This window comes from Cervus canadensis, chromosome 13 (assembly GCF_019320065.1).
Source record: "Cervus canadensis isolate Bull #8, Minnesota chromosome 13, ASM1932006v1, whole genome shotgun sequence".
NCBI lineage: Eukaryota > Metazoa > Chordata > Mammalia > Artiodactyla > Cervidae > Cervus > Cervus canadensis.
In genome coordinates, this window is record NC_057398.1 from 7,145,671 (window position 1) to 7,212,250 (window position 66,580).

At 45.2% G+C, this 66,580-nt stretch overlaps 1 protein-coding gene across 2 annotated transcripts; it reads left to right on the plus strand.

The window, feature by feature from the left end:
• The first annotated feature begins 3,954 nt into the window (after positions 1-3,954).
• UTP25 (UTP25 small subunit processor component) lies at positions 3,955-30,238 on the plus strand. Of its 2 annotated transcripts, XM_043485675.1 has the most exons (12): positions 3,955-4,153; positions 4,799-4,838; positions 5,550-5,796; positions 7,500-7,670; positions 9,602-9,690; positions 11,034-11,444; positions 13,407-13,626; positions 19,551-19,753; positions 21,099-21,281; positions 21,412-21,524; positions 22,230-22,475; positions 29,360-30,238. In XM_043485675.1, exons 1-12 carry the CDS (start codon positions 4,047-4,049, stop codon positions 29,601-29,603), a joined length of 2,274 nt encoding a protein of 757 aa, XP_043341610.1. In that variant the 5' UTR covers positions 3,955-4,046; the 3' UTR covers positions 29,604-30,238. The 2 variants fall into 2 exon arrangements, with proteins under 2 accessions (XP_043341610.1, XP_043341611.1); XM_043485676.1 differs by lacking the exon at positions 4,799-4,838 and having other exon boundaries at positions 4,011-4,153.
• Positions 30,239-66,580: the final 36,342 nt, after the last annotated feature.

Consider the following 66,580-nt stretch of genomic DNA (forward strand, 5'->3'; position numbering starts at 1 on the left):
TGGTGTTTACTACTCTTTTTTAAATGAATAAACAAACTCATTTCATTAGAAGGGTAGCGAGAGACTGATTCCTGCCGGCACTGTCAGGGAGAGGCGAGGTTGCTTTCGGCTGTAAATAGACATGTGTGTGGACACGTGGTGGAGAAGCCAGTCTTGTATGTAGAAAACTGTCTGGTTTGAGGCCTCTGGGAGGAGGCACGCTCACCTTCTCCAGAATCCTCCCAAATCAGTAGCTGAGGTGTAAGAGTTTTCATCATTAGAGTCACACCTTTGGTATGGCTCCCTGTCAATACGTCTTGAACCCATGTGCCCTTCTTATCACTGTATTATCACGTACATTTCAAACCCCACACATCCCCAGTATCTGATCTGTGTCCTCAAATTTTGCTTCCCCAACAGCTTTCCCTTCCTGCTCTGCTGAGAATCTCAGGTCAACTCCTGCTTACTTTTTGTGGTTTGCGTTAGAACATAGTTTGCCTTTTCAAATACATCATTATATATCAAATAAGCTCTTGTCAACCATATACACCACAATCTTTACAAGGGATTTAAACATGTTGATTTGTGTAATTCCATGAGTTCACAATGATATTAAAAATTAAGAAAAAAAAAAACTCGGTCAGCATTAGAAGATCTACAGAATTGATTCCTTACATTTAAAATTTGTGAAAGAAGGGAGGGAATCAAGCATTTTTCCTGCCTTTCTTATATAAACAGTTGTTGTTCAGTCGCCCAGTCATGTCCAACTCTTTGCGACCCCACGGACTGTAGCACGCCAGGCTTCCCACTCCCTCACCATCTCCCGCAGTTTGCCCAAGTTCATATCCATTCCATCGGTGATGCCGTCCAGCCATCTCATCCTCTGATGCCTGTTTCTCCTGCCCTCAATCTTTCCCAGCATCAGGGACCGTAAAGAAGGCAGAGTGCCAAAGAATTGATGGCTTCGGACTGTGGTGCTGGAGAAGACTCCCCAGAGTCCCTTGGACAGCAAGGAAATCAAACCAGTCAATCTTAAAGAAAATCAACTCTGAATATTCATTGGAAGGACTGATGCTAAAGCTGAAGCTCCAGTATTTTGGTCATCTGATATGAACAGTTGGCTCATTGGAGAAGTCCTGGATACAAACAGTACTGTTGGGTAAACAAAATTTAGGAGAAGGAAAAGCCCATTTTCAGAGAAATAGTGCAACAAGGAAGTGAAGAAGAAATGAGAGAATTAGAATATCACCCCCTGTGATAGAATTAGTGTGCATCTCTAATGAATTAACAAATTTAAACACTGATTACCTACGACTGACACTATCATAAAACGAAAGGCAACCAGATGTTGTATGCCTCCTGATAGAAGTATAAAATACCAACTACAGAGAAGTGTGATCCAAATTCTAGATCCAACAATGTATGCATGAGAGACAGAACATCAGAATACATTAACAGTGTAAAAAAAGACATTTATGAGAAATTTGGACACTGAATATGTGATGATATTAAAAATTTGGGGGGTAGAATAGTGCCATTGCGGCTATATTAAAGAAATAACCCTTATCTTTTAGATATTTAAAAATACATGTTTACAGATGAAATAATATGATGTCAGAGACTGGCTTTAAAAATAATACCGTGTGGGGGTTGGAGGGGTCAGGGATAGAGGGTGGGTGATTGTATAAAACAAGATGGCCCTGTGTTGAAGCTGAGAGAAGGAAGCATGGGAGTGTATTATACTGTCTTGACTACTTTAGCATTTAATTGAAATTTTCCAAAGAAAAGGTTTTCAAACAAAGAAAAATGAACACCTTTCTGAGTATTCTAACAATCTTGTCCTAAGGGGCAGTCATTCTTGTCTACCCCCAAGGATCAATATCCCAGGGAGTCTCCCTAAATGAAAAATACCCAGGGAACAGTAACACTGATTCATCAAGCTGGCTTTACAAACTAGTATAAAAGATTACTTCCTGCACTGTTTTCACCACTGAAAATACTGACTGCCTGAGGGGAAAGGTAAAAGGAAACCTTGGAGGAGGGGGAAGGAGAGTCGAGTGTGGGAAGACGAAGGGGAAGAACACACTCTGCATTCATTACACTTCTCCCAGGGCCCTCACTAGTTGGCGCGTTCATCTTCTTTGTGTGGGTTTTACTAAGAGAACTTTCACTGGGGGCAGGAAAAAGGTGTTTCAATTCTGAACTTTTGGGTTAAAACTGCACAAAGCATCCCCTTTTATGTTGTCAAAGGCTAATATAAATAAATATTTTCAGAAGCCACCTCACTGAGCCAATGATGAGACCGCTTGGGTGGAGCTAGGACACAGTTTTTTCTGGACCTGGGAACAGTCTGGACCTGTCCACAGGATTACAATGACGTGGAAACCAGAAGAGAGTAAGGAGTCACCTGAAGTGCTCAAGAGTATACCTTTTTATAGCAGATCTCTGGAAGAACACCAAGAAACTGGTTGCCTCTGGGGAGGGAAGCTGGGGCACTTGGAATAGGGTGGGAGGAGAAAAAACAGTATGACTTTATTGTCATAGCCAGGTTATACTGCGGTTACTGCCTTAAAATATATGATGACATTTTGCAAACAGCCTTTTGTTGACACAAGTGACTGTACTTTTTATCTTGGAATTAGACAGAAGACAGATGTCTGTTTGTTTATGGCGTCCTTGGCTGGGTCAGCTGCTGGCTCTACCTGCTGTTTGCATATTTTCTTGATTCTCCCTCCTCTCCCCACCCCTCTCACCCCAGCCTCCCAGAATTTAATTAGAAGTAGTAGATGGTCCCTAGAACCACAAGAATAGGATTCTAATAGTTCTGGTGCGACTTCTGTAGGTGTGACATGGAACTGTACAAAGTTCAAATGCTCCCACTGAAGCATCTGTAATAATAGAGTGAGTGAACACTGTCTTTAACGGCTCCTGTTTTACCTTAAATATTCAGGTGAATGCTGTGGTTTATAATTAATATGTTAAATTACTATTAGGAAAAAAGTGTCTTTATGTTTATTGAGCCGTTTTTAAGTAGTTCTGCATATATGCTGCATGTCTCTTGAGTATTCAGTCCAGTTGCGTTTTTTGTTTTTTCCTCTGTTTATTGAGATTATTACTTACTTACATGTAAATGGATCCATTTTAAATGCATAGTTTGATAAATTTTGGTAATTGTATACAAGGTGTAACCAACCCCATGATCCAGGTGGAGAGAAGTTACTTCATCTTTAAAAATGTTCCGTCCTGCTTTGCCCCAGTTCGGTTTTGAGGCTCTTGATTTTTACTGCTTTCTCTATTATGACTCTCTGGGTGGTTTAGGAAAGTCAGTTTACCTCTCTGGATGTTTCTGCTCTTGGAACATGAAAAAATATTGGAACAGATTTGTTACCAGGGGCCCTTGCAATACTTTCAGAAAATGAGGGGTAGGGTAAGGGCAAGGATCTCAGCCTTGTGTCCCCACTGTCCCTGTGTGAAGACACGGCGCAGGCATGTGACAGGTCTGTGTGGGAAAAGCCTGTGGTCGCATCGGACAGACTTAGGCTTCCATCTCCTCTCTTGTTAGCGTGCATGTAACCTTTTGAAACAATATCAGGCTTATTAACAAGACGCATTTGTGTACCGTTATACGGATGAAACGAGACGAGCCAGCCCCCTTAAATGTTGGTTAGTATTTTTATTACGGTCTAATATAAAGCACTGCATTCACCCATCTCCGCTACTACACGTTCACGCAGGCTGATTCTCACAACCACAACAGATGCACAAAGTACATCCATCCATTGACCTATCTGGGGAAGCCGGAGTCCCGCCTGCCTACTTTTGGCCCGTCTTCCTTTTACAGCCCAGAGATGGGCGAGCGAGCACGTGCTTCCAAAGACCCCCGCTAGGGGGCGAAACTGGAAACAGGAAATTCCAACGCCTGTCGCACAAGCGCGACGTAAAGCGGGTCTGCTTTATGGCACGCCCCTGCCGCCGTAAAGTGCTGCCGGCGGTCGCGCGTGAATGGGTCAACAGGTCTAGTTCCAGGCGTGAAGCTAGTGGAAGTGGGCGGACTTGCGGTGCTCGCCATGGGCAAACGTGGGAGCCGGAGCCAGAGCCAGCTGCTCGGCTCCCTGACTAAAAAGCAGAAGAAGCATCTTCGGGATTTCGGCGAGGAGCACCCCTTCTATGACAGGTGTGGAGGGGCGCGGCGGGACCCGCGCTGCCGGCCCCCTCTCCCAGAGGGAGCCCGCGTGTCCCGGCGTTGGGCCCGCGCGCGCCCCGGGGCAGTGACAGGGCGCCCCTGCCGCGTCCCCCGCTGCTCCGGGCTGGGCGTCCTGGCGACTTTCCCCCCAGACGTGCTGTTCTCCGGTCTGCCTGCCTTCTGTTGAACCGGTCGCTTTCTGCCAGACCCCTACACCTTATGTGGGGGAGGGTGTTGGGCGGTGGTTTTTGTATGGCCAGGGATTTTTCTGAGATCGTTTTGTTTTTTATGGCTTTAAAGATTTGCTTGGGGCTACCCTGGTGGCTCGGACGGTAAAGAATCCGCCGGCAATGCGGGAGAGACCCGGGTTCCATCCCTGGGTCGGGAAGATCCCCTGGAGTAGGAAATGGCAGCCCAGTCTAGTACTCTTGCCTCAGAAATCCCGTGGACGGAGGAGCCGGAAGGGCTACAGTCCAGGGGGTCGCAAAGAGTCGGGCACGACCGAGTGACTAACACACACATTTATGTTATAATGTATTTGTAGTCTGCCATGCTTATTTAATGTTGTATCGTTAGACTTTTTCCTAATTGTTACCTACCAGTAGTTAGAGTTTAACATTACCTGTTTCTTCTCAGGGTTTCCAAAAAGGAAGCAAAACCACAGACTTGTCAACTGGTAATGCTTTATACCTTTCTTATGATAGTTGATTCTGGGCTGTTACTTCTCTGAGATTATATATAATAATAAAGTTTGGGTACATTTCCGCTCTTTTATTTTAGGTGTAAGCTGTTATTTTCATAATATTGATTAGTTCTGAATATGGGTGTGTGTTTAAATTCCATTGTGATAACTAATACAGTACAGAGTTTGAAACTGTCCTGAGAGGTTAGCATTTTAGAACTTGTTAAGGAGGCATACCAGAGGGCTCTTGGTAAATCCTAAGAGGAAATATCTTGTGTGCTCAGCATAAAATAGAGTGGAAAATCATCAAAGGTCTTAAGTCATTAAAACAGACTCAGAAAAATTGCTACATTTTTTGTTGTTGTCCTTGCATTGTAGTTTTTTCTGTTGCTTCTTTAAAAGTGCCAAACGTCTGACAGGTGAGATTGCCTTATAACCTAAAGCTCAATGTCTGTAGTCGACTTTCTTCCCATATAGAAGATTAGCAGTTCAAAGAAGAGGAAGAACTTTTAGAAGCATAGCTAGGTTAGCTATTTTAAATAAATTTGGTGCAAGGTTTGGTTGAATAGATATTGCATATTTACAGAAAAGCTAATTTTAATTTAGAGAAATCTGAACTTGTTCCTCTGTGGACCTGATGGTAGTGATGGGGTAGCCATGAGAACAATATACTTCTTGTTTTTAAAATCCCTACTTTCCTTCCAGTCAGAGAGTTCAGATACTTCAAGTTCTGAAAGTGAAGCAGAGAGTGAACCAGAACAAGTGTCTGGTTACCATCGATTACTTGCCACATTAAAGAATGTTTCCAAGGAAGATGAGGAGGAGGAGGAGGAAGAAGAAGAAGAAGAAGGAGACAGTGTTATGGATGAGACAGAAACGAATCTTGAAGATGGCGATAGTGACATCAGCGAGGGAGAGGAGATGGCCGCAGCGTCTGCTGACGTGCAGAGCAGTAAGTGTCTCTGGTGTGGGTCTCGCGTCTTTGCTGGGACCACAGACAGATTGCCGCGGTGGTACAGTGCCCTGTGCTATATCAGCCGGGTGAGAGCACATGGACTCAAAGCAGAGATTCTTAGCCCTGCTGGCCTTGGTGATAACTTTGAGGTCTGACAGAAAACACAGGATCCTCTGGCCATAAACATGGAGAAGTGACATTTTTGCTTCTATTTCCAGGACTTCAATCCTAGTTAAAGTTCCCCTGATTGGGAGGAAAGGGAACATTTTGTAGCAGTCTTGATTTATTAAAGAGATTACTGTCCCTCCCTTAGAGGAACCATGTGTAATGGAAGATAGACACGAAATATACAAAACATTCCAAGCAGCAGATCTGGATGGAACAGATATAAGGTGATGAAGAGATGCAGAGTGGTCACATGCTGCCAGGGTAAATGAGGGAAGGCTTCAGAGAAGAGGTGGGATTGAAACCTAAAGGGACTCTGCCTCACTCAGACATCTAGGTGACTTTTTAATTTAATTTTAAAATCAAGTTTATTGAGGTATGATTTACATACAATAAAGTACACCCATTTCAAGTATGTAATTCAGTAAGTTTCAACAAATGTGTGTGTCTGTATTACCACCACCAAAATCAAGATACAGAACATTTCCAATACCTACAAAAAGTTTTCTTCTTATCCCTTTGCAGTCAGCTTCCCAGGCCTGGCATCAGGCAACCACTGACCAGCTTTCTTTCACTATATATTAGTTTTGTCTGTTCTAGAAATTCTTATGAATGAGAGCATACCATAAGTACCCTTTTGTGTCTGGCTTCTTTGGCTTCTCCTGTTTTTGTGACTCATCCGTGTAGTTCATGTTAGTAATTCATTTCTTTTTGTTGCTGGAGTAGTAGTCCATTGTCTGAATATGTCTGGGTAGCTTTTTATACCCTATTATCTTAATACCTGTTTGTCTGACTATTGTTTTCTATACTTTAAGGTATCACACACCAGTCTTAGTATTTTAATTCATCATTTGTACTGGGATAAATAAATCATTGCCTTAGACTTAGGGATTTCTTGTTTAATTTTATTGGTTTTTCAGTTTTCTTTCATGTTTTGGGTTTTTAAAGATGAAAAGTTTTTTTTTTTTAATTGTAAAAGTAATATATATAAACTGTAAAAGTTTAAGAGGGTAATATAGTTAACCTATAATTGCACCACCCTGAGATGAACACCTTTAACATTGTATATAACCTTCCAGACTACTTTTTTATGGATGTATGAATGAATACGAGTCTATACATTTATTTGTGAGTATGTGTAGAATGGTCTCATATATTCATTCCTATAGCATACTTTTCTTCATTAATAATATAATGTTTGTAACTGTGGATTCACATTAGCTTAATCATGGAGTATTCCATTGTACCTACTGTGTGGTAATTTAGTTAGTACCCAATCGATAGAAGTGATGAAATCATTTTTCCAGTTGTTTGTTATAATCAATGTTGCTTTGAACATCCTCGCATGTACTGGGTCAACAATCCAGCGTAATTTTAAAACTTCTGTCTTCCAACTTGAATTGGCTTAAAGGTAAATGATAGCGGTGAGTGTCAGTGTCAATATAGGCTGAGGAATTAAATTTCATTTGTCAACAGAAGTGTAATTGTATTCAAGAGCAGTAAATAATTTTATAAAATGTTTCCCATAATTGCAGGTGTGGCCTCACCTGCTGACCCTGAGGGAAGAGATGGGCACGGGCCACCGGGCACATCAGAGGAGTCCCCCGAGGAGTTCACAGACACAAAACATGAGTCACTCTTCAGCCTAGAAACCAATTTTCTCGAAGAGGAAAGTGGCGATGACTCTTCTCCGAAAGCGTCACAAGGTCAGAGCCTGGTGTACATTGTTTGAATTCACCTGGTGCTGCTGCTGCTGCTAAGTCGCTTCAGTCGTGTCCGACTCTGTGCGACCCCACAGACGGCAGCCCACCAGGCTCTGCCATCCCTGGGATTCTCCAGGCAAGAACACTGGAGTGGGTTGCCATTTCCTTCTCCAATGCATGAAGTGAAAAGTGAAAATGAAGTCGCTCAGTCATGTCTAACTCAGCGACCCCATGGACTGCAGCCTATCCGGCTCCTCCGTCCATGAGATTTTCCAGGCGAGAGCACTGGAGTGGGGTGCCATCGCCTTCTCCGGTCACCTGGTGCTAAGTAGGGGCTAGTGCTTGTTAAATCTCCTGATACTGGAATGGGCAGCGATAAAAACAGATAGCCTCTAGATGTAGAGTGGGAAGAAATGTTTCTCCAAGGTATTTTGTATTTTTCAGGGCTTAGGCCATGTTGGGAGTGGGGGGCTGTTCAGGAGAACAAACAGTTGAAGAATGATAGCAGGGAAGACCAGTTCCCCAGACCTGATGTTCCCACAGTTGGGGTCAGGGGAAGACCTCTGATTTCTTTTCCCCAAGCAGAGAAGGAAGAGAATAGTACTTTGCATTTTTCTCTCTTCTCAATTTCTCTCAACCCGTCACTTCTCAATTCCTGTAAGCAGCAATTTTACAGGTTTGTGAGACCCGGAAGTGGCCGATCTAATTGGTCCTTATTACCGGGGAGCACCTCGGAAGCCAGAGCGCTCCACCTCTTCCCCTCAGTCTCTCTCCGCCTCTTGGACAAGGCCAGCCTGTGGATGGCTAAGGCGGATCTCTGCCGCCTCTCGGGTTCCGTGTCTCTGCATGCGCCTGGATGGGCAAGTCAGGCTGGTCTCAGTACCGTGTCTGACTGCCTCTTTTGGTCCCAGTGCCATTCTTCAACCAGGTCTGCCACTGAAGTTGAAATTTTAATCCTCATTTGGTTCTCTTAGCTCTTCTGGAGAAGAGGGAGAAGTAGCAGGTAGAATTTAGGCTCGCCATTCTGAACTTAAAAAAACTTTTATGTTTCATAAGGAAGCTTAACTATCATAAAGTTTCTCTGGTGGTTTTGCCTGTACAAATATATTAGCACCTTGAATTCTTATTTCCTGTTGTTCACACTTATCTTAGGTATTGTTGTTAGGTGCATTGCTTTTGAGGTTTTCCTGCCTGGTTCCTGAATAGGTCGTTGAACTTTGCTTCTGAAATGAGAAGGCTGGCTGCCAGCACAGAGCACTGAGGGGGACCCTGAGCGCAGGTGGTACCGTTTGAGCCTTTGTTCGCCTCGGTTGAGTGTCGAGCATGTATAGATGTTTTCAGTGCAAGTTAAATCAGACATGAAACCCGCCCTCAGGGATCTTGAGGTCTAGTTAGATGAGGTAGGACATACGCACATGTGTGTTGGGGTGGATGGTGGGGGACTTGAGGTTGATGACTGTCTATAGGGGACCACAGGCAGCCTGTTAGTGGAGCCAGCCCCGTGCCTGGGAACTAGTTGTTTACTATGAGTCAGGGCTAACACTCAACTGATCCTGTTTGGATGTACAAAAATGAGGTGAAGGAGAGGATAGCATTTTCAGTTAAAGAAAGGAAAACCACAGTGGCAGAAGCATTTGAGAGCCATGTCATTCAAAAATTATGTTGGAGAAGTAGGTTAGAGGTGTATGTTGAATTTAAGACAGAAGTTTCTTCAAAGGTTTTTGAGCTTGGAAATAATGTGGTTAAAGAAACGCTTTAGGGAAATGAACGTGTCAGAAACTTTTAAGCTCTGGACTGGAATAAATGATGGGGGAAGTAGATGGGGAAAAAAGGTGAGTTAACATCATGAAGAATACCGTGTCATTAAAAGGGAAGACTAAAAAAATCCCTGTCATTTGCTCTAACTGTTCTAATCTTCTTTATTTCTGAATTAGATCCATTTGTACAACATGTGAACACAAAATTGAAAGAAAAAGAAATCCAGGCTGTTGCCACAAATCCCAAAACTACCGAACAGCTAAAAGTAAGCATTGTTCCATCATCACAGTCACAAATGGAGAAAAGCAGTGATCTTGGGCTCTAGTGGTCTCCCTAAATGTGTGATGCACACCAGTGGCAGATGACTTGGTGGGAAGCGGGACATAGGAAGGCTGGAAGAGCCTGTGTGTGTGCTCACTCGCTCAGCCACGTCCAACTCTTCACGACCCCGTGGACTGTAGCCTGCCAGGCTCCGTGTTCGTTGAAATTTTTATTGAGATAGTTCTTACAGATGCGGTTGTAAGAAACAATGCAAAGATACCCATATACTCTTTGCCTAGTTTACCCCAGTGGTAACATCCTGCAAAACTATAGTACAGTATTGCAGTTAGGAAATTTCCATTGATCCAATCTCCTTGTCTTATTCAGGTTTCCTTCGTTTTGCTCCTGTTGACTTGTGTGTGTTACTTAGTTCTGCACTGTTTTATCACAAGTGTAGGTTCCCATTTCCACCACCACAGCCAACATGCAGAGCATGTCCAGCTCTGTGAAGATCCCTCTTCTCTGATGCTGTTTTATGACTGCACCCACCTCCTTCCCCCTTCCCTAACCCTTGGTAGTGACCACTCATCTGTTCTCCATTTCTGTCATCTTGTTATCTGAAAAGTGTTCTAGAAATACAATCATACAGGTTGGCTTTTTTCACTTAGGATTGTTCCCTGGAAATTCATCCTACTTGCTGGCATATATTTAGTAGTTAATTCTTTTTTATTGCAGAGGTCATCCTTTATTGCTAAGATCAGCAGTTTCATTAGAGTGCAAGCATCCCTTCCACCCCCCCAAAAAAAATCCCAACAAAAACCTCGTTCAAAAAAAAAAACCTTGCACCATGCCCAGGCAAATTTGGAAAACTCTGGGTTAAACAAAGGGGAACAGAGTCCTTGTTACAGGACTCAGCAAAACCTTCATATCTATTCTGCTGTGACTCTCCCTGAGGGGGATTAGGTTTTGTAGTGTTTATCAAACACTTGACCATTGAGTACTTTTTTTTTTTTTTTGTCTAGAATAAATTTTGACTTCCTACAGTGTGGTCCACAGCACAGTCTGTGACCCACTGATTGACTGAAGAGCTTACAAGTTTTCTAAAGTCAGAAACCTTGGGCTCTGAGCCTTAGCTCTGTTCTCTTTTGTCTGTCTGAATTCTGTAACCTCTGAATCTCCACATTTCCTGAACTGTAAGAAGAGCATTATAGTGTTTACCTTGCACGGCTGTTGTGAGGATTAAGTGATAGAACCTGTAAGTCATCAGAGGCTCTGTAAGTTATAAAGTACCGCGTGAATGTGAGGCGCTGTCATTCATTTCTAACTTCTTGATCCTTTCTCCCTCAGTGGCCCGTCCTGGGCCAGGTTGTCTTCTCATCCAAGTTTCAGAAGTTGGAAACCTTTAAACCCCCAAAGGACATTGACTTAAAGTCAGTTCATCTTCAAAAGCCTCTGGAATCCACCTGGATCAAGACCAACAGCCAGTTCCTCTCTGGTCCCCAAAAATCAAGTAGCCCCTTCACACCCCTCCAGAAAGAGCTCTTCTTAATTATGAATTCTTACCGGGACCTGTTCTACCCGGAAAGGACCGCCCTGAAGAATGGGGAAGAGATCCGCCGCGTGTACTGCCTGCACATAATAAATCACGTCCTCAAAGCCAACGCACAGGTGCTTGGCAACAACAGCAGACGCCGAAGCCAGAAACTTGGGGTGGGTGACGATGACGACTTCAGGGACCAAGGGCTGACCAGGCCCAAGGTGAGTGGTGGCAGAACTTTGCCCTCAAGGAGGCTGGGAGGCACTGCCGTGTAGGCCCTGGCACTGAGCAGGTTCTCAGAGGCTTTCATGATCGGAGCACAGAGTAAGTCCAGGCCTGAGCGTGTTCGCCGGGCGCCGTCAGAGTGGTGCTGCAGACGGCTCTGACAGCAGGTCCACCTGAAAGCGCGAGGAGGAGGGACCTCCACGATAGTTCTCCTTCGAGACAAACCCTGATCCTCTGCGTAAGGAGCACTCCACTGTAAATCTCTTCTTTGTGACTGTCAGAGCTGGGTGGGTCCTTAGAGAAGTTTTTATTTGGTCCCTGTGTATTGCATCTGTGGACACAGACCTAGATTCATAAAGGGCCTTGTCAAAGGGAACCAGGGAGAGAGCAGCACAGACAGGACTAAAACCAAGGGTTCTCTTCACTAAGCCACGCACGTATGTAAACCTTGGAAAGCAAAACCCCTGTTTTCCCATTGTGTCATTATTGCAACTTAAAGTGATGATTACATGTGTGTGGGCTCCTAGGCTTAAGCACCAGTGGTTTGAGGGCTTACATAGAAAATGTCTTCTGGCTTGCTACATTTTTCATGATGTCGTGTAGCTAGATACTGTACCTCCCAACCCCCCCACCCCTCCACCCATGTCTCTGTATTGAAGAGGCCTCATCTTCTTAGATCCTTCTCATTGAGCTTAATAGGATTCTTAATAGGATGATGTGGCTCCTAAGAGATTTCTTAGTCCAGCCTTCTTGTTCGATAGCTGGGGAAAACCACTAGACTCTTACTTAGTGTCCCAGCAGGGCAGTAACTTGGCCCTCTTCAGAAGTGATCCGTCATCCCACGCTATACCAGCTGAGTCACCGCGCCCCTCTGGCTGTGCGGGATGCCCCTCTGGGAAACCACCTTGGAATCTTCAGCATCAGGATAGAACGATTATCTGTTTCCATTTAGAACTGCAAAACAGGGTATGAGGTAGAACACCCAAATGAAGCAGTTTGGAATTTGGTGAATTGCCTGATCTGACTGGGTTATTTCCACTGATTGTATTGTTTACACAAGGGTTGAGTTGTTTAGTCACTAAGTCGTGTCTAACTCTTTTGGTTCCCCTTGGACTATAGTTCTCCAGGCTCCTCTGTCCATGGGATTCCCCAGGCAAGAATACTGTGGTGGGTTGCCATTCCCTCTGCCAACGGATCTTCCCAAGTCAGGGATTGAACCCATAACTCCTATATTGCAGGCGGATTCTTTACCATTGAGTCACCAGGGAAGCCTTAGCCAAGTGTAGTTAGAAAAAAACCCATGTACACAAGGGTAGTTAGAAATTATTTGTTAAGCATCTTCTGTTTTTTTTTCTCAACAGTTAATACTAAGCATTTTTAGAAATGTTAGGAAAACTGATTCCTATATTTCCCATTGAAATGTGATCTTATTTCAGAAATACTTTATCATCATTTCTGAAAAGTGTACCAGGAAATGTACTAGAGAAGTAATGATAGTTTAGTCCTTACTAGCTTAATTTGTTCTCTGCTAATACATCTGATTCATTTATTCAGCATATTCCTTGGCTGAAATCACGATGAAATACATGAAATCATGATGCTGAACACTCGAGTTCTGTAGGAGACAGAAATGAGTAACATTTCTTGTTCTCAGAGAGCTTTGTCTGTTTATGTCCTTGGGCTTTTGCTGGTGGATACCGCTGTTAAAGGCATAGAGTTACCCTAAAAGGTATTCCCACATTCTGCTTAAGGATGTCCCCCAAGGGGCCATGAGATTGAAGTCCATAGGACACGGTGCTGTGGGTCTGAAGGATACTCAGCCTGCAGTACTGAGCCAGGGCATCCCTGGCCCGGGGCTGCAGATCAGGGGACTCGTTAGCTCCGGGTCCCCCGCGGGCTCACCTCGAGCTGCCCTTCCTTCCGCTTGCCTCCAAGGCTGCCCGCCTCTCCATCAACAGGTGCTGGTCGTGGTGCCATTCCGGGAAGCTGCTCTGCGGGTGGTGCAGCTCTTCATCAGCCTCCTGGAGGGCGACAGCAAGAAGAAAATCATTGTCAGCAACAAAAAGAGGTTTAATGGAGAGTACGGTTCCGATCCCGAGGAGAGACCTCCCAACCTGAAGAGGCCTGAGGACTATGAAGCTGTGTTTGTGGGAAACATCGATGACCACTTCCGGATCGGTAATTGCCCCTTGTCCAGACTGAGACCCCGAGGGACTGGGGTGTGAGGTGCACATAGCTGGGAGCCAGAAGCCTGGAATTAGGCCTTCTCTCAGAGGGTCACTGCTAGACTCCTGGCAGAACCAGGTGCATTTGAGACATCTCTTCTGCCCGGGGAGAGCCTTGCTTTGGCTAATGGGGTGGACACTTGGCTAATGAAATGGAGCTTACATGAAAAGCGTATGTACATGTGTAACATGTACATGTGTAATGGATGTCTTGGCTCACCCATAGCTGGTAGCTCCTAGTGCTACAGGAGTCCAAGGGAGCTGGAGGTAAAGGGGCTGAGTGGGTCAGTCTGGGGAAGATGAATTAACTGAAGGGCTTGTGCATAATGGACTTCCCTCCTGCCTGCTACATGGAGTTATCTCTACCCCGGACTTACTGACTCCCGCCCGACTTTTCGCATTTTTGCTTGTCACATTCTGCTCCCATGTATTTGGTTGGTTGTACATGGAGAAATTTCTTGGAGAATATTTATTATCACATACACTCATTTACTGATTATTTAGCATCTACTGTGTTAAGCACTGTAAAGTAGCTGGGGGTATAGGATTAGAAGGATTAAAAGTTACTCTTAAGGAAGTCCAGCCTAAAGGCAAATCAGACAGTGTGAGATGGAAGATGTGTTATGGTTAAGGATGCAGTGGCTGTTTAAGTATTTAAAGCAAATATCCTTACTCACAGTGGACACAGGACTGTTTAGGAAGATCTGCTGCTGGAGGTACTGTCTGTACTAAGTCGAAACCTGGATAGGATTTAGCCAGTTACGAAGCAGGGAGATCTGAGTGGAGGAAAGAGTTTCAGACAGGAAACTGCGGAGGCATCAGGACGAATAAACAGTATGACCTCGGACTCAGAGGCTTTAGCACGGCTGGAGTGTGAGGTGCAGGGGTGAGAGTTGATGTTTAGTTTCAAACATGTGCAGGTGGCCAGCAAGCAGCTGATAAATCACTCTTTTTAATTGATGTATAATTGACATGCTAGTTTCAGATTTACAACATAGAGATTCAGTGTCTATATACCTTACAAACTGATCACACAAAAAGTATAGTTACCATTTGTTGCCATACAGAGTTAATACAGTGTTATTGACTGTGTTCTCCATTGGCATACACTGGATCCGTGGCATACGTTGGTGGTCTGTTCGCTTCTTAACTGAATGTTTTGTACCTCTTGATCACCCCCCAGCCCATGTTGCCCACCCTCCAACCCCTGCCCCCATTTTCTGGCAACCACCGGTCTGTTCCCTGTATCAGTCTGGTTTTTTGTTTGTTTTGTCTCTTAGATCCACATCTAAGAGATATCATATGGTATTGATACTTGTCTTTATCTGATTTATTTCACTTATGGTGATACCTTCAAGGTCCATCATTGTTGTTGCAGATGGCAAGATTTCATTCACTTAGGGCTGAGTAATATTCCATTGTGTGTGTGTGTGTGTGTGTGTATACCACGGCTTTGTCCATTCATCTACCTGTGGACTCTTAGGCGGCCTCCGTACCTTGGCCATTATAAATACTGCAGTGAACATAGCAGTGCATGTATCTTTTTGAATTAGTGTTTTTGTTTTCTTTGGGTCCATACCCGGAAGTGAACTTGCTCAGTTGTATGGTGGTTTTTCTGTTTTCTTTTTTGGTGATGGTCCTATTTTTAATTTTTGAGGCACATCTGTACTGTTTTCCATGGTGGCTGCACCAGTTTACATTCGCATTAACCATGCACAAGGGTTCCCTTTTCTCCACGTCCTTGTCAGCACTTGTGATTTCTTGTCTTTTTGATGAAACCTCTTCTGACAGGTGTGAGGTGATATTTCATTGTGTTTCTCTTTTCCCCTGTGCTTTGGTTTATTCAAATGTAAAATGAGGCTAATACCAACTTACATGGTGGCTGTAAGAATTCTGTAACTCCAGTGTCACAGTCTGTTTGTTATTTCATTTTGATCATCGCACTTACTAGCCACCTGATACATTATTTGTTTTTTGAAAAAATTGAAGCATGGTTGATCTACAATGTTGTGCTGCTTTCTGCTGTACAGCAAAAGTGACTCAGTTATACATGGGTTCTTTTTAATATTCTTTCCATTATGACTTATCCCAGGAGGTAGAATATAGTTCCTTGTGCTATGCATGAGGACGTTCTTGCTCATTCATTCTAAATGTAATGGTTTGCGTCAACTAATTGCAAACTTCCAGTCCATCCCTCTCCCTTCCCCCTCAGCAGCTGCAAGTCTGTTCTCTGTGCCTGTGAGTCTCTTTCTGTTTTGTAGACAGGTTCATTTGTGCCTTATTTTAGTTTGCACATGTAAGTGATATCATATGGTATTTGCCTTTCTCTTTCTGACTTTCTTCATTCTTCACTTAGTATGATAATCTCTGGTTGTATTCATGTTGCTGCAAATGGCATTGGTTTGCTCTCTTTGTGGCTGAACAGTATTCCATCACACACACACTGAGTGGTATTCCTGTGTGTGTGTGTGTGTGTGTGTGTGTGTGTGTTTATATATATACACATACATACAGGCACACACCCTGCATTACTGTGCTCTTCTGATGGCTGAGCAGTACTCCATTACACACACACACACACCCCTGCCCCGCATCTCCTTTATTCATTCTTCTGTTGATGGATATTTAGGTGGTTTCCATGTCTTGGCTATTGTGAATAGTGCCGCTATGAATATAGGGGTATATGTGTCTTTTTGAATTATAGTTTTGGCCAGCTATATCCCCAGGAGTGGGATTACTGGGTCATATGGTAATCCTGTCTTTAGTTTTCTGAGGAACTTCCGTTCTGTCTCCATAGTGGCCGTACCGGCTCACATTCCCACCAGCAGTGTCAGAGGGTTCCCTTTTCTCCACACCTCTCCAGCACTTGTTGTTTGCAGACTTTTTAATGATGGCCTTTCTAACTGGAGTGGGATAGTACCTCATTGTAGTGTTGATTTTTTTCCTTGTGGTTTTGGTTTGCATTTCCCTGATCTTTAGTGATGTTGAGCATCTCCAAATATGCCTGTTGGTCATCCCTATGACTTTGAGAAAATGTCTGTTCAGATCCTCAGACCACTTTTATTGTTTGTTTCTCTGATAATGAGTCACCATAATTCTTTATATATTTTGGATATTAACCCCTTACCACATATGCAAATATCTTCTCCTGTTCAGTAGATCGCCTTTTTGTTTTGTTGTTGGTTTCCATTGCCATGCAGAATCTTTTTAGCTTGAAGTAGTCCCATTTAATTTTGCTTTCATTGCCCTTGCCTGTGGAGCAGATCCAAAAAAAATATCACTAAGACTGATGTCAAGAAAGTTGCTGCCTGTGTTTTCCTCTAGGGGTTTTGTGGTTTTTCAGGTCTTATATTCAAGTCTTTAATCCACTTTGAGTTGATGTTTGTAGTTGGTGTAAGCTCGCGGTCCAGTTTCATTCTTTGCATGCAGCTCTCCAGTTTTCCCAGCACCATTTGTTCATGAGGCCCTCTTTTCCACACTGTATATTCTTGCCTCCTTTTCACAGATTAATGAGCTGTACAAATACGGGCTCATTTCTGGGCTCTCTGTTTCTGTTCTGTTTGTGCTAGCACCGTACAGTTTTGAATACTGTAGACTTGTGGTGTCGTTTAAAATCGGGCAGCAGGATACCTCCAGCTTTGTTCTTCTTTCTTATGATCAGTTTGGATAGTCAAGGTCTTTTGTAGCTCTAAACACACTTTATGATTATTCTAGTTCTGTAAAATATGTCATGGGTATTTTGATAGGAATTGCATTGAATCTGTAGTTTTCTTGGGTACTGTGGACATTTTAACAATGCTGATTTTTCCAGTCTCTGAGCATGGTATATTTTTGCATTTGTTTATGTCGTCTTCAGTTTCTTTTAAGACCTTATAGTTTCCAACTACAAGTCTTTTACCTTTTGGCTAGATTTATTCTTAGGTATTTTATTCTTTTTGATGCAGTTGTAAATAGGATTGTTGTCTTAATTTCTCTTTCTAGTAGTTCATTATGAATGTGTAGAAATGCACCAGATTTCTTTATGTTAATTTTGTATCTTGCAGCTTTACCGAATACATTTTTTCTAACAGTTTTTTGGTGGAGTTTTATAGGGTTTTCTCCATAAAATACCATGTCTTTGTGCTTCCTGGACCTGAATGTCTGTTTCCTTCACTGGGTTAGGGAAATTTTCAGCCATTGTTTCTTCAAATAAGTTTTCTGCCCCTTTCTCTCTTCTCCCTCTTCTGGGTCACCTATAATGTGGATGTTAATGACTCTTTCTCTCTCTTCTCCTTCTGGGACTCGTTAATGCTGATGATGGAACCCTTGATGCTGTCCCTTAAACTGTCCTCATTTAAAGAAATATTTTTTATATTTGCTTTGCCATTCTCTTGGGGTGATTTCCACTGCCCTGTCTTCAGGTCACTGACACTCTTTCATATCGTCTAGTCTGTGGATTCCCTCTAGTGTATTTTTCAGCTCAGTTATATTCTTCAGCTCTGTGAGTTCTTTTAGAACTTTCTCAATATTTTCTCTTTATTGAGTTTCTCAATGTGTTTGTTTATTCATAATCTCCCAAGTTTGGTGAGCATTTTGTTGACCATGACTTTGAATTCTTTATCAAATAAACTGCTTACATCTGTCTGATTCAGTTTTTTTCTGGGGTTCTATCTTGTTCCTTCAGTTGAAACATGTTCCCCTGCTTCCTCATTTTGCCTGGCTGTTTGTTTCTGTGTATTATGCAAACCAGTTATGGCTCCCTGTCTTAAAGGAGTGGCTCTGTGTGGAAGATGAATTGTATTTTTAACCTTTTCCTAGTTCTTGGTTGTCCCACAAACTCTCTGCTTGTTTCACTCCCATGGAGTCCAAAAACGCAGTCTGCCCGCCATCTGCCTGAGCCTGGCACTCAAGGGATGTCCCCTGTGTGGGCTGCATGCGATCGTTGGCTCTGGTGGTGCCCTGCGAGTGGCGTGGGAGGGGGTCAGTGGGGCTGCTTGCTGTCCGTGTCTGCCAGTGATGCCCGCCAGCAGTGCAGGGCGGTGGGGTGGGGGGTGCTCACCCAACACTGTGGGCAGCTGAGAGTGAGTGTGCAGAAATGGTGCCCACCAGTGTCATCAAGGTAGAGGGCGTTTGTAAAAGTGGTTTCCACCAGCATTCTACCCCCAGAGAGAGTCCCCAGCAGTCTTTTGCCCCTCTGGTACGTGCTTTCAGATAAGCAATCTCTTTCACGTACCACTTGGGCTCTTTACAAACTGCTGCTTTTTGCTTCGGAATGAGATGTGGGCAGGAAATATAAAATTTGGTGACAGTAGTGTTAAGACCATCACTAGTGAATATATCTATCCAGAGCTTCATGCAGAGTGAAAGAGAACTTGCAGGTGACTCGAGGGATTTGTAGAAGAGCTGTCTGAATCTGGAAAGATAGATAAGGACCACCAGTCAGTGATAAGAAAACTAAGTGTTGGAGTCATGGAAACCACCAGTAAGGAAAAGAGCATTTCAAGGAGGATGTGCTTTTGCATTAAAGACAAGAAGCACCGAAGAGCCAGTGAATTGGTAACCGAGAGCTTTTGGTGATCTTAGCAAGAGCCATGTCAGTGGCATCCTAAGAATCAGAGGCAGACTGCAGTGCCTTGAGAGTGAGGAGGAGATTTTAAAAGTAGAGACGATTTTCTGGAAGATTTGCCATTGAAGAAAAGGAAGAGAGAGTGGGGGCTAGCAGGGACCATCAATGCAAAGGAGGGGTGATGATAATTTTAATAATGAAAGCAGTTTGAGTACAGTTACATGCTTGGGGGGAGCTATGGAAGGTACGTGGGGAGGCGACACTTTGAGAAGGTGAAAGCTGATGGCTTGATGGTGACTAAAGAGCTGACGTGTCCTTGGCTGTTTGCGTAGGAGTGGCGATTCTACAGAGGAGCATCCGACTTTACGCCCCCTTCTATTCCTCGGACATCCTCATCGCCTCCCCTCTGGGCTTGAGGACCATCATTGGTGGAGAAGGAGAGAAGAAGAGAGATTTTGACTTTCTGTCTTCTATTGAACTGCTCATCATTGATCAAGCTGACATTTACTTGATGCAGAACTGGGAGCATGTCCTGGTAATGTTGGTCATCCACATTTAGAGACAAGAAGCTCAGTGGGTTGAGTCTAAAAGGATTATTAAAGTCCAGATTAAAACTCAGTTAGTTTGGAAATGAAAATGTTCCACATTTTCCAGTTTGAAAATTAGAAGTGTCCCCTCTGCTATCCACAGGTTGGTCAGTATCCAGAAAGATAAAAACTCTAGTTGATCTTTTCAAATCTCCAGATAAGAGTTCTTCCCCTTAGAAAGGTGGCTTCTACTAATAGACTGCTTTAATGTGGTTGGTTGGTTGAAATACCTCCTCACCGAGGATGTCTTTATCTAAAATAATTCCTCCTGCAGTTTATGTTCATTCTCTTTTATTCAGTCTTCTTTGGGAAAAGATTGCTCATGATTTCTTTATGTGTGATGTTTTACTGATAAATGTGAGATGTTTTTGTCCTCCTACCATAATTAGTGCTATGATTTTTTTTTCTCCCTCTCCACATACTCTGCAATGTCTTTGAGTCTTAACAGTCCTCATCATGGAACCATAGGTTTATTTTGACAGTATAAGGCAAGTGAGAACTTACCTCTTCTACAACTCCAGGACTTAGAGTAAGTTTGCAGCAAATAAAAGGGAGTACTTATAAAGTAAGGAATAAATTTATAGTATTTGTAACCCTTCAGTATACAAGGTAAAAATATGATTAACATAGAAAAGGTCTGTTGATGGTTGTGGTGGTGGTTTAGTTGTTAAGTTGTGTCCAGTTCTTGCGACCCCGTGGACTATAGCCTGCCAGGCTCCTCTGTCCGTGGGATTCTCCAGCAAGAATACTGGAGTGAGTTGCAGTTTCCTTCTCCAGGGGATCTTCCTGACCCAGAAACTGAACGCAGGCCTTCTGCATTGTAGGCAGGTTCTTTACCAACTGAGCTATGAGGGAAGCTGATGGTTGAGTCATATTTAATTGGATGACGTGTAGTCACTCAGGGAGTCTCCTAATGTTTTGAGAACCAGATCATGGAAGGACAGCAGTTCTGTTTTCTGTGTCATTTTCCTTCTTGTCCAAGTCTGGAACCAAGTTGCTTATATGAGTAAGCAGGGTGGCATTTCAGAAATACTCAGTATAGGTACTATCTCGATTCTTTTTGAAAGATCCACAAGGTAGCCAGTTTGAGCTTTATCTTCGTGTTGGGAATGTTCACTTGACTATGAACAAGTCACTCTCCTGCCTGACCTGCAATTTTCTTGCTGTAACTTGGGAGATGATAGTATGTGTTTCTCGGGGTTAAGTAAGACAAAAAGCTTATGGAATGCTTAGCGCAGTGCCTTCCAGGTAAGTGCTCAGTAAGTATTAATGGAGTATTATTTCTGCTCGCAGCATTTGATGAACCACATGAACCTACTGCCCTTGGACTCACATGGGGTGGACTTCTCTCGAGTGCGAATGTGGAGCCTCAATAATTGGTCCAAGTACTATCGCCAGACCCTGCTGTTCGGGGCCCTGCAGGATGCCCAGATCAACTCGGTGTTCAACAAGCACTGCGTCAATGTGCAAGGCCAGGTGGGTCTCCCCTTCTCTGGACCTTCGGGAAGTGTCGTGCGTTGTTTGGGTCGAGAGGCAGAAGGGGAGGATTACATTTGGTCAGCAGGGGGAATAGCTCACTCCTGATGCGCTCCCTGACTCCTGGCAGGTGGCCGTGAGGAACGTCCCGATGACAGGCTCCATCAGTCAGGTCCTGGTGCAGCTCCCGCACGTCTTCCAGCGGATGGAAGCGGAAAGCCTCGCTTCCGTGATTGATGCCAGGTACCCACATCCCCAGCCTTTCCCACTGGACCCTGGGAGTCCCAGAGAGGGCTTTTACCTGGCCATTCAAACTTAAAATTGGACTCCACATTGGCTTTATTGATGACCGTTTACCAGATGAAATGAGGTGATTCACCTCCGCCATGGCATTGACCGAGGAGGACAGGGAAGCGATGCCTCGTCCTAGGTCTGAACCTAGTTGGTGCAGAGTTGGTGGGTCAGGGGTACTTTCCGCTAGATGGTGGCATTTTAAAATTACATAAATAGCTTAATGCTGCATGTCAGCAACTTAATTCTAAGCCCTTCGGGGCAAGAACTCTTTTTCTAGTTTTCTGTGTTATTTTCTTCTGTTTGCTCATTGTGTTAGTCAGGGGACCCTTGGTAGCAGAATGGTGCTTATTATATGGTAGGTGTTCAGTAAATGTTTGTTGACTGACAACTGAATGGATGAGTGATATGGTTTATACTTCCTAGAATAATTCTCTGGGATATACCAGTGTCACGTCCATACTCTGTGATGAGTAGTGTTAGCACCTACTTTCTAACGTGTTGAACAAGTCTAGTCTCTTTGCAGTGCGGTAGACCAGACTGGCCTCTTAGGGGAGGTAGAGGGAGACTGTGACTTGCCCAGGGTCATGCAGTTAGCGCTGACCCTTCGGGCTCACTTCCAGACCGCTGACTTTGCCCTTTGCCTTTCCAAATCAGGTTCAACTTTTTCGTGAACAAGATTTTGCCTCAGTTTCGGGATGCAGTCATGTCCCACACGCTTGTCTATGTCCCCTCCTACTTTGACTTTGTGCGTCTCCGAAATTACTTCAAGAAGGAGGAGCTGAACTTCACTCATATCTGCGAGTACACCCAGAAGTCTGGGGTCTCCAGGGCCAGACACTTCTTCCTTCAGGGAGAAAAGCAGTTCCTGCTGCTCACCGAGCGCTTCCACTTCTACAAAAGGTGAGAAGGAGGGCCGGGCTTCTGAGTGTACGGGAGGCTCTGCAATGTTGTGGGCCTCCCTATTCCATCTCCTGGAGGGCCGCCAGAGTTCTAGGGGCTGGACAGGCTTTTCTTGATGGGTAGTTTGGTTTTCTTCCAACATGGATGTTGCTGGAAAAGGTTGTAGAAGTGAATGAGTGACTGCAGCATGTTATATATAGACATGGAGTGGATCCATACTTAGGGTACTTCCTAAGTAGCTTTCTTGAGGGTATGTCCCTCAAGAAAGATGTTACAGAGTCTAGCAGCTTTCGACAGGGACAGCCCAAGTCAGTACAGCAAAGGGAGGATGGAGCCTGTCACAGAAGCACGGATGAAATATTGGGGACTGTGTGGCGATGGACGCTGAGTGCAGTGTCAGTGTTCTGGAAGTTCCCGTGTGTCCAGAGGTGGTGTGCACACCCTCCCTCACCAGAGAGAACAGGGACTAAGGGCCCCTTGATGTTTATGAAGAGCAAAAGCTGAGGGCCTTAGAGGTGGATATTTAAGAGCTTCAGCATTTGCTTAGCTTCCCCACCATGTGACTTTGACAAAAATGCTGGGTTGACCTGTTTTTTTTTTAATTAGAGCGTTAGTAATATTGATCCTTCTGTTACTGTTTGGGATGGCTGCAGCCCTTTGTGCACCCAGAGCACAGTTTTTTATTGTTTTGCTAATTCTGTCTACTGCCAAATTTAAAAGCCTCCTTTAAGCCCTTACCTAGAGAGAGATGAAAAGTGCATCCTATAACCTTTTCTTTCCTGATTCACATTAATGTTCAGTGAATTTAAGTTCTGACTTTACTCGGCCATATACTACTGAGGGACACATTTCCTCAGAGAATCTCTAACAGCTAAGCCAGAAATCTTCTAGGCTTTGGAGCTTATTAGTTGGTGCACCTTGGCATTGCATTGCCTTTTAGTTTATGCTGGTATTTGATGGTGTTCCCCAGAAACCCTCTCCTCACCAGGAAGACCCAGCAGCCTGCCGGGTGAAGCAGGCCGGCACGGCATGACCTCTGCATTCTGCTGACAAGGGTTGTCTTCCAGCCGAGAGGCGAGGCATGACTGCATCTGTGTTGACCCGGCTTCATTCTTGGCTGTTTGGCCCAAGAGTTTTAACAAATGTTTGCTTCCCAGCATCATTATTTGCTTCCTTCCAGTGAACTGTTGTTTTCATTCGTGTTGGAAAGTGGTATTTTGGGGGGAATTTGCATTCAGCAGGTCTTAAGAGCCCTTAGTTTTCCAAAAGCTTGACACATCAAAACAAGTCCTTTGAATGAAGTGGATGGATTGGAAAACTTCCCAGCGTGATTGTCTCTCACAATTGTGAATTAAGCTGGGATGAGGACTGCTCTCAAAGAGCAGCTCTTCAAGGAGAAGGCGTGGTGTTAAGAGGAGTCCCTTCTCTTAAGTAGGTGAGACAGTCTCCTGTCTTACACTGTTCATTTACTGACCAGACAGCTTTGTCCCCAAAGTCACAGTAAAGACAAACCTGACATGGGTCGTTTGCTTTACACCCTGGATCCGGTTCCTGGGTGTTAAATGTGAATCTAAGTAATTTGCAACTGCCAATTGTCTCAAGGTTCCCAACTGTAGAATTTTTTTGCTTGAGAGGTCACCAAGGTGATGATAGGTATTTTGATCTGCAGTGTCTTTGTGATTTGATTCTTTTAATTTAACCATGGGGAAAAGTACATGTATTTCCAACTTTAGTAACCAACTCTAAAATTCTGTGTCTGTATTCTCTGAGGAAGTAGGCAGTGTTAGACATACTGCAATTCATTTGTGAGCTAATGAAAAATTTTCAACCTGATGATTTGTCTTCTTTGGAGAGATGAAACCAGTAGAATCTTAGGGCTGGATTGGCCTTTGGTCATGATACTCCTGAGGTAAGGACAGTTCGCAGCTCCTTCTCTGAACATTATCAGTGGGTAAGCACAGCATGAAGGATTGGCACTCAGAAGCTCTGGAGGTGGGATTTCTGGAGTTGGGAAAGGCCGCCTGGGGTGTTTCTGGGTGCTCCTTGCCCCAGTGAGAACCCCCGCTGCAGAAGAAGCAGATCGAGTCTTTATAGACTATGGAGGAACCAGCCTTTCAAGTCAGTTGTGGGTGCCTCATTTATCATTGACAGTTGGCAGGTAGCATAGATGTCTAGAATGTCGTTAGTTTTAGGTCCTGTCAGAGTGTTAGGCCATATTTGTTGGGGTCATGGAAGACACAGAACATGTGCAAGAGAGGAGGAAGGCAGGGGAAGGGGTGCAGAAGATGACAAGAGTTGGTACTGCCTGCCCCTCTGAAGAGGCCCTGCTCAGCTTCTCTGATTTCCAGAAGATACCTAGTCTCTGTTGTATTGTTAGTCGCTAAGTCATGTCTGACTTTGAGAACCCATGGACTGTGGTCTGCCAGACTCCTTTGTCCATGGGATTTTCCAGGAAAGAATACTGGAGTGGGTAGCCATTTCCTTCTCCAGGGATCTTCCCCGCCCAGGTGTCTCTACTGTCGACAAATTGGTTCTAAGAGATTTTCTTAGTTCTTAAGTATACCTATTGGAGTCGGTTTTGTTGTTTTATTTTGTTTTAAAAATACTCTCATTATAAGAGTGTCATTGTTAGAGAACCTGGAAAATCTAGGTTAAAAAAATGGAATCACCTATAATCCCACTGATACAAATACTTATTTTCGTATATTTCTTTCCTGACTTTTTAATGTCAAAAAACTTGTGTACATGCACACAGACACCGGCAATTTAAAAAAAAAAAATACCAAAGAGATCCCAATATACCCATAGGGATTTTGTTTTTTCTTTTATCTTAAGTGTTTCATGTGCTCATTGAAAAAAAATCAAGTTAGCATTTTAACATGTATACCTGTGTGTTATGGATATGTATTTTTAAGTTTATATATGGTTCTGTCACATCCTCCCCCCCACCTTTTTATTTGGTAAGATTTCATTTCAAAAGACATTGTAAAGCTATCACAGTGAACGTCTCTAACTCCTTCCAGGTAGACTTGGCCAGGGGTTAGCATTCTGCCCCGATCGCATGCACTCACATTCTGTCTCTCCTCGCTCTCCTGAACCATTTGACAGTAAATTATAGGAGGCTTCATGACACTTAACTCCTAGATCTTTCAGCATGTAAAGTGGCTAAAAACAAATTTCTTTCATTTATTGACATTCCACTTGACATCATTGCAATAACATCATCTGATATTTAGTCCGTGTTCAGATTTTCCTAGTTGTTCCCCAGTGACTGTTACAGCTGTCCCGCATCAGCAATCCAGGATTTAGGATTTAGTTGAGTATCATAATTGCATTTGGTTAACATGTTTCTTAAGTTTATTTTAGCAGTTCTTAAGCTGGGAATAGTTTTGCTCCCCAAGGGACATTTGGAAATATCTGGAGACATTTTTGGTAGTTACAGCTGGAGGGTTATTCTAGTGGTTCACGCAGGTCAAAGCCTAAGTGCTGCTGAACACCCGGAGAGTATCTGGCTTAAAATGTCAGCAGTACTGCGGTTAAGAAACCCTCATCTGGAATAGTTCTCTTCCTTTTTGTTCTTTGTCATAATACTGACATTTTTTTGAAAAGTCCAGTCCAGTTTCCCGTAGAATGTCCCACAGTCTGGAGTTGCCCATTTCCTTATTATTTAGATCAGTGTTCCCAAACTTTACTACACATTGGAATCCCCTAGTAGAGTTTTTAAAAAATCTCATGTCATACCCCAGTATCAATTAAATCATAGTGTTGGAGATGGGGACCAATTATATAATAGATACTTTTAAAAAACAAATAGGTGATTCAACAGGCATCCAAGTTTGGAGATCACAGATTTAAACATTATTTTGGTAATAATTCTACATGGAGGCACAGGGTGTCAGTTTATCCCATTTAGGGTGATGCTAAATGTAATCACTTGGTCAAAGTAGGTCTGCTAGATCTCTGCCTTGTAAAAATACCTTTTATGTTTAATTATAAGTAATCTATGAGGTGTACATAGCATCTGTTTTAATGGTTACTTAGTGTTACATACTTTGAATGGGTATATAATTAACCCAGTTTCTTTTTTAACGGGCATGTAGATTTGTTGTTTTCTGCTATTATGTACAATAATGCCACGGGCATCTGTATGTGTAGCTGATGGCATAGTTGCCTAGGTATTTCCTTAGGATAAATTTGGAAAGGAAAACTTGTTTGTTCAAAAACTGTACACAGTTTAAAATTTGCTATACGTTGCCACTCCCATCTTCTCCCTTTCCCCCCCAAAATACATACAGTAACTTACACTCCATTAACCTATCTCTGTAAAACCCTACTTGTTGCCAGGAATTTGATGGTCACAATGATACCTCATGGTTTTAGTGTCTTTTTCTTTCTTTGCTTTGTTTTCTGTAGTTATCAGTTGAATGGAGCGCCTGAGTGGGTAGTTGGCCTGGACACACTCTTGCGTCAGGTCACTAGAGTGGGAGCTGTGAGTCTAGTGAGGATGTGGTGGTTACCATGGTTACCGTCCAGGTACCACAGACTGCAGTCCCTCCAGCAGACAGTGGCCCGGCGCTGGCCCTGCTCCCCTCTCAGCTTTCCCCCAGCCCTGCAGCCCTGTGCCCGGGGAGAGCCTCTCCCCGCACTCCTGTCCGCTCCCCCTCTCCGGCCGCTCCTGCTCACTCCTCCACACAGGCTTCAAGTGGGGCAGGGGCCCTCCGCCCGGTCCAGCTGAGATGCAAGCAGCTCCTCTCCACCCTGGGCTTTCTCAGGGTTCCTGCACCACCCTGTGTGGTGGGAAGACCTCTCTCTGCCTTGTTCTGTGAGCGTCTTGGAAAGTTTCCTGCTTCTCCCCACTGGCCGCAAACCTCTGCTTGCATCAGCGCAGGCTCTTGGGCTCCATAGGCTTCATGCCCTTTCCTTAGGGACAGACTGCTCTTGCTTTTTACTGGGTGTGAGTCTTATAGTGGGGAGGGACGGGGTGAGGGGGTTAATGCCCCTCCCTTGAAAGTGAAAGTCGCTTAGTTGTGTCCAACTCTTTGCAACCCCATGGACTGTACAGTCCATAGAATTTTCCAGGCCAGAATACTGGAGTGGGTAGCCTTTCCCTTCTTCAGGGGTCTTCCCAACCCAGGAATCGAACCCAGGTCTCCTATATTGCAGGCGGCTTCTTTACCAGCTGAGCCACAAGGGAAACCCGCTCCCTCAGGGTAGCGGATTTTTGCTTCGTCTGACCCCACCCAGCAGTTGACCTTTGTCCCATTCATTGGCTTCAGGCTTTAGCTTCATACACAGTGTGGGTCTGGGGAAAGAGAGAGTTTTCCTGTCCCCGCCGCCCACGGGGTCTCTTAGGTCTTCTGCCTTGTCTTCAGGGCTCCCAGTGGAGGCCTGTGGAAAAGACCTCGTGAAAATGAAAGTAAAGGTGTGTCCGGAAATCCCAGGAATCCTGAACTCTCATGCAAACCCATAATTGCCCTTTGAGAACGTGTTGAAAGTGCAGCAGTTTCTTCCTTCCCACTTTCATAGCAGCTGCCCCCTTCCCCACCGCGCCCTGCCTAAGGGGAAGTGTCCTGTCTTCAGACGAGTTTGTCACTCTGGGATTCAGTCAGTGATGGGCTGAAGCTGGCTTATTCCTGCTCTTGAGATCTGGTCACACGTCTCTTCCCATTTCCAAGTTCAGGAGCATGACATTGGTCGCTTAAAATGAAGGGTTTACACCACAGACATTGGCAAGTGCTTCAAATCAGCGCCTTCCCTCCCCCACCGAGAACCAGTTAAACACACACCAGGGCACCACTGAATCCGTTCACCTGGTTGCCTCACGACATCGGCTGTCTAGGCTCAAGAAGAGGAATGCTGTTGTAGACTGTTTTTTTCCTATTAGGGTGGAAGCAGCGTCCTCTTGAATTTTCTCCATACTAAGCAGAAGCGAAACTCCGTGTTTGGGTGTGTTTGTTTTGCTCACTGCTGAGGCAGCACTGTGTCTGTCAGCTTCGTTTGTTAGCTGTTAGAATTCCTTTATGGAAAGGGGATGTGGAAAAATGAACAAAGTAATGGATTGCAGTTATATTCTGGAAGAGGAGGGTCTCGAGAGATAAGACTGGGCCATGGGATAAAAATACAAGGAAAACTTACTCTCCATGAATAAAATTCCCAAGGAAGTCTAACATCAGCTGTGTCTTGAGAGAGTCTGACAGGAAAAATCAGAACCTTATCAGCTATGAAATCTTTTGTTAGGAGGGAATGATTGACCTCAACCTAACCACAAGGCGAGTCCTTAGGGTGTGCCTTCCCACCGCCAAGGTGCAGCCCTGTGGGGCAGGGGAAGCGTGAGGAAGCTCTTGAAACTAATTGCCTTCCCAGAATGCCTGATGGTCCTCGGGCAGAATGTTGTAAATGGATGAACTTGGGACATCTGCCATGGAGTTAACATGTTGTCAAAGTGGTAAGAAAAGACTTAATGAGAGAGCATTTGCAGTTTATTCTATGTACTGGATCTGACCTCGTCTCCATTATAGAACATTGTTTTCCCTGATTATAAGGATAGTGTTAAATTGGAAGTCGTCTGCTTTTTAAATTTTTGACGACCGATTTTTAACTCTTGTCTTCTATTCTCCCCCAGCGTACCTCACTCTGCTCAGAGCAGGCTCAAGAAAGGCAAATTCATTTTATCATTATCTGAAACCAAACATTAGGAATTCAAACATGTTGTCACAAAAAAATGAGCCCTTCCAGCTCAAATTAGAGTTACCGTTGGTCTGTCTGTTACTGTTCTTCCTCCTTGAGCGCGAAACGGCATGAGTGACTGTGTCCCTGTAAAATCCCGAGGTGGCTTCTCCCTGAGTTTCTCCCGTAGACACAGCCTCTCTCTCTCCTTCTGGCAGATACACAATAAAAGGCATCAGGAACCTGATTTTCTATGAGCTGCCAACATACCCGCACTTCTACAGTGACGTCTGTAACATGCTGCGAGCCACGAGCAGAGGCGAGGAGGCCGCCTGGACCTGCACTGTCCTCTACTCCAGGTACGACGCCCAGCGCCTGGCCGCCGTGGTCGGGGTGGAGCGGGCTGCCCAGATGCTGCAGTCCAAGAAGAACGTCCACCTCTTCATTACTGGGGAAAGATGAGAACTGGCTGGACGGGAAACAGTGTTGGCATGACACATGATGCTCGACTCTGCACCGCTTGGACCCGATTCTGATCGCTTCTACAAAGAAGGCTGCTAGCAGGAAGGGGCACCAGGCAGCGTCTTCTCAGACACGTCTTCCTTTTCAGGACATATATCCCTGAAAAGTTCAGCGTAGACCAGATTTTGGTACAACCCATCTTTGAGAGGTCAGGAGGAGCTCGTGGGGGCTCTGAGAAGTCGATAGAAGGAATCCTCGACTTGTGAATCTTTTTGTAAGCTATAAATTGTTTATTGTGGTTTTTACCTCGAATTTATCCTGCTTGGTAAAGTCTGTCAGATTTGCCTGTTTCTGGTTGACACCTTCTTACACTGAGGCATACATTTCTGTGCTTGTGAGAACTGGTGGTGAGAAACTGGAATCGTTCTTGCTGTTGAACATCATCTTTTGGATCGCACAGGTTTTGCAAAACTGTTACTTCTCCCCAGCCAAACTTTTTTAAACCTTACATATTCTATTTTAATTCAACCTAGAAGAGTATATTCATTCACTGATCTTTAACTCATAATAATAAATGTTTTGGTTAAAATACGTACCTAAAAATCATATTATATAAAATAACAATTTCTACTCTATTTCAAGAAATAATTTTGTGACGCTCTTGATGCTACAGATTCATCTTCACCACATGTCTTCATCATCGCCATAGTCACTTGTGTGTTACATTGAGAAGTTGCACTTTTAAAAACAGTTTTAGGGAATTTGTCCAGTGTTTAGGGCTCAGCGCTTTCACTGGTGTGGCCCGGGTTCGGTCCCTGTTGAGGGAACTAAGATCCTGCGCGCTGTGTGGCGTGTGATTTCCTCTTGTCTCATCACTGTTGCACTAACCCACCACTTGTTCAAGGTGGTGCTCACCAGCCTTTTTCACTGTAGGGTCACTCATTCCTAGTTTATTAGTTTATATTATATTATGAGTATGGAATCATTTCATTTTTTTATACAGTGGGTTATAACTGATTATTTCTGTTATTCCTCTAGATGCTTGAATCATCTCAAGTATGGCCAGCAGAAACCCCTTCAAGCTGACTCCCGTGTCTTCTTGACATGTCTCCCATATGCTTGGCATTTTTCTTTATTTCTGACACTGTAGCACAGTCCAGGTTTGTCTTGCCCTTGTCGTTACTCCGGCCCTAGTTTCCTTAGTGGAACACTATTTTAAAACTAAGATTTGAGTGCTAGGTATGCTCAGCACTGTTGTGGAGCCACTGGTCCCAGGTCATCTCAGCGGTCAAAGTTTGGGAATATTTGCATGTGTGTACATGTATGCACATGCCTATGTGCCCATAACACCTAAATTTATTTCCGTATCCATATTGAAAACCACGAATTTATCCCGTGCCTCCATTTCAAACTAACAGCCCAGGGTTCCTTTTGTTTTCTCCCTTTCCACATTTGTAATTCTCTTCTCAGATAGTGAGACTTGGGACTCCCATTACCCTCAGTGGAACAATCCATAGTTCAATCGATTTTGTTCCTCTTGGACATGCTTAAAATTTCTTATTTAAAAAAAGTGAAATTACTTTTGGGGTACTTTTACTGCTAAATATTTATACAGCCATTTTTATCTCTTTCCCCAATGTGGAGAGTACATCTATTCACTCCATATATAGATGGGTTCCTAAAGTTTGCAAATTTGTAGTCCTAAACCAGCCAAACTCATACTGCAGAGAACTTTTTTTTTAAAGACATATATTTTAAATTTTTATTGGAATATAGTTGCTTTAAAAGTGAAAGTGAGAGTCGCTCAGTCATGTCCGACACTTTGCGACCCCATGGACTATACAGTCTCTGGAATTTTCCAGGCCAGAATACTGGAGTGGGTAGCCTTCCCCTCCTCCAGGGGATCTTCCCCACCCAGGGATGGAACCCAGGTCCCCACACTGCAGGTGATTCTTTACCAGCTGAGCCACGAGGTTAGTTTACAGTGTTTTGTTAGTTTCAGGTGTACGGCATAGTGAACCAGTTACACATACACATTTATCTACAAAGAACTGTTTCATCCACAGAGTGCCCTGTGGTTATGGGCATATTTGTGCCGCTGTTTACCCTGGAGCCTGTGTGTTATGAGAAAAGAAATTAATTATTTGCCTGGTTCAGAGAAACAAGGAAGCAGGGACTCCGATTACCCTCACCTTCTATTTCCACATTCTTTTCCCTGTGAATTGTAGCCGATCCGTGGCTTGCATTATCACTGGTCACAAGACTCCCGGTCTCCATCTTCTCTGGATCTCCACTCACATGCGAGCCCGGGTTTCAAGTCTGTGACGTAGCCCCAGGAAGACACGCTTTATTCAGCTTTCCTGCTGATTTTAATGCTGGCTTACAGCCAGCTGACTGCTCCTCACCCACAGAGAACTCTGAGAGGGTCACGTGTGAGCAAAGCCGCGTTGCTTCTGTTCTCAGCCCAGCACCTGGAAAGAAGGTGAGTTAGCCTGAGCAGTGGCCCTGGCTCCTCGGCTGGTTGCAGAGAGCGGGATCTAACGTGGTTTCGTTACAAGGATGCTTCACATCAGGTCTCCATAGAAAGTAAGGGAGAGGAGAGAGTCTCCTAACTCTGGACAAAAACGCCTGAGCTGGAATTATACACAGTCTTGACATTTCTTCGCAAGGCTCACCTTGAGCAAACGAGCGCCTGTACAGTGCTGGCAGAAAACAGAACATGGGATGGTCCCAATCCTGGGAAGGGGAAGAATTTTAAGGGAGGAAAAGGAACTTAACCTGAAAGGAAGAGTTTTAAACTTTTTTTTTCCCTTCTTCCCGTGGTAATAAAACTAGCTTAGCACTTTTCTTTTTGAGGGGAAAAGAGCTTTGAATCATGAATGCTCTCTACAGCTGGCTGCACCATATGCAGTATTCAAAAGACAAGAACTAGCTAATCATAGAGAACCAGCGGCAGCTAAACAGCCCTCTGCCGGCTTCCAAAGGGCTTGTAATTGAGTGCAGATGGCCCCGGCGGGGTGGGTACGTGTTCCTGCTGACTCCTCACACCCCAGAGGGCCAAGGGGGACTCGTGGAGCCTCCGCCCTGATGGTGCCCTCGTCGGAGCCACTGAGGACGGAGGGGGAGGTGGGCGGTGTGGGAGCCGGCTTGGCCGCCTGCTGCCCAGCCTGCCCTCGGCCGCGAGAGCAGACCTTCAGGCCGCAGAGCGTAGCTTTGATGAATCTAGGATCTCAAGATGACAGAAGGCCGGGGAAAAGGGAGCAGGGTTGGGAGTTCTTTATAATCATCCAAAGAGCCTCACTGTGCAGTCTGCAGGTGGCTGTGGGGTGCCCAGCCTCCCGGAGGAAGAGTTTTCGGGAAATGCACAGCCCGCTCCTTGCAGGGAGCGGCCTCTCGGGTGGGGCCCGCCGCTGGCCCGCCCTGTCCTTCCCATCTCTTCCCCAGCTTCTCTCTTCAAAGGCCTTCTGGTCGTCATCTTCATACCATTCAAAAATGCCTTTCTAGACTTTTCTAGCTAAATAGAAATATAAACAAACTTCAGTCTCACACAAAAATGCTTTTCCAGCTAAACAGAATTCTAAACAAGTTTCAGTCCTCTTTTAATAACAGAGCGGGTGAACTGGGAGTAGATGACACAGATAATCCAAAATTGATGTAGTCTTTGGAAGGTGAAAGAACCCCCCACACACTCCCTCCCTAGTCACTCCTTCCACGTGCACCCACCATGTCCAGCTGACAGCGGGAAGTCCATGTCTTGCTAAAGACTTGTGTCTCTTCCTGTAATAGGATACGCTCCAGACAGAGCTGCAATAAAATTCCATGCAATACATTTTATGTCTTTTTTTTTTTTTTTTCTGAAGCTGGACCTGTGTTCCTATCCCCTCATGGTTTTCCTTCCTTCCCTGAGGACCCGCCTTTCTTTAGATGCGCGCTGCTGGCTTTTCAGACTCATTCCTGGATTCCCCTTTACACCTCTGGCCTTGGCCGTCTTTTCTGTGGGACACCAGGAAGTGGAAGAACAGCTCCAGGCCGCTACCGCACAAACGGGCTGCCATCCCTGGCTGGAGTCCCGCGCCCCAAAGGAATTAGGGCCGAGATCGGACCGCCACGAGGCTTGCTCGCCCTGCACAGGGAAATGTGAAACCCGTGGTCCTCTCCACCCAGGTGTGTCCCCCTCGCTGCCGGAGGACCCCCTGCACTCGCTGGTCCTCACGCTGGCCTCCACGGCGGGCGGGGAGTGGCACGGTCCTGGCCAAGCTGTCAGGGGCTGCAGGTCCTCTGCCGCTGGCTGGGACCCAGTGGGAACCGTAACCCCGGCTGACACAGGGAGGGAAGGCAGGTTTGCCGCCTGGCTGCTCTGGAAGCTGTGCTGAATCCCTGCCCATCTGTTCTCCCAGCTGAGCCGAGGCCAGAGCCGTCGAGCTCTCGCCAACCAGGGGATGACACGGAGCCCGGAGTCCTGCGGCCCCTGTCCTCGCTGCCCTCTGCAGCCCCTCGTCTGCCAGTTGGACGCCCCGCAGGGAGCTGGCCCCGGCTCACACCTGCTGTTGCTCCACAGATGTTCGTGAGTCTCTGCCTTCTGTGTTCCTCATTTTCCAAAAGCGGCCCCGAGCTGGGTGCCGGCCGATCACCACCGCCGCCGTGCCGTGGCTCTCCGCGGGTCCTGCTGGCCGCCTCAGCTGTCTCGTCTTTAATATAGAGTGGGGGACAAGCCCTGCCATCCTGACGGGGACGCGAGCGACGGTGGCAGCCACTGCTGCTGTTCGTCCTGCACTCGCCGCCTGCTTCCCTGGAAACGGGACCCTGGGCTTTACTGGGGACAGTGCCCAATCCCCGCGGCGGAAAGGTGCGGCCAGAGAAGCGGGCGCTCAACTTCGGAGCAGATTCTTAGGAGGGCATTCTGAGAGGAACACCTCTTTCACCTCCTGCGCTTCCCTGTTTCCTGCCTGGAGGACAGAAGTGATGGTCGAAGCTCCCCGGGACAGACGATGTCCCGTGCCCAGAGGAGGGTGGCGCCGGGAGGCAGCAGGAGCCTGGCTCCCCGGCCGCATCCTGAAGCTGCCGTCGCAGCTCTGCACGTCCTTCTCTCTGCACCCTCTGCTGGGAAATCCTGAACCCTCGTTTGTTTCAGCCGCCGAGGCCAGGCTCTGTGGTCCCCAACTCCTGACTGCTACAGAGGACAGAAACGGGATCACGGGTCCCGAGGTCCAAAGGCCCTTGCCTGTTCTTTCCTTCTCCTCTCTGCAGTAACCAGCATAGGGACTGACCTCAGGGCTGGTGTGTGGCGCTTGGTGACGGTGGGATGTGGGTGCTAAGGTGTCGCTGGTTTTGGGGCCATCGCTTCCATCTTCTCCAGTCCAACTGGGTCCTTAAGAATGAGGGAGCACACATGTCTTCTCGTAGGGTTTATGGGAACACGGTAGGACAAAAATACCTGGCAAGAAAACAGACTGCAGTTCTCTGCAAGTTGGTGATCACCTGTTTTTTCATTTCTCCAGGTGTATTTCAGAGCAAAATTAGGAAATGAAAAATTAGGAATAGAGAGGTCTTATGATCCAATCTGCCACTTGACCTGTGAGTTGCCTATTCCTTGTCTCTTAGAGGCATTCTCCAGCTTCCGATGAATGTTTCAAGGATGAGTACTCACTGTGGCTTTTCAATCACCTTTGCTCACTAGAGATCGAAACTCCACCCATCAGTCCTTGCTCTGAAGTGCAGGTCTTTCTCTTCCACTTGTTAACTCTCAGCAATTTGAAGACATTTCAATTTGAAGTGAAATGACAATTTGCAGAGGTGTCCTCCATGAGACTTCTTTTTCCCAGTCAATCATCCTTAGTTCCTTCAATGAATTGTTTTTTTTTTTTCTGTTAACCTTTAGTTTTGGTCTTTTTAGAAAACAACCCATGCTTATTCGGCAGGCAAGTCAAACAGGGAAAAACAATGAAAATGCACCTACTTGATGGCGATGATTACCATCTTGCTATGTTTCCTCTCAGATTCCTTTATGCATTAATAATTTTAACAGACAACAGTTTATAGAGAGAGACCCTTGCCTTAAAAGGTGGTTTTGTCACTAGTCTGTTTAGCATGACGCCTGGCACGTTACACGACAAGGTAACATTTTTGGAAGCGCTTATTACTCTTCTGAACTCTTTACATGTATTAATCAGTTCATCCTCACACACTCTTCTGAAGTAGGCACCGTCATTTTCCCTATTCTGCAGGGGAAATTAAGGCCTAGATATGTGAAGGAACTTGTGCAGTCAATAACAGCTAGGATTTGAGCCCAGGTAGTACGATTCCCCCAAATCCACATTATTTTTCACTAGATCATTGCTTCTCTAAAACAAAAACCAAGAAAAAGCACTCAATAGACTATAGCTATTGCTGTTATTACCCTTTTAAAGGAGAGATTTGAAATTGTTGGACTCTTAAAAAGACTGAGGAGAATATAATACTTTCCTGACTGGGGTGCGGGGAGGTGTTATAAACAAACACTAATGAAGTTGTTCTTTATACCATCCTTCTAGGTTGTATGACATTCTAAAGGGCAATCTATGCTTCTGAGAAGCTTAATATCTCATATAGCAGAGGATTATTGAAGGCATTATTTTTTACCTTGTTTGCTGCTCCTGTTTATCCTCAGTCCATCAAACTTTACCCAGAGAAATTAAATTTTTAATATCAGGCCAAATAAAAACTAAGAAGATACCTTTTCTTGAAACATGCACTTGCATGGAAAAGCAGTGTACCAGTGGTTAAAATCGTGGGCAGTGGAACAAGGCTGCCTGGCCTCCAATCTTTGCTAATTTCTTGTTGTGTGATTTTTGGCAAATTCCTTAAACACTCTGTGTCTCAGTTGCTGCATCTGTAAAATGGGCATGTTAATAATAATACCTGTCTCTAGAGTTGTTAGAATAGTTAAGTTACTTAATCCATGCCAGCACACTTAGAACACTCCCTGGCACATAGCCACTGCTCAGTCAGTCTTAACTTGTGTTACAAACAGACCTTCCCTCCCACATTTATACGAAGCTAAAAGGAGACAAAAGTTGTTGCGCGTCAGCTGTCATTTTGGTTTACAAGCCTTACTCCTTTTAAGTGAATGACAAAGAAATCTTGAGAGAGGGAGTGCTTCAGAAAGTTGTGGGGATTTTACTCAGCCAATTTCAGGGCTTAAGGAAGAGGAGGCATTAGAGTTTAATGAGTTACAGACACCAGGTGGCGCTGTAAACAAGTTCAGTAACAGGCTCTTCGCCTCCGTTCTGACGCCTCTGAGAGGCCGCTGTCCTGAGACGGAAAAACCCAGGCCTCTTTACCAAAAAAAAAAAAAAATTTACAACACAGAGGAAATATGGAAATTCAAAACAATTTTTAAAAATCTTGTGCTATAATTTAATTGTTTATGAGTTAACACCTTTTAAAAATGATCCCACAAATAGCATATTTATGTCAGGAACTAGGCTTTATAGAGCAGTGCACATTATGTTTTAAGAAATGGAAAATCACTGTCAGGTGTAATCCATAATTAAATTCACAAATAACGCTTTAAACACAAACCCCAAAAAAATAAATAAATAAACACAAACCCCAAATTATAATAACTTGGCAAATAACTTCCTCTGGAAATACAACCAAATCTGTATATATGAGGCCCAAGTCACATGGTCCCCTGCTTCTCCTTCAGCAGGCTCTGGCGGATTGAGCACAAGATTTAGGATTCCAGTGGCTTGTCGGAACCTTCCTTCTAGAGGGTCAGAGTTTTCCTTGGTGAGAAAACCGTGGGGTACTTTCCTAGCCTCTTACCCACCCGCCTCTTCCAGGCCTGGCTTGTCCCTCCCTTCCTTCTTGAGACTCTCCGCTTCCCTACCCGCCCCAGAGCAGATGGCCTCTTTACGCTTCCTCCCTCTTTGGTCCTCCTCTCAGGAACTGTATTTCCCAGATGCAAAGACAGCAGGAGGCCACCGGGAAAGGAGAAGGGAGTTAATACTTATTGAACACCTCCTGTGGGCCAGGAACTGGCCTGGGTGCTTTACCCACATCATCTCACAACAACTGTAAAGCTGGTATCCATCCGTATATTGTGGGGGGAACATGCATTGAGAAGATAGATATCTAAGTCTTCCGAAGTGAACCAGCTCCTTAGTGGCCAATGCCACGTGTTTTCTCTGTCATCCCCACGTGATTGAGAAGGTCTGGGCCAGTGGCTCAGATGGAGATGAAACTGCAGAGGATTCTCTCTTCCGGCCTGTGGCCATGTCTGGTTCACTCTGTCAGCACAACACCTCTTAGGCGTGAAGGCAACTCCCTTCCTACAGCTTTACTTAGTTCAAGCCTTTGTTAGCGTCTCCTGGTATAGCCCAGACTTTGGAACCTGCTAGCTTAGGCTTCAGTCCCAGATTTACCTTTTACTGGGTGTGTGACCTTTGGCAAGTTGCTTGCCATTGTCTTACCTCCGTTTCGTTATTGGTAATATGGAGATAATGCCGTCCTTCCTGGGGGGTGGAATTACAAGGATGAACTGACGTAAGTACTTGTAGATCTTATCAGAGCCCTCTTCCCTCCCTTTTGCTTGGACTGCCTGTTGATTCACCCATGGTACACATATGCACCGTGCACCCACTATGTGCCAGGAATTCTGTGGGGCACATAGGATAGACCTGCTTCCTACATTCAGGGAATTAGAGTGCAAGAGGGAGACAGAAAAGAAACAACTAGAAGCTAGATAAAAATATAATTTCAGGTGGTGCTAAATGCTGGAAGAAAATGGAGCAAGGTCCAAAGGCTGAGCTCTTTGGCCATCCTGTTTCCTTTGCACAGAATGCCCGGTCACCACTGTTGAACTCGTACTCATCTTTCAAGTCCCCCCGTCTAATGATCATCTCAGTGAAATCATCACAATTCACTGTCAGATTCAATCATGGCCTCTCTGTGAGGCTGAAGACAACCACTGTCTTACTCCTCGTTGCGTTTTCCAAACCACCACCCGCCCCCAAGAAAAGCTCCTTGGATATTCTGCAGAGGAAAGCTGACCCTGTCACCCCGAGTAACTACCGGTTGTGCCAGTTTGAGAGTGGCAGATCCTCAGGTGGGCTTGGAGAGAAAGAAGAGAAGGGGAGCAGATATCCAGGGGCCAAAGGCACAAGCTTCCAAACAGATGATGCAATGAGGCATCCACACTGTGTGTGCGTTAGAGGCAGGGATGAAGGCCAACAGGAGGGACCGACAGTGGTTAGGAATGTGCCTTCTGCAAGGGAAGCAGGTTCCATCCCTGGTCCGGGAACTAAGATTCCACATGCCATGGGGCAGCTAAGCCTATGTGATGCAACTACTGAATCTGTGCGCCACAGCTAGAGAGCCTGCACGCTGCAGTGAAGACCCACCACAGCCAAAAAGACCAAAAAACAACAGCAAGAACACCCAGACATTTATTTTCAATTCTGGAAGCTAAACATCCAAAATCAAGGTGTTTGCAGCGTTGGTTTCTTCTGAGGCTTGTGGGTGGCTTTTTTCTCTCTGTGACTTCATATGGCCCATCTGTGCCATGTCCTAATCTCTTCTTCCTATAAGGACGTAAATCATAGTAGATTAGGGCCCACCCTGATAAAACCCATTTTACCTTCACCAGCTTTTTAAAGTCTCTGTCTGCAAGCTAGTTATATTTTAAAGTACAGGGGTTTAGGACTACAACATATGGATTTGAGGGGAAACACAATTCAGCCCATAGCAGGTAGTCATACCCACTTTCTGCCCAGACCTTAATCCACATATAGATTCACCAGACTACCTGGAAGGGGCCACACCTCCAGGAGAAATAGCCCCTGGGAAGAATAAATACAGGCCTCTGTAGGTATCCTTACTAGAAGGGGAAGTTGAGAACCTGTCTCTTTTCAACAGGTACTCTTGCTACTTCCTGCCCTGGGCCATGGGCTTCCCAGGTGGCGCTAGTGGCAAAGGATGCATCTGCCAAGGCAGGAGACATAAGAGATGCAGACTCTATCCCTGGGTCGGGAAGATCCCCTGGAGGAGGGTATGGCAACCCACTCCAGCGTTCTTGCCTGAAGAACCCCATGGACAGAGGATCCTGGTGGGCTACAGTCCATGGAGTCACAAAGAGCTGGACACAACCAAGGCGGCTTAGCACGCTGGGCCTCATCGTGAGGGCGAGCAGCTCAGCCCTGTTGGTCTCCGCCCGCCCACCTCCACCCTGTTCTTCCTGATTAGCCTGGGAGAAACATTCTCATGTTTTTGTATTCTTTCTCTAACTCTTCTAAAAGCAAGTTTGTGGTTGCAAAAGGCTGCAAGTATTTTGCTGCAGAAAAGTAACCAAGTAAGAAAACAATCATTAAGAAACTACCTTATTAAGCCAATGGTGGGGAAAGCTGGGTCCTAAAAGATGGGCCCTCGGGTGGGGTTGTTACGAGGGCACCAGGAAAGGGGGAAAGGCTCAACTGGTCCACATGATTGAGTCTGGATGGACAACATCTGTGGCCTCCCCAGCGGGCATCTCAGGCTTTCCCGTGGGCGCCGATGACGGGGAGTCCCAGCAGATGGGAAATGACCATGAGAAAGCACCCCCTCTCCCGGATCCTCCCTGGCGGGCTGCTGGGAGGCCGGGGCTGCTTTGACTCTGAAAATCACAGCTCCCGTTGGCCGCCCTCTGCTGCTGCAGCCCACTCTCTGGATTCCCTCCGCTTGCCCACGGGACACTCCACTTTGTTAGTTTCCCCTTTCTACATCTTTGGGAATAGACCTTTCACTAATCTCTCCTTCAGGACTCATCTAGGGCTTCCCAGGTGGTGCCCTGCTAAAGAATGTGCCTGCCAATGCAGGAGAAGCAAGAGACACGGGTTCGATCCCTGAGTCAGAAAGTTCACTGGAGAAGGAAAGGGCAGCCCACTCCAGTATTCCTAGCTGGAAAATTCCAAGCAGACACACACACACATGACTCATCTAAATGTTGCATGGTTTCCTCTCAGGACTCAGAACTCACTCACACTCAGCTTTGTCCGACTCTTTGCAATCCTTCGGACTGTAGCCCACCAGGCTCCTCTGTCCATGGGTTTCTCCAGGCAAGAATACTGGAGTGGGTTGCCATGCCCTCCTGCAGGGGATCTTCCCCACCCAGGGGTCGAACCCAGGTCTCCCACATTGCAGGTGGATTCTTTACTGTCTGAGCCACCAGGGAAGCCCCTCCTATGTGCTAGGTACTACTATAAAGATAAATGTACATCCTCTCTCTTTTTTTTTTTTTTATTTTATTTTTTATTAGTTGGAGGCTAATTACTTCACAACATTTCAGTGGGTTTTGTCATACATTGATATGAATCAGCCATAGATTTACACGTATTCCCCATCCGATCCCCCCTCCCACCTCCTCTCCACCTGATTCCTCTGGGTCTTCCCAGTGCACCAGGCCCGAGCACTTGTCTCATGCATCCCACCTGGGCTGGTGATCTGTTTCACCTTGATAGTATATTTGTTTCAATGCTTTCTCTCTGAACATCCCACCCTCACCTTCTCCCACAGAGTCCAAAAGTCTGTTCTGTACATCTGTGTCTCTTTTTCTGTTTTGCATATAGGGTTATCGTTACCATCTTTCTAAATTCCATATATATGTGTTAGTATGCTGTAATGTTCTTTATCTTTCTGGCTACTTCACTCTGTATAATGGGCTCCAGTTTCATCCATCTCATTAGGACTGGTTCAAATGAATTCTTTTTAATGGCTGAGTAATATTCCATGGTGTATATGTACCACAGCTTCCTTATCCATTCATCTGCTGATGGGCATCTAGGTTGCTTCCATGTCCTGGCTATTATAAACAGTGCTGCGATGAACATTGGGGTGCACGTGTCTCTTTCAGATCTGGTTTCCTCAGTGTGTATGCCCAGAAGTGGGATTGCTGGGTCATATGGCAGTTCTATTTCCAGTTTTTTAAGAAATCTCCACACTGTTTTCCATAGCGGCTGTACTAGTTTGCATTCCCACCAACAGTGTAAGAGGGTTCCCTTTTCTCCACACCCTCTCCAGCATTTATTGCTTGTAGACTTTTGGATAGCAGCCATCCTGACTGGCGTGTAATGGTACCTCATTGTGGTTTTGATTTGCATTTTCTCTGATAATGAGTGATGCTGAGCATCTTTTCATGTGTTTGTTAGCCATCTGTATGTCTTCTTTGGAGAAATGTCTGTTTAGTTCTTTGGCCCATTTTTTGATTGGGTCATTTATTTTTCTGGAATTGAGCTTCCGGAGTTGCTTGTATATTTTTGAGATTAATCCTTTGTCTGTTTCTTCATTTGCTATTATTTTCTCCCAATCTGACGGCTGTCTTTTCACCTTACTTATAGTTTCCTTTGTTGTGCAAAAGCTTTTAAGTTTCATTAGGTCCCATTTGTTTAGTTTTGCTTTTATTTCCAATATGCTGGGAGGTGGGTCATAGAGGATCTTGCTGTGATTTATGTTGGACTCTCTCTCTCTTTTTAAAAAACTTTATTGAGATAGAGTTCATATACCATACAATTCACTCACTTAAAGTATACAATTCAGTTGTTTTTTAGATTATTCAGGTTATAGGGAAACATCACCATGGTCATCTTAATACATTTCGTCAACTTAACAAAAAAACCCATATCCTTTAGCTATAAACTCCTTTAGCAACTGCCACCTCTCAGCCCTAAGCAACCACTAATCTACCCTCTGTAGATTTCCCTGTTCTGGACATTTCATATGAAAAGATTATACAGCATGTGGGCTTTTGTGATTGGCTTCTTTTGTGTAGCATAATGTTTTCAAGATTCTTCCACATTACAGCATGTGTCAATACTCCATCCCTTTTTGTGGCTGAATAATACCTCATTATGTGGTTCTACCATATTTTGTTTATCCACTCGTCAGTTGATAAACATTTAGACAGTTTCCACGTTTTGCTATTATGAATAGTGCTTCTGTAAATCCCCTGGAGAGGGAAATGGCAACCCACTCGCGTATTCCTGCCTGGGAAATCCCACGGACAGAGGGAGCCTGGAGGGCTGCAGTCCGCGTGGTTGCAAAGAGTCAGCAACTAAACAAACATTCAGGCACAAGGTATTGTGTTTTCATTTCTCCTAGAGTAGAATTTCTGAGACGTGTGGTAAATCTGCGTTTAACCATCGAAGAACTGCCAGACTGTTTTCTAAAACAGCTACCTCATCTCACACCCCATTCGGATGGAACATGATCAGATTTCTCTGCATCCTCAGCAACAGTTGTTATTATCTGAACTTGCAATTCTAGCCATCCAGGTGTGAAGTAGAAGCTCCTTGTGGTTTTGATTTGCATTTATCTTGTACCCAATGATGCCATACCCTCTTCACTGTGCTTACTCGCATGTGTATCTTCTTTTATGCTCACAATACTTTGTGAAGTAAGTAGTTATTATCTCCATTTTACAGATGATAAGACTGAGGCACAATGAGGTGAAGGGACTTACCTAACGTATACAGCTGGTGAAGACTAGGATATGAACTCCAGCAGGCGGCCTTCATGTCCCTAAAACCACTATACCACACTGCCTTTGTATAAAAGAGCAAGAGGATTTAGGAGATAGCAGGGCAGTAGGACAGAGTGGTCAAGGGACTTTAAGAAGAGACATATCCACTATTCAGTTTTAAATAGTTGCTATTGCTGCCTGTAAATCTCTTTCATCTCCTTGTGTGAATGGCTATTTTATGGAAAGGGGGCCAAGTTCTTCCATGTTTGGGTTAGAGCTGGGTGAAGATGAAGGAACAGTCATAAGAGGTAGGGCAGACACCACGAACTCAGCAGGGGCAGTGAGAGCCAGAGATGGACAAGAGCATAAGAGTTCACAGAAATCTGGGAGGGGGCTCCCACCTTGGAATAATGCAGACATTTCAAACAGACCTGATCTGGATCTGAAGGGACTGGGAGACCCCAGCTGGGTTTCACTGGCAAAGTTGTTTAATGGAAGCATGGCCAGAAGTTTCTGTGGTGTCTCTGCCTCCTCCCCACTTAACCCCGCCCAGTTCTTAGCCTCTCATCCAAATGGAAATGTGGGTGCCAAAGCCCACTCTCCACTGCTTCTCTGTTTGATTCAACAATGAACACACTGGCCTTTGTTTCTGACCTTGAAGAGACTGTACAGTCAGCATCATAACTCTAAAACCTTTCTAAAAGAGGGACCTATAAAAATTCAGAGAGGTTAGACGACACCCCATTTAGAAGCTTTCTTCCTTCAAATTCATACCAGGAATCTTCTCCTTTTGAGTCAAGGTGCTCCCATCCCTACCTTACACACACACACACACTCCTCCTGATTCACTGCCAGACTGCCTGGTGATTCTCTCTGATGTCAGAAGCCAAGCAAGGTAACAAGAAGGAAGGAATGAGTCTGTGAATCAGGTGATATTTTCTGAATTTCCATCTGTATCCCCAGCATCTGTCTGTTGATCTATCAAGAGGACCAGCGACGGTTTAGGGATGATGGACAGTCCTCTGAGGAAGCAGGGCCAGGGGCATGATGAGCAGAAATGCTGAACAAGATGCTCGCTGGAGGGGAAATCAATCTCTCAGGCCGATGAGTTGGGCGAGAGCCAAGAGAGGCAGAAACTTGTCACAGCCACACTCATCTTTCTTGCTACCTTTTTTTCTGGATCCTTGAGTAAAATTAGATTAGCCTCAGAGCTCAAGGTAGCTAGCTGGTCTGAGCTTATCACAGGCATGTCTCAACGCTGATGACTATTTAAAAATGTATAAGATTCATCTCTTCAACTGATCTGTGAGATACCTAAGGACAGAGCTCTGACCTTTCTTCTGTAATTCATGGAGTAACCAGTACAGCGCTGGACCCAAAAGGTCACTAAGGAACCTGCTGAAGTGAATTAGCTTCATAGTAAAAATAAAAGGAACTTTCATTTTTTAAAAAAACAGAAAACTTTCGTCTGAACTGCCAGCTGAGAAATGAAAGCCAGATGAGTCCAATTTATGGTACACCTCGAGTAAGATGGATAATTACAAACAGGGAAGCCCACAGTGAATTTTGGAGGGTGGCGGGATTCTATAAAATGTATGGCAAAAACTACTACAATATTGTAAATAATTAGCCTCCAATTAAAATAAATAAATTAATTACAAAAGAAAACCAAGATTCTCATACAGACATATAGTCAAAGATTTATGTAATTCATTAGTGAGACAATCAGCAGGATGGCAAAGCCCAATCAAAGGGGAATATAGGGGACTGTTTCAGATGATCCTTAAAAGAAAGGATGTGGAAGTAAGTTTGCACAGTAGATAAAGCTAGTTAATGTCACACGTGGTAATAAGATCAGACCTTTTGGGGTTACATTTTCTAGCTGACAGAATTCATTTGCATTTCTACTGAATACAAGCCATTTGTAGCCTAGCAATATTCTGAAGTTAATGTCTCCTAGAGAATCTGGGCCTGGATCATTAATAATTTGTAAGTCTAACTAGGTTACCTCTCTTCGAGCATCAGACGACACTTAGGTCGGCTTATTAGACAGTGTGATGGCATGATACTAAAGGGCACATGTAATATTTTTTGTCTTATTTCCAAGTTTTAGGTAATTTTTCTTAACAGACTCTTCATATCATTTGCATAGAAATAAACTCACCACATATGATCATGGGTAAGCCTAGAAAATCGTTCCCAGAAGTTATCCAACCCAAGGAACTTCCTTGGTGGAAAATGGCTAAGACTCCATGCTCCCAACGGAGGGGGGTCCAGGTTCAACCCTTGGCCAGGAAACTAGATCATCTGGATGTACCACAACTAGAGATCCTGTGTGCTGCAGCTAGGGCCAGGCACAGCCAAATACATAAATAGTCTATATTTTAAATAAATATTTTATTTAATATAAAATAGATGTATAAAGAATATATATATTATATATATGTAAGAATATATATATAAGAATTTATATATAAAGAATATATATGCATATATAAGTGAAGTGAATGAAAGTCACTCAGTCGTGTCTCCGACTCTTTACGACCCCATGGACTATACAGTCCAGGGAATTCTCCAGGCCAGAATACTGGAGTAAGTAGCCTTTCCCTTCTCCAGGGGATGTTCCCAACCCAGGGATTGAACCCAGGTCTCCCGCATTGCAGGCGGAGTCTTTACCAGCTGAGCCACAAGGGAAGCCCGTATATGTATATACATACATATATGTATATAAAGAAGTTATATCTAACCCAAACTGCAGACACTGCCTGCTTTCCCTGCCCTCAGTCTTTTGCCGTTTTTACACCTCCCTCTATGGTCTTTAGTTTGTGGCAGTAACAACTCAAGTGGAGTGAAAAACTCATTTTAAGCCCTATTTATGAGCCAATATGTCCTACTATAAATGGGAATCACGGTTGTTAAGCAAGTGTTTGTTCTTTTCCACTTTTCCCCTCACAGGCCAAAAGCCTTTCCTTTGGATCCCACTCAAGTTTAGGTTGGCTGGGCCAATACCATCAACTACATTGACTATATTTATAGGCAGCAGCATCAGACAGTGAGGGAATTGCTTGTTAGATGACTTGGAGTTTATCCCTGCCCTATTGAACCAGGGTTAATGAACTCAACAGCAGAGCTTGGGAGGCTTAACTGTCCACGTCGGAGGATATGACTTGGGAAGAGTCCAGACTCACCCTCTACGGCGCTCTCACGCCAGCCGAGGCAGGTGGGGGATTGGCAGTAGCCACGCGCAGTGCTACCTGCTCTTCTGGCCAGGGATAGAAACAATAGCATTTCACCTTTTGAGCCCCATTTGCTACTATGAACCCTGCAGCCTCATCAGAGTCCCCCCTCCAGTGGTTCTAGGGGTGCCCAAGGGGCGTTTCACATGCACACAGAGAGGAGTCCTCTGGGTGATCACCAACATCCATCGTTTTTCTCCAGGCCTGCCACAGCCTGCTGGGCTGGGTTCTGTGAGAGAGCGCTCATGTGCCCATGAAGCTGCCTGGAAGCAACCACACCAACACTCATGCCAAAGGCTCCTGCAGTTGGGTCACAAATCCCATCTGCCTGACACCCTCAGCACCCTGCCAGGTGCTGTGGAACTCACTCACTTAGGGGTTTTTTTTGTTGTTGTTGTTGTTATTTTTTTGACTGCACCAGGTGGCATATGGGATCTTAGTTCCCAGACCAGGGATCGAACTTGTGCCCCCTGCAATAGAAGCACGGAGTCTTAACCACTGGACCGCCAGGGAAATCTCACTCACTCAGTTTTAATTCCTTCCTTATTGCAGCCTTTCTCCCTAGAGCTCGGGCAGGTGTCCTGAGTACCTGGAGGGAAGAACACCTGTGTTTTCTATTCCTCCCACGTGGACCCAGATTTGTGCAACTCCACCCTTTGCTCCTTATGCATGCATGCTAAGTCGCTTCAGTCATGTTCAACTCTGTGCGACCCTATGGTCTGTAGCCTGGCAGGCTCCTCTGTCCATGGGATTTCCCAGGCAAGAATACTGGAGTGGATTACCATGCTCTCCTCCAGGGGATCTTCCCGACCCAGGGATGGAACCCACAACTCCTACCTCTCCTCCATTGGCAGGCAGTTTCTTTACCACTAGCATCACCTGGGAAGCCCATGAGATGAACTCTCCTGGGAGGCCAGGCTCTGATTCTCCAAACATGCCCACAGTGTCCGAATCCGGGGTGGACAGAGTTCAGGTTCAGGTGGAAACCCCGCCACTGCTTCAGACGGACAAGCGTGGGAAAAGAGGACGTCACTGCTTCAGACGGACAAGCGTGGGAAAAGAGGACGTCACGTGACAGCTCTGAGCGGCCCAGGGATGTCTCCCTGGCAAAGCAGAGGAACTCGCAGCAGTTTTCTGGCTCTTCTGAATCAAATCTCCAAAGTGAGTTCTTGTCATTCAGGTGAAGGAAGAGTGAGATAATGAAGAAGATGACACGGGGGAGTGGAGACTCAGAGCGTGCAGTTAACAAGCCGTTTCCTCTCCCTCGCCTCCGTGCCCTTGCCTGTAAAGTTAGAGTGGAGCTCAGTCTAGATCAGGAGCCAGCAAACCTTTTCTGTAAAGGGCCAGGTAAGTGTTTCAGGCTTGATGGGTCACACGGTCTCTGTCGTAATGATTCAGCTCTGCAGTTGTCGCACAAAACAGCTTGGACAATGCATGGCTGTGTTCCAACAAAACCTGATCTATAGAAACAAGTGGTAGACGGAATTTGACACCCAGGCCATAGTCAATCCCAGGTCTAGGTGATCTCCAAAGTCTCTTTAAGTTTCAACAGTTCCTTTAGGTTAGAAGCAAATTACTTGGATACCAGATACACTATACATTTAAACGTAAGATCCCAAATGTAAGAACTCCAGTAGTCTACTTGTTCTTTCAGATCACATTTTTTCTCTTCCCCAGTGATGAGCTGAGTTTCAGTTGCTTTTATTGAGAGCCTGGAATGTGCCCAGAGCTGCTCTTGCTGGAGGGGAATCTCACCATAGAGTGATGAAATTGTACACCTCAAGTTATTCACCGTGTAATGAGAGAGAGAAACAATTACATGATTACAAAATATTACAATTATTGTGCTATCATCAACTATGGAGACTTAAATCAAGTTCCACTACATTTCAGTTTCAGAGATTAGAGGGGACCACGTTCAAGGACATTGCAATGCTATATGTGTGGGATGTACAGGAATTTGGCTGGACCATCTGAAATGTGTGCCTGTGAGAACTGATGGTGGTGAATTCTCAGCACAATCCTGACTCAGGCTAGGACTGATCCACAGAGCAATGCCGTGGCGGATTGCACTCGAGACCTGACTGACAGCCAGAGAAAAAGGCGATCTGAAAAAACAAGTAAACTGCTGATGTTCTTACATTCAGGATCTTACGTTTAATGTATTGTGTATCTGATATCCAAGTAATTCACTTCTAACCTAAAGGAACTGTTGAAATTTAAAGAGACTTTGGGGATCACCTAGACTTGGGGTTGACAAACTATGGCCTGGGGGTCGCCAGTGAAGGTGAAAGTCAGACTCTTGGTCAGTTGCAGAGAAGTGAGGAGGAGCCCGGGGTGTAGAACGTGTGAAGGGAACCTCTCATTCTGGAATGCGTCTGTGACATTGCATGTGAAAGGGGGCCAACAGGGGGTGTATCGACCCTCACACGGCACGGTCCCCAGCTCCACAGAGCTTTGTATTTCTTGTTATACTTCTTTTTTCAGGGAGATGAAGTTTTGGTAGAGGAGAGGCTTAAACCACAAGCAGTTCTGTGCCAGGATTTCTTTGACATACTTATTTTTAAAATGTTATCATAATTTGATGTATTCTTTCCATAAAACCTGCAGTAAACTTAGCATTCCTTGGACAATGTGGCTGGATGGATCCGAAGGCTTATCTTAGCCAAGTCTTGAGTGGCCACATAGATGTCATTGGAAGAGCCACAGTGCAGATAATTAAAAACACTTGCTACTGAAAAGGGAACCCTCCTACAGTGTTGGTGGGAATGTAAGTTGGTACAGCTACTATGGAGAACAGGATGGAGCTTCCTTTAAAAACCAGAAAGAGAACTACCATGTGACCCAGTAATCCCACTCCTGGGCATGTACCCAGAGAAGACCGTAATTCAAAAAGATTCAGGCTTCCCAATGTTCATTACAGCACTGTTTACAACAGCCGGGACATGGAAGCAACCTAAATGTCCATCAAAAGATGAATGGATAAAACAGATGTGGTACATATGTACAATGGACTATTGCTCAGCTGTAAAAAGGAATGAAATTGTGCCATTTGCAGCCACGGATGGACCTAGAGACTGGCATACAGAGTGAAGTAAGTCAGAAAGAAAAAACAAATATTGAATATTAATACATATATGTGAAATCTGGAAAAATGGTACAGATGAACGGATTTGCAAAGAAGAAATAGAGACACAGATATAGAGCACAAGCATGTGGATACCCAGGGGGAAAGGGAAGTGGGATGAACTGGGAGATTGGGGTTGACATATATACACTATTGCTGCTATGTATAAACTAGGTAACTAATGAGAACCTACTGGATAGCACAGGAAACTCTCCTCGGTGCTGTGTGGTAACCTAAAAGGGACGGAAATCCAAGAAAGAGGGGATAAATATACATACAGCTGATTCACTTTGCCATACGGTAGAAAGTAACACAACCTTGTACAGCAATTATACTCCAAAAAAAACCCCTCAACCCATTTCCACTTGACTTTGGGCTGTAGTACATGTATGCAGGAATAAATGTCTATTTTTCCTATTTTATGGAATGACTGAAGCATATGATTTTACCAGAGCCCTTTGTTTTACAGATCCTGGAAGTCAAACTTAGGGAAGAGATGTTAGGTACTTGCTTCTGGTCGCATAGTTAATGCTGTGCTTAGTCACTCAGTCATGTCCAGCTGTTTGCAACCCCCTGGACTATAGCCCGCCAGGCTCCTCTATCTATGGGATTCTCCAGGCAAGAGTACTGGAGAGGGTTGCCATGCCCTTTGCCAGGGGAGCTTCCTGACCCAGCAATCGAACCAGGATCTCCTGCATTGCAGGCGGATTCTTTACCAGCTGAGCCACCAGGAAAGCCCAGTTAATAGAAGAACCAAAATTAGAACCTAGGTCTTCTGATGCCAAATTTAGGCTGTAAGAAGTGCATTTTATAACGTGACTCAGTATGGGTGCAAGAGCACATCCACAGTCCTAAACTGATATTTGCTATTCTTTTCTCCTCCATTCGATTATCTCCTTTTAAAAAGTGCTGGTCATGACCCACTCTGTTGGCCTTACAACCCACTAAAAGGCCTCAGCTCGGCTCAGTTTTTTATAAACACTGCTCTAGGTGACAGTGTTACTCATAAGCCATCACAGCCACACATCGAACAAAAAGGAATAGTTTCTTACAACAGTGTGAGCAAATATTTCCCTTTGAAAGATTACATGTGTATGCCACATTCCATAAGTGAGCAGAAAAGAATTGGGACTATTGGGTTTTCTGGGGTTAAAAAAAAAAAAGTTTAAGTATGCCTAAAGGGAGCCACGGATCTGTCAAAGATTTTCAAACCATGTTCAAAGCTCTCTTTCTCCATGAATTCTTTCCAGACTAAACTCAGGGAGCTCTGATCCTCTCAGCACTGTTGTACATTTTTGCGGTCGCTAATCCTAAACCTCATCTTTATCCCCTTCCTTCTAGGAATTTGCAAAGAAAACAAAATTCCCACTGGTGTTTGGGAGATTCTCACCCTGCTTATTCCCAGCTCTGTGAGAGAGGGCTGGAGGCTCTGAGGGATGATGCAGAGTGACATAGCCTCTCTAAAGATACAAATTCTGCATATTTGAGTGCTGAAGATACAGTGGCAGTGCACCAAAAAGGTGCAAAGCAAGCTTGTCCAGAATGGAACACGGGCTTTCTTTGGGGCTGGAGGTGGGGAGCATCACAAGGCACGAAGGATCTGAGCTCCCTGACCAGACATTGAACCTGTGCCCCCTGCAGTGGAAGCACAGATCCCTGACCACTGGACTGCCAGGGAAGTCCCGGAACATGGGCTTTTATATGTATATATATTTAGATTGCCAAGGCCATTAGAGACTTTTCAGGCTCTGGACAGCACAGACCAAACTTGATTCAGCCTCCCACAGTTCTCCACCCCGAACATCCTTCAGAGTCACAGGCTTTCAGCAAGGATCCCTTTGCAAATTGTTTTGCTTTCTCAGCCACCAGAGCTGCAGGAGGTCATGACTAGGGGCAAGGAGCAGAAGAAACACAAGAAGCAAAAAAAGCTTGAAAAATTCTTGTGCTGGAGAAGGGCTCTGCAGATTGGAGAAGCACAGCCTGAGACAAGTGACTCTCACGAAGATTGTACAAGATGGCCCTCAGGCCTGATCTGCCTCCTTTCCCCGCCTGAACTGTGCTTTCCTGAAGTGGTTTCAATTTCCTCCTTCTCCAAGAGGCGGCAGCAGAAAGCAGGGAGCCGGCCAGGCAGAGGCCTGGAGCTTTTCTCAGTGGCTGCCCAAGCGGTCCTCTGACACCCCAGCTGATGGGAAGTGGCTCCTAATTAAATCACTTCATTTAAAAAGGCACCATTTTCCATCTGAATGCACTGCAGTCCTCATCCTGGGTAATTTGTTGTCCTAATAAGCTGGAGAGGTTGAATTCCAAGGTTGTAGCCGCCGATGGGCCATAGAAGCAGGGTCTGTGCCCTCTCCCTGTGGAGGGTAACAAGGAAGCCTGACAAATGGCAATTCCTTGTAATAATTCTGTTCACTGGAGACCTTGGGGCTGAGATTCATGTTTCCTAGCCCACAAGTTGAGAACAAGTCTGTGCCACTAAGCCCAAACAAAGCCAAGCTAGCAGAAAAGCCTCCATGCCATCTGTTACCTGAAAGAGCAGCAGGAGAGGACCCCTGTTTTCTGTCGATCTTGCTGGGCTGGGGGAAGGAGACCACTCCTTCAGCTGTATTTGAACAGAAATGTGGACAACCTCCCTCTTCATTCTTCTCCATGGTCTTGCGACAACTGGACGGGCAATGCCACCCAGCGTGAGGCTGTGGACCCTGAAGTTAACCGAGCATCAGTTCCAACACTTCCCAGCTCTGTGACCTTGGACAAGTTGCCGCAATCTTTTTAAACCTCGTTTTCCTTGCCTGTCAGAAGATGATAATAATACCTACCTCTTGGGCTTGTAGTGAAGAGTAAAGAAGATTATAATTGTAGACTGTGTGGTATCTGGCAATAGAAAGCTCATTAGATGGTAGAGAGGTCATTTTCTCCATTTTACAGACAAGGAAATGGAGGAGTAGAGAAATTTTATGACCAAGGTCATAAAACTAGTGAGTGGTCAGATCAGGATTCTACTTGATTCTACTTGACTCTAAATCCAGGCATCATGGTTCTTGATGCATATCGAAGTGAACATTTAAAGGCATATACTTTTATTGGCTGTGAACTGAGCAGACTTATTCTTATGTACCTGTCTAGAGAAGACCCATCACAGACCATACGGATTATACTTCCAGAGGTGTATCTTAGCAAAGACAATAGCAACTCCCTTTGGTCCTTAGGCCCATCTTGCTCCAGGATTCCATTGCACAGAGTGCCTCAGCCCATTTCTCTCTGAATGCTGGAATATTTGCTCTCTTGGGCGCCCTGTATCCAGAGTCTGCTGCTTCACTCCATTCTCTAGCGTCTAAAATGATTTCTCCTCTTCTCTCCTAAGATCCAAAAGCAAGTTGGTGGTCCTGGCTCCCTGCCTCCTTACCTCCACTGCTCTCTCAAGTTCCCATTTTAGTTCAGGTTCAGTGGAAAATTCCACTGCGGCCTTCTATGGATGAATGCAGACTCTTTAATTATATTGAATTTACAGAGATCAATTTTTATAACCCTAACAGGGTTAGTTCCTTAGTTCCTGTGGTTGTTAGGTAATAATGGATCCATTCCTCTGGGTCCAGGAGCCCCTCAGGGAGGCTAATTGACAGTGGCCAGTCATCTGTCATGAGTCATTTCTATTGTGCTGGAAAAGAGAAATTTATGGCTTTGATCAATATCTATCCTTAGGGCTCGGCATCTCCTGGCTCCATTCTCTTGGCACTCTGAAGCAGCAGCGTTTTTTTCCTCTTCTGTTGGAATAGATTCCTCCTTGCTACAGTTTCTCTGAGGGCCTTGACCACAGAAGAAATAATTGGGGCTCTGTTAGTTCTCTTTCTCCCTCCTTCTGGGTTTCTTGCCTTCCTGTCTTTCCTCCTTTCCTTTTTCTCTTTCCCTTCACTTTTCTTGCTCTCCTACCCTCTGCCTTTCTCTTCCTATCATTGTTCACTGTGTTTCTCCATTCTTTTCAATTCAATAAATGTTGATTAATTCCCAATCACTTGGGCTAGATAACTGAGCACCCCAAAATGAGATGGCTTCTGTCTTCAAGAAAACCCACAGCTTACAATCTAGTAGAAACTTTTCCTATATTGCCTTCCTTTTTCCAATTTATAATAAGGACTGAAAAAGTCTAGATATTATTTAGAGTCAGTAAAGATTATCACAAAATGTCAAAAACACTTTGAGAGCCATGTGTGAATTAGTCATTCACACGTTAGTATGAATTAATTCAATAAAATTGCTTTCTTTCTCATACTTAGTTAAGCAGCTGCCCTATAAGAATAAAGATTCTGGTTGGAGAAGGAGAAGTGGGGAATTTGGGATCATAAAATAATTTTGGAGACTGGCAGCTTCAGGAAAGCACTTCAAACAGTGTAAAGACACTGTTTATTAAGATAGACATTTGTTTCAAACCAAGGCTTGTCAAACATTGCTGTGAACTGTTGTTATGATTTGAACCAGGACTGAATCAGAGAATTTGGAGGGCTTAAAATTTTTATTTCTTTGGCTGTAAAAATTGTTGACCCTACTTTCAGCAACAGTTAATGGAACTTGTTTAATGAAGACCTCCCCCACTAGACTGTAAGCTCCATGAGATCAGGACATCATCTGTCTTATTCATCACTACATCCCCTTGGCCTAGAACAATGCCTGGTCTCCAAATAGTGAGTGTCCAATAGGTACTAGTTGGATGAATGAATGAATGAGCAGAGTAACAGTGGTGTGTGCATGCTCAGTCTTGTCCGACTCTTTGTAATCTCATAGACTGTAGCCCACCAGGCTCCTTTGTCCATGGGATTTGAGTGGAGTATCAGTAACATACAAACTGCTATAGGAATACGAGGAGGAGGAAACTACATCAGGTTGAAGGCTTGTTTTGGAAACAACTTCATGGAGAAGACTTTTCAGTCAAGAGTTAGGGGACTAGACGCCTGACGTTCAAGGACAACCCAAGAAGAAAATAACTTTGCTGAGAACCAACAAGGGACACAATCGTTTGGGACAGTAACACTTAGAAGAATGAACACACCAGTAATTAACTCCTTCTTGAATACAATGGGAAGACAATCAGATGTGCCAGTGTGGACTGGAGGTATGCTTTTACCTTCCTCAGACCAGTCTGAGAATTTTCAGAAAAATAGAGGTAGGTAGCTTTGGGCCAAGAAAGGGTTGCTGAGAGGCCTGCCTGGTAGCCTGCAGGGTTGTTCACGCTCCACAAGGCAAGGCTCAGTTGGCCTTCGGAATTCTCCCAGGAGATGACGGGTGCTGTCTGTCTCAAGGATTGTCAGGTTTGAATCCAGCAGTCCTTCTCACATGTGTTCTATAGGATGTGCTGCCCAGAATGTGATGGGGTGGCCATGCCGTCTCCTTTCAGCGAAGTCCTCCCAACCCAGGCAGGTGTGGGTGTGGGGATGATTCAGCCCCAAGGCAGAGGAGACCAGATGTCCTTCAGGGAGCCCATTCAACCTGAAAATCCAGGATTACCTTGTGCAACTGGCTGCATACTGAAGGCCTGTTTTTCAGCTCCCTGAGTGATGGCACGTGTGGTTAGCTCAACTCTTTCATCTTCTGCTGATCATCAATCCCCATCCCCCAGCCCAAACCTGGAGATTATTCCTTCCTTCCTGGTGTCCTTTTCCCCCCTCCCCTCTGTCTCAGAAATAATGAGATGTCATGAGTCTGCCATCCATCACTGTATCAGCAGCAAGTGGAGGCTTCTTATTAGTGGGATACCTCAGGAGCAGCAGGAGAGGCCATGGCAACACCGACTGCTCCACCCGGCAGCCTTGTCATCCCTCAGCGACGGGCGTGCTGTCTGTGTCAACAAGAATCTGTCTGGGGATTATTCATGTGGGTGGACATAATGAATTCAGCTGTTTGCTAGAGCAGCAAATGGGTTTTTGCCAGTGATATTAGGATCAAGCTGAGTAACAGGATGTGTCCATACCCGAGGAATGTCCATTTATTAGCTTCTGTGAGAACACACACATTAAGAAAAATCACATTTTGCATGGCTCTGGAGCTGAGGGAATGGCTTGTTAAAAATTTCCACTCAAGCAACCTCGAGCTAAGGATTTGTATTCCAAAGAGCTGGACCTGTTTCACCAAAAGTATTTACTTGAGGAGTAGAAAAACCCCACAAGCTCAATGAGCAAAAATGACTCTGCCTTATATAAAAATCTCTGTGGGAAAGTTAGCCTTAGTGGAGGAGAAATGCTGGAGGTCTACAGAGAAGGCAAATGGCTGACACACACTGTCTTTCAACATAATGTCAATTGGCTTTTTTTTATTGGCAACAAGGGATTGACTTAATTGTCTGTGAGGTTACGCTGGGAGCAAGAACAGTCTTCTGTCATTGCGAGAAGTAGTTGCTTACTTGATTTCAGGGACTGGGGGAAGTGTCCCTGGTCCTCCTCAGAAGCCCCTCTTCTGCTCAAGTGATGACTAAGACCCCACATTTCAGATTTGTTCCCTGGCTGGAGATTTGCCTTTGCCCAATGCAAGGTATCACCAAGAAGTGTCACCCATTAAGCCTCTTAGAATTGCACAGCGCCAGTTGGCAAGGTTGTATATGGCAGCTCTGTTAAGCACTTATCATCATGAGAGATTTGAGAACTTTCTCGCAAATGAGTTTGGATGGAGGCCCTGGGGCCCAGTGAAAAGAGAATATAGATGTGGTAGAGTTAGGATGAGTGTGGTTCCAGAAAGGCAAGAAAAAGTGGATTTGAAGACAATATTGCCTAGTTCATAGTCTGACAAAGGAAAATTTAGTAAGTTCCAGTACTTGTTATTAAGGAGCTTGCAAACCTGGGAGACTTTGAATGGTACATCTCATGCAGCCCAGACAGTTGGTCTCCACAAAACCAAGGTAACAGGCTTCAAAGTGTCTTTGTGGTCTATTTTCTTCTATCTGGGAAGGAAAAACAAAAAGCGTACATGAAGGTGAAGATTCTGAGGTGAGACAAACCCACCTCTTCTTTCCCAACACAGAGGACCTGAAGTGGTCTTGTTGAATGACTGCCCATTCCTCTGTGGGCCTTTCAAGCCATGTCTACCAGAGAAGAAAGCCCCTTTGGCACCAGCTTGGCATTTATAGCGGTCAGCTTCTCGTGATCTGACAACATTATCCATGTTCCCTGGAAGACAAGAAGGCCGTTCAGCTCAGACCACCAGGTCAGAAAACACGGGTGTCTCCTGCCAGGCAGGCAGTCTCTCAGCCCAGCTCCAGGGCCTTGAGTCCCCTTCCTTCATCTCCCAGAAGGCCTTCCACGCTTCCCCAGGTGTCCTTCATACCTAGTCTTCTCAGGCCTCTTTTCTCCTCAGGAATAACTTCTGAGGAGGTTATTTCCTCACTAACTACACTCTTCCTTGCTATCCTCAAAGACAAACAGAAGGGCCCTTTTGTTTGTTTTTATCCGGTTGCCGCCAGGAAGAAACAGCCAGGGTACCAAGACGTTCCCAACATGGCGTGAACAGAGAGGTTCCAGAGTGGTATGAGCTCTTCCACACACTGTCCCATACACTATCCTCCATAAGTGCTCAGTCCTTGGCTCCCTTTTCTCCTCAGATCTGGATAATCACACGATCTGACTTCTGCCATCTTTAGGCTGAAACCTTCCAAGTCTTTGTCTCTGGTCTCAGCTCTTTCTCTGAGCAAGAAATCTTCACCTCCAATGGCAGGTTCAACAGTCTTAGTTCAGTGCTCTCCACTCAAGACCCCACTCAGCATGTGCAAATCAAAATTCAGTAAGACTCTTCTGTTCTTCCACCTGAATTATTTATATTGGCCCCAGCATCCACCCAATCACCCCATCACTTTAAACGCCAAACCTGGAAACCTTCTCAGGCAGTTTCTCCTGCTTCATCCCCATGCCCCCCACCTGTGTGTGTGTGTGTGTGTGTGTGTGTGTGTGTGTGTCCTGTCTGACTCTTTGTGACCCCATGGACTGTAGCCCGCCAGGCTTCCCCTGTCCGTGGAATTTTCCAGCCAAGAAAACTGGAGCGGGTTGCCATTTCCTACTCCAGGGGGATCTTCCTGAACCAGGGATCAAACCCGTATCCCCTGTGTCTCATGCGTTGGCAGGCGGGTTCTTTTACCACTAGTGTTACCTGGGAAGCCCGAGTAAAGGAGTAAATACAAGTAAAGATATTTGATCTTGGAACAGTACCTGGCGGAGAGGAGGTGTTCAGTAAATGTTGGCTATTGACGTCGTTAGCAGTGGTAGTAGTGGAATCCCATGCTGCTGCTAAGCGCTTCCGTCGTGTCCGACTCTGTGCGACCCCACAGACGGCAGCCCACCGGGCTCCCCCGTCCCTGGGATTCTCCAGGCAAGAACACTGGAGTGGGTTGCCATTTCCTTCTCCAACACATGCATGCATGCTAAGTCGCTTCATTCCTGCCCGACTCTGTGCGACCCTATGGACAGCAGCCCACCAGGCTCCTCCGGCCACGGGATTCTCCAGGCAAAATACTGGAGTGGGTTGCCATTTCTTTCTCCAAGGAATTCCATATTCAGTATCAAATCATCAGAAGAATTTTTACCCTTGTAACTACTGGAGAGATCAGGAGAATGGCTGTGTGACTCAGCTATCATGTTTATGTTCTCATTCATGGCAGGAACTGATCAACAGATACAGCAGTACAAATGAAAACACCAACCCATCCCTCCTCACTCACCCCGCTTTATAAAATACAAAGGGATTCTTAGCCCAGTAGATCTAGTGTTGGGTACAAGTACATCGCGCCTCTGTTTAAACTTACCGCACCGGAGCCTCCCACAATTCAGCCAGAGGCCAGGTAGTCCAAATCACTTCATGGTCCTCTGTCTCCAGAGGGTAGATTTTATAAAGTGTATCCACCTCTACAACCCTCTGCACCTCTACCGTGACCCCCTGAGGTTTTCACCTCCCCACTCACAGACAGAATCTGTCACATGCCTCTGGAGATGCGTTCGTTGCTGCCATTTGGAGGCATGCTAAGAAAGCACCTTTTCAAAAAATCTAAACTACCTCCTGTGAGGGTTTTGTGAAGACACACCCCAAGGGAGAGACCCTCAGTGGGTAGGCTTAACTCACCACTGAACAAAGGAAATACCTAGGCATCTGGCCTGGCTTTATGAGAAGAGTCACACTTTTCAACTGGAGAGGAAGTCTCTTAAAAAGGGAAAAAGACGAGCGAAGGAAACTAATGAGACATCCCTTCCCTCACAGATAATGTGGGCTGCTCCCCGAGTGGTCTACAATGGCTGTAGCATCGTTTACACTTCAGTGATAACCAAATGCCTTGGAGATAAGGCAACAATTATGAGACCTGAGGAGAAATGAAAGGAAACCCGATAGCAGCCAAATAGCATGCCATCTATTAACAAATTATTACAGGCTGAGGCAGGCTTTAATGAGATTTTAACAAAAGAAATCTAGTCACGTTCCTCTGGGGCAAAGAGATTTTATTATGATGTGAATGATTAAGCGGGGAAGAAGCCCTCCCTGGGAGCTTCAATAAAGAGGAAAATGTGAGCCCTGCGTCCTGCTTCTCCAAGCGCTCCGACTCCCACTCCAGAGGAAAAACTCTTGGAGAAAAGGGCTCATATAACACTCTTCCGTAAGAAGTTTCATTTTGGCACCTGGCCTGGTGAGCCACGAGAATCTTCAGGAAAACTGTTTTAGACCTTTGTGCTGATATCCAATAAGTCATCACACTTTTGGTTATCCTAACAGGCATCACCAAATTCTCAAGAGATTCTTGAATCAGAGGGTATTAGGCAGCATTAATTTGGAAGAACAATGAGGCTGACAAGAGTCAGGACCTGCCTGTCCGTGACCTTGTAAAACCACTGGGGCTCTCAGAAGAGCAGGCGATAGGCCTGTAATGGTTTAAGAGAGGATAGAGAAAATAGGCTGCACGGAGTAGGTCACAGGGAAGGAAGCAAACATTAATTCGAAGAATTCAGTATGCACTCTGCTCAGATGAGCTGGACCACTTGCATGCAATAGATTTTTCTCTTTTTACTGCTCACACCCCTTTCATTTATCCTCTAAATGAAAACAAGTAGGCAATCATCTGTATCAGGGAGAGGTATAACTATTCTGCAGTAATATTTCTACAACTCAGGAATTTGAAATGTGCCTCTGACGCCATGTTGAAGGAAACTGAGGAACAGTGATCTAATAGTCTGGGCTGGTGAGTGTAGCTCCTCCAGGAAGGGATGCTGGACCATGCAAGGATGATGAAGGAAGGGTAAGTCAGTGGTCTCCCTCTGACCAAGGCTTCCTGCTCCACCAAACTTTCGTCAGGATCCTGGACCTGCTCCCTGGGCTTGTCTGTGCTTCTTGTTGTTTAGTCGCTAAGTCATGTCAGACTCTTTTGCGGCCATACGGACTATAGCCCACCGCATCCTCTGTCCATGGGATTTCGCAGGCAAGAATACTGGAGTGGGTCGCCATTTCCTTTTTCCAGGGGGTCTTCCCAAGCCAGGGATCGAACCCACCTCTCCTGCATTGGCAGGAGGATTCTGTACAACTGAGCCACCAGGAAAGCCCAGACTCGTCTGTGCACTTCCTTTTAAAATCCAGTTTTAGCAAGAATCCCTGGCCCTTGATATCTGATCACCTTTGATATCTGATGGGGGGGGGGGTTCCTTGTCTTTCACAGGTGATAGCTGATCACGTAACTTGTCTTCAGCAAGAATCCTCTTAGGTCATCTTAGCAGAATCTCCTGACCCTGCTGTTTGCTCTTAGTAGTTTCCCATCCACTGACCCCCACCATGCTCCTCAGCTATAAAATCCCTCTTGTCTATGCTGTATTTGAAATGCTGCCCATTTCTATACCAAGGTCTCTTTTCTCACTTTGCAATAATCCTGAGTGTAATCTATTCTGACTACTGTCTAGGGGCTTCCCTGGTGGCTCAGATGGTAAGTAATCTGCCTGCAATGCTGGAGACCTGGGTGCGATCCCTGGGTTGGGAAGGTCCATGGAGGAGAGCATGGCAACCCACTCCAGTATTATTGATGGAGCATCCCCATGGACAGAGGGGCCTGGCGTGGGGTCACAAAGAGTTGGACATGACCGAGGAACTAAGCCCCGCACAACATAGGGGCTTCCCAGGTGGCTCAGCGGTCAAGAATCCGCCGGCAACGCAGGAGACGTGGGTTCTATCCTGGGTCGGGAAGATCCTCTGGAAAAGGAAATGGCAACCCACTCCAGTGTTCTTTCCTGCGAAACCCCATGGACAGAGGAGCCTGGTGAGCTACAGTCCACGGGGGTCACAGAAGAGTCTGACACGGCTGAGCGGCTAAACAACCACAAACGACTATCTAGCTCTGGTCTTCCTTGACATCAGCCTGAGATGAGTCAGGGAGACCGATCCCTTGGCAGCTCGGGTTCAGTGTAAGAGTATGTCACCTTTTGTGGCAGAATAGCAGCCAGAATAGCTGTGTGGGATGCTGGTGATACTCCCCTTGGGACCAATGGCAGACACTAGCTGTTAAAATATTTAGTGTCTGATAATATGTGATAAAAGAGTGAGGAAGTATGGTAGCACTTTCTTTAATGGCTCACTGTAGAAAAGAGATTTAATAGAACTGAGGGTGAACTTACAATGACGTGGAAGATAAATCTCGGGAACATACATCTTTGGGAGAGATAGCTCATTTTGTTGGAATCTAGTGCTATTATTGCTATTCACTAACATTTATTAAGCACTTCCTCAATGTCAGGAGCCATTTTACGTGTTCAACACAGGTTAATTCAGTTCTTTGCATACTATCTGTGATGATGAACCAGTATTTTTTTTTTAATTTCCTACCTGTTATGGACAGTTTTGTAAAATAAAAATGTATTATTAGAAAAGTGAAATTTTTATTAAAAATTGCAAAATTAAGCTTTTTATAACAGTTAGATTTAACAGAGATAAAATTACTCTGGCAAATTGCTATCAAAGTTTCTCAGTTCTTATTCTTAATTGCTATACCTATCTTCCTATGTACCAGTAACTGGCACCCACCTAAGGACCATATGTTGAAGAGCACATATGCTAAAGAGGTTTTATTATCTTATTTAACCCTCATGAAAAATCCTATGATGTAGTTAATATTTCTATCTACAGATGAGGAAACTGAGGCACAAAGCAATTGTCTTGCTAATGAGGCCGAATTAGATCCTTTAGTAGTAATTAGCTTTGCGAAGAGGAAAATCTTTATTTTATGACCAAGGAAGCATAGCCCAGCTAGTCACTGTAAAATTAAAAGTAGCTTAAGAAAAGCAAGCCTTAGTGAGAAAATATAAGTGGAGTTTTATAACCTAGGCCTCTATTAGGAAAACAATTAAAGGAATAGGAAAACAATTAAAGGAATTAGGAAAACAATTAAAGGCCAAGCATCTTAAGAGTCTCATTTTTGCTTATATTGAGCAACATGGTGATGTGTTTAGGAGTGTGGTTTAGGAACTAGGCTGGATTTGTTTCCTGGCTTGGCTACCTACTTCCTGTGTGAATTGGTTAGTTCCTACCTGAAAGGATGGTTGGGGAGAAGAGCTGTGTTAATATATGTAAGCCATTTTGAAAAATGCCTAGCACATCACAAGCACTCGATAAAGGTGAATTCTTATTTTCACATTTGAAAAACAATCCATCGCAAAAATTTCAGATTCTCCTATGCCTCCATCTACAGTGGCCTGACTTCTGACTGAATAAGCCAGTCTTCCCTGCCTTGTACTAGAGCCACAGATGGAACTCAACAAGGCTGCGGTGGTCCCTGCAGACCTAGGGTACAGAGTGGAATTTCCCAGCCGAGCCACTACTGACGTTTGCGGGGAGGCGAGTGTGCATCGTAGGATAGCAGTGTCCCCGGCCTCGGCCAGGAGGTGCCAGGATCACCCCCTTCCAGTGGATGACCAACAAAAATGTCTTCAGTCATTGCCAGGAGTCCCCTGAGAGGAAAAATCGTCCCCAGTTGAGAACCACTGCTAGAGAAGAAAGAGAATATTAATATTAGCCCCTTATATTTTTGTAGCTTTTCAGTTTAAAGAGACTTCTGCATGTTTTAACTCAGTTGAGAAAAAGAGGGAAAGGATTAAAAAGATTAGAAGAGGAAACCAGAGGGGAAATAGAAAAACAGAAAGAAGGGAGGGCGGGAGGGAGAAAGGGGAAGGAGTGAATGCAAAGAGCATGAAGAGATGGAGGAAGGGCAGATGTTCAGCTAACGAAGGAGTTACGAACAGGTGTGAACCTTTTCTCATTGGCGTATAATTGCGTCACAACGCTGTGTTAGTTTCTGCTGTCTAATGCCGTGCATCAGCTCTAAGTGTAACATATGTCCCCGCCCCTTGGATCTGCTTCCCACCCGCACACCCACCGCACACATCCAGGTAATCACGGAGCGCCGAGCCGAGCTCCCCGCGAGACACCGCAGCTTCCCACCTGCCATCTCTTTTACACGTCGCCGTGTATATAGTGAAACTGTTAGTCACTCAGTCGTGTCTGACTCTTTGCCACCCTATGAACTGTAGCCCACCAGGCTCCTCTCTCCATGGGATTCTCCAGGCAAGAATACTGGAGTGGACTGTCATTCCCTTCTCTAGGGGATCTTCCTGACCCAGGGATCGAACCCCGGTCTCCTGCATTGCAGGCAGATTCTTTACAGTCTGAGCCACCAGGGAAGCCCCACACTGTACATTAGGTCAATCCTAATTTCCCAGTTCGTCTCAACCTCCCCCTCCCCTCTTGTGTCCACATGCCCATTCTCTAGTCTAGGGCTCCATTCCTGCCCTGCCAACGGTTCAGATGAGCCCAATTGCAGGTATGTGCTCTTACGCAATCTCCCGCTAGTGAGTGCATGTCTGCATGTCCTGCTAGCACTCCACATTCAACATGTTCAAATCTGAAGATGCAGCAGATTCCCCGCAGACATGAGCCTTCTTTGTTGCTGAAGTTTCTGTTACTGACCTCACCATTCCCCCAGTCACCCAGGTCTGGAAATGTGTGTCTTCTCAAAAGGGTACCTCCTTCCAACGCTCCCCACTCTAACACCTAACTAGTTCTCAGGCTTGCTTATTCTATGTGTTACCTCACTCAGGGTCAGGGGCTTCCCTTGTAGCTCAGTCGGTAAAGAATCTGCCTAGCATAAAGGAGACCTGGGTTCGATCCCTGGGTCAGGAAGGCCCCCTGGAGAAGGAAGTGGCAACCCACTCCAGTATTCTTGCCTGGAGAATCCCATGGACAGAGAAGTCTGGTGGGCTAGACTTGCAACCATGGGGTTGCAAGAGTTGGACACGACTGAGCGACTAAACCACCACCCTCAGGGACAGAGCCATACTTCCACTTGATTTGAGGGCAGAAAGAATCTTCGACCTAGCCCATCACTCATTTATTTCTTGGATGAGAAAACTGAAGCCCCCAGAGGTCTAGGCCATGACCTTGGGGAGGTCTAGGGCTTGACCTTGGACAGATTGCTCTGAGTCTGGTTTTCTTGAGGGTAAACCAGGGATAATACCATGCACCTCACGGGGCTGCCGTGTCCAGACCTATTACTGTGTATACCTTGTCTCACGTCAGCTGGTTACAGGTTGGAACCCGGCGCTCTTCCTCCGCAATCTACCCCCAGATCACGGTCCTGTCCACCTGACCCCATCATCCTGTCCCCCTGACGCTGCCCCATTCGTGCCCAGCCCTTGGGACTGCCCACCGAGTGCACTGTGAGAACCTCCGAGTTGGACTTCTGCTCTCGAGCTGGACTTCTGGCGGTAGGCTCTCCCCAGGATGTTCATTCTACACATCGCTGTCAGGCTGATGTCCTCTAACAGCATCAGGATCAAGTAGCTCTCATTTTTAAAAATCCTTCACCAGTTTCCCACCACCAAATGGAAACTTCTTGGCCTACTATTTAACGTCATTCCTCCCCACAATATGGCCCCTCTCCCTAATTTTCATTCTCCATTTTCCTTCTCATCTCTCATCAAACTGAAAGTGCAGTTTCTTAGACAGACCCTGGGTTTTTCTACCTCTGCCCTTTGCTCATGTTGTTCACCATCTTGGAATTCCCTTCCTAAATCCACACATCCTCAAGGCCCATTTCACCTAACTTCCTCCAGAAATTCTAATCTCACCTTCCTGGTTAACTTGCGTTGTCTCTTTCTTCTTCTATGACACTCAATCTGTGTCTGTTCTATGGCACTTATGTCTTTCCACCCTGTACCATAAATATCTAGGTATCATTTCCTCCACTAAACTAGAGGTTCCTTGAAGATCCAATATGTACAGGCTGATTTATCTTTGTATATTCCAAGGGGCCTAATGCAATAAATATTTACCTGGTCATAAAAATGACATTAACTGTCATACTTATTTATCCCTTATGGAACCCTTATGTATCTATCTAACTAAACTTGGCAGTGGTTTGAAAAAGAAATCCAATGCTCACAGACCATAGCAGCATGAAGAGAGTCCCTTTGTGTAAGTAAAGACATATGTGTAAGTCAGGAGTTTCTCTCATATGAACACATGTGTAAGCATGCTTGTGTATATGTGTGTGTGGTAGTGTGATACAGTGGTGCAAGATCCTGAAATCATACAGAACTGGTTTCCAATCCTATCTCTAATGCTTGATGGGTATGTGACCTCAGAAAAATTACTCTGCCTACCTAACTTTATTATCTCATTTGCAAAAGAGAGATACATGCAATGTTATTGTGAGGATCATTTGTTTATTTCATCAACAAGTATTTACTGAGTCTTCACTATGTTCCAGGTTCCTGGTAGATATAAAATAATACACATACAGTATTTACTGATATACCTGGCACATATTGAATATTTTCATATGTTTAGTATTTAGCATTAGAGCAATATTAGAGCAGCTACTCTCACATATACATATACATATAGACAGAGAGAGATCTGTAGATCCCAACTAAGAGTCTTTATTTTAAAATCTGGACAGAGGGAAGCCTAATCTTATTCTTTAGCTAGAAAGTTCTCTCTCCAGTTAGCTGGAATGTATTTTCTCCTTTCATTCTCTTAGTACCCATACCTGTGGAAAAATTAGGAGCTGTTAGTAATGCCATTTATTAAGTGTCTACTGTGGGCTATTAATCTTCCAAAAACCCTTTATGGTAGATTAGCTGGTCTCCATTTTATGAGACTCAGAGGGGATAGAACTTTCCAAGGGCCATACAGTCCGGAAGTAGTGGAGTCCTCCAACCATCACTTTCCACCAGCCCTAGGTTCTGCTGGCGAGGCATCTTAAACGCCAGGCCAAGGTGAGAAGCAATTATCTGCCCTGTCAATTCCTCAAAAGTTTCTGTCAATAATTTTTCTGCTTCAGAGGTCTCTAAAATATTGAAACAAAGTTGATCTCAAGCCCTGTCTAAAGAGGAATCACCATTTTCGGTTGGAGGGAGACTCCCTGGTACACTCCCTCCCTTCTTACCTCTTCCCAGAGGAGGAAACTGCCACCAACTGTTCAAATCTCCAACTCTCAACTGGCTCAATCCCAGATAGGACAAAGATGGTTAATTCCTGACTCTTCATAGCGGGCAGGGTTGCTGGCCTCCAAAACAAGAATGGGCCCAGCAGGTCCTCTGCGGAGTGCAGGCCCCACGTCTGTTCTCGGGGGTGAAGCGGAGTCCAGGGCCTGGCCCTTGCCTGTGCAGCAAAGAGCATTGTCTACCCTGCTTGCGGTCCTGTGTGTGATCCCGGCCTCCGCCTGGCAGCCTTGCTTCAGTGGGTTCACTTCAGACCCAGAGCCCTCATCCCAGCGCACCCTGGGATCCTCTTGCTTCTCCCAAGGCTCAGAGTCCAGGGCAGAGGGGAGAGCATCAGTTCTAAATAGATTTTCTAAGTAGATTTTAAGTTGTACCGTATATTCCCCCGCACTGGAGGTTATCAGACCCTTGCCAAGTCATTAATGAAGCTGATATTCTTGTCCCCTTTCGCCTAGTGGTTCTTATACATGTTATCTAACAGTCCTAGGTCAGAAGTCGTTGCAGAGCCAGGACTCCTGGCTCCTTTATTAGGTCAGGGACTGTCTGCATTGCCTTCTGCTTCTTTGTTCCTCATCAAAGCTAACCTTATTTTCATAGATCAGCTAAACTGTGGGACTCTTCAGCAATTTTAAATGTACATATACATAAAT

What these genes read in the sequence shown, in the direction of transcription:
- UTP25 (XM_043485675.1), top strand. Translation starts at nt 4,047, where the DNA reads ATGGGCAAACGTGGGAGCCGGAGCCAGAGCCAGCTGCTCGGCTCCCTG. An exon ending in AAGGGCTGACCAGGCCCAAG is followed by an intron (nt 11,445 to 13,406) that starts GTGAGTGGTGGC and finishes CTCCATCAACAG; the next exon opens with GTGCTGGTCGTGGTGCCATT. An exon ending in GCGTCAATGTGCAAGGCCAG is followed by an intron (nt 21,282 to 21,411) that starts GTGGGTCTCCCC and finishes GACTCCTGGCAG; the next exon opens with GTGGCCGTGAGGAACGTCCC.